At 38.4% G+C, this 60,948-nt stretch overlaps 3 protein-coding genes across 5 annotated transcripts; 1 reads left to right on the top strand and 2 right to left on the bottom strand.

Moving 5' to 3' along the window:
- The first annotated feature begins 3,086 nt into the window (after positions 1–3,086).
- On the top strand, positions 3,087–21,622 carry LOC131150738 (profilin-2). 2 transcript variants are annotated; one of them, XM_058101660.1, is made up of 4 exons: positions 3,176–3,484; positions 19,865–20,002; positions 21,188–21,330; positions 21,425–21,622. In XM_058101660.1, the coding sequence occupies exons 1-3, from the start codon at positions 3,362–3,364 to the stop codon at positions 21,320–21,322; spliced, it is 396 nt and encodes a 131-aa protein (XP_057957643.1). In that variant the 5' UTR covers positions 3,176–3,361; the 3' UTR covers positions 21,323–21,330; positions 21,425–21,622. The 2 variants fall into 2 exon arrangements, with proteins under 2 accessions (XP_057957642.1, XP_057957643.1); XM_058101659.1 differs by having other exon boundaries at positions 3,087–3,484; positions 21,188–21,622.
- On the bottom strand, positions 11,262–14,746 carry LOC131150736 (uncharacterized). Its single transcript, XM_058101656.1, has 5 exons — positions 13,779–14,746; positions 13,001–13,680; positions 12,762–12,898; positions 12,568–12,643; positions 11,262–12,450 (listed from the first exon to the last, which is right to left on the bottom strand). Exons 1-5 carry the CDS (start codon positions 14,702–14,704, stop codon positions 11,345–11,347), a joined length of 2,925 nt encoding a protein of 974 aa, XP_057957639.1. The 5' UTR covers positions 14,705–14,746; the 3' UTR covers positions 11,262–11,344.
- On the bottom strand, positions 21,186–26,609 carry LOC131150737 (putative pentatricopeptide repeat-containing protein At3g08820). Of its 2 annotated transcripts, none has more exons than XM_058101657.1 (2): positions 24,290–26,609; positions 21,186–23,956 (listed from the first exon to the last, which is right to left on the bottom strand). In XM_058101657.1, exon 1 carries the CDS (start codon positions 26,387–26,389, stop codon positions 24,503–24,505), a length of 1,887 nt encoding a protein of 628 aa, XP_057957640.1. In that variant the 5' UTR covers positions 26,390–26,609; the 3' UTR covers positions 21,186–23,956; positions 24,290–24,502. The 2 variants fall into 2 exon arrangements, with proteins under 2 accessions (XP_057957640.1, XP_057957641.1); XM_058101658.1 differs by having other exon boundaries at positions 24,312–26,609.
- Between the last annotated feature and the right edge of the window lie 34,339 nt (positions 26,610–60,948).

Genomic DNA, 60,948 nt, shown 5'->3' with positions numbered 1-60,948 from the left:
TTGAAATACTGAATTGTTTGAGAAATACTGAAATTGTTGTGAAAAATACTGAAAATGCTTGTGAAAATACTGAAACTATTTATAAAATGCAGGAGTTTGAACTAACAGCCAGTGGCTAGGTATTGTTTGATTGGCCAAGGGTTAGGATTATAATTTGATAGCCGAGGGCCGAGTTTTAATTGATGGCTATATACCGGATTGTATTCTTGGCGGGGGGCCGGGTTTTTGAAATAATAAGAAATATATGTGAAATGAAGTTTTAAATGATATTTTCTGTTATCTAAATTGCATGATATGTTTTAGGAACCCTGGGGACTAGTGTAGTGTGAGCACGGTATCGTTGTTAGAGATTTGTTATGTGGCCATGTGCGCCCACACCTGTGCTGAGAGGTGTAGGGTGGTCTTGTCCGATTTGCCTACGTGAGGAGAATGCACCCTTGGGTGAGAGCAATCGGACCAGCAGTTGGAACTGCGTGTACACGTAGAGTATGTTAGCGGAGAGTATAGATAACTACTGTCTGGGTGGATCCCCCAGGACATTAGTCCATCCTTTGGGCCGCACAACCCGTGCCATGGGGATGTAAATGGCGTGTTTGTCACAGGAAGTTTGTTATATGCATATCTATTAATTTATGTATGTACGTTAATTAATAAGATAACTTCGAGGGCTTACTGAGAAAAGTGAGTGTCCTGGTAGCAGTTATGGTACTAGAGCAGAGGGAAACTACTTGTATAGGCGGGTAATCTTACCTATTCTTGGCTAATTGTGTGAGTGTAAAATAAGAATGTTTTCATAAATGTGATTATCTACTTAGTGAACTTGTTATTTTCTGTACACTAAATGCATGCTGGCCACACATTGACATTAACTTAGTCTTTCCCTTACTGAACTGTGCCTCACCCCTACTTTACAAACTATCTTTTTAGGAAAATTTGAGAAACGTTCTTAACAGGCTATAGGGGCTGAGACGGTAGTTTAGTTTTTTTTTTATATGTGGTGAGTGTAGTTTGAATTGGTTTTTGTATAAGTATAGTACGTTGGTTTGTATTAAGGATTGTGAAACTTTTTGTATATAAAGGTAGTATAGAACTCTGGTAATGAATTTTTGGAGATTGTATTATCTTTTAATTCTGCTGCATTTTATATGATAAATTTTGTATTAGGTACACAGACGTCACTAAAGTAGCACCTTGGGCCCCACGTGGCGGGTTGGGGTTGTCACACAAGCTCCAACAATACTCAAGAATGTAAAGTGAGTTTCTTGATTACTGAAGCCTTGGCACTTGAAACAATGAAATCTTTTTTGGGACATAAACAATGATTTGCACGCTAATTCGTTACACATTCATATAATTATGAAATTAAATAAAAATTCTAATATTAAAAAAATTTCAATACAAACCATATGACTTCAAAATTTAAGCTAATTTTAATAATCACATAATAAAAATTTCACATTCATCATTTGTAGCTTCAAATAAACATAAGATTAAATACAATTCTAACCTCAACTATTTACACATTACAAATTAAACATTCAAATAATTGGGAAATTTAGTAAAAACACTCACATAAATACTTCTCATTCAGACCTTCTTACATCAAAATTAAAACTAAATTTAATATGCATACAAATGGATAATAAAATTTACATAAAATGAAAATTTTCATATGCATTCAAAAATTTAATATGCATTCATAATTTATATAAGCAAAATTTAATATGCATTCATAATTTATATAAGCAAAATTCAACATGCATTCATCATTTATACATGAAAAATCAAACATGCCTGAATTTTGGAGTTCCACGATGATACTTCAAATCACTAAATTGACTTCAATACAAGTCAATTCAAGTTACAAAATATTAATTTCTACTTTAAACTAATCAAAATTGTTCAGAATTTCAACTCAAATTTCATAGTACAAGAAGTTAGGATATTCAATAATGATGAATGTGAGAGAACATATCTCATTTTCTTGTTTCTTATATAATATTTCCCCAACATTCGCTTGTACTTTGTAGGTAGAACGTTCGGATTGTACAATCTGAACCACAATAGTCACTTGCAAAATCCCATCGCCGGCAAAGTTGACTTCGCGTCACCTCCCTCTCCACTCACGACTCTCCTCTTTGAACGCAGATAGAGAGGAAGGAAAATGATGAAATTTTACTTAGCAAAATATATTGGTTCATCAAGTGTTTTTCACCTAAAAATGCTACTTGGTATAACATCTTTTAATGGTCTCGTGTTGTCCGTGCTTTAATGTTCAGATTAAAAAATGTTGGATGGTCTAGCGTCACTTGTTTAAAAAACGCTAGACGGACCAGCATTTTTTTGAATACATCAATTTGGAAAATAAAGTTTCATCCGAATTATTTTTAATTAATTTTAGTTAAAATAATATTAAATTTGGAAAAAAAACTCAAAACAACTTTCATGTTTCATTTTAGCTTTTCAAAAAATTATAAAAAGTTAGTCAAAATTTTTTATTTTACAATATCTATATGAAATAAATAAACAACAATATATAGTTTTGATACTATTTGCTTGTTGAAATAATTTTATTTTTTATTTTTTTAAAGAATTACAAAAGTGTCACCTTATTTTTAATTTTCCAAATTTATATAGAAAAGTTAAAAAACATGTTTTCTTTATTTTTTCAGGTTTCTAACTCTAACTTGATGTATAGGAGCGTGAAATATGAATTTTAGACTTTATTTTGTATAAATCATATTTAGAGTTTCTCCTAAATCCAATATAAATCTAAATTCAAATTCCAAAATTAATAATTAAAAATAGTACTTTATATAAATATTTTAAAAATTAAAAAACAAACTGTATTTTTTATGATTATTTTAAAATATAAAAATAATAAATGAAAATTTATTTTGCACTATAAAATAAACTCTTTATTTTTTTATATTTTAAATACAAAATTTTAAAATATGTTAAAATTTTTATAACTCTTAAAAAAATAATAAAAAAAAGGAAAATATCTTTTCACAACTAAACGGGCCTAGTGTGTTTTGCCTTTTTAAAAAATATTGTCTTTAATTTCTAATGACATGTTAAAAGAAGAAGGATTGGGGTTTATCTTGTGGGGTCCACAGACGAACGCCCATCCTTCTCATCAACGGTGGAGAATGCAACTGTGATCTATGATCTCCGCTGGGTCACAGCCAACCGCGACCACACTGTTAGGCTTATTTTCTACGCGACCTCCCCACCTATATTGCCCTGTTGTCTGAAGGCTCAGAACTTCATCGATAAGCTACTCTGCTCCCTTCTTCGCTCTTCACAGAACCCGTTTCACAAAACAGAGGAGCACAGCTCTCAGCGAAATCAAGCAAACATGTCGTGGCAAGCATACGTAGATGAGCACCTCTTGTGCGACATGGAAGGCAATCATCTCTCTGCCGCCGCTATCATCGGCCATGACGGCACTGTTTGGGCCCAGAGCGCTACCTTCCCTCCGGTTCAATCCCCTTCTTCTCTAGTCGTAATTTGATATGTTTTATATTTTTCCTTATGGGTTTGTGAATTATGCTTGATCTGACTGTTATCTGTGCTTTTGTAAGTTATATTGTTGTTGTCGGCATCGTCGGCTTCGTCGGCGTCGTTTTCTTTTTTTTGGGGTGAAATTGATCATGAGTTTGTGTGATCGGACATGGGTTTTGGCCCTTTTGTCCATTTTGAACTTTCCTCAGGTTAACCTGCTCAATCTCGTCGTCTTTTCTAGCATTTTGGATATAATACATGGTCTCTTGTTGGTGGGTTTTGTGAATTATATCTGATCTAGTTGTACCCTTCAGCTGCCTTTTTTCTTGTTCTTTTTTATGAGTTGGTTATGGAGTTTCCATATAATCAGATCATAGAGTTTTAGTATTTTTAGCATTGGAACCTTTTCGAATGGTTGCTTCAGGAATTCTTTAATTCACTCATCTTATGTTTGGGAGCATGCAATTCGGGCTTTGGATTTGGATTTGTGTGGATTTGGACAAAACATAGTATAATGCCCCCAAATCTATACAAGTCCAAATCCCAGTTCCTACGTAATTTCGAATTTGAATTTGTGCGTTGGTTTGTGCGTTAACTTAATTATATCTCGTTTGAATTGAAGGGGAACACTTGTTTTTAGAAGTCCATGGCAATTTTACTCAAGTGTGTTTTTGGGAACTTGATATTATTTTGGAATTTGGTCATATTAGAGATTTTAGTTTGCTCTATGCGCATGAGTGTGCATGGTGTCTGATATCTGAAATTTATGCTGGGGCTGGTGACTTATGTAAGTTAAAAAAGTCCTATATTGCATGTTTAGTTTATGTAGTGGTGGACACATAAGTTTCATTCTCTGGGGGCAAGATCTATGTGTATACCTCTGAATCAACACAATTAAATGGTGGATAAACAAGCCAAACAAAAAATATCACAAAAGTAAATGCCAAGATTTATGTGGTTTGGTGTCACGGTCCACATTGAATGTATACTAGGGAAATCGTGAGCTTATAAGGAGGGTTTGGGCTCTAATTAAGTGAGACGCCTTTTATAAGACAAATCCGTGAGGCCAGTGGGCCAAAGCAGACAATACCTTGTTGGAGTTAAGACCCAATACTACTACATTTGGTTTTGAAAGTTTATGCCCAAGGGTGAGGGCACTGAGGGGGCAGGGAATTTTCCACTGTCAGCCAAATGAAGCTTCAGCAAAGAATTGAAGTCACACAACGCACGTGCATGTGAAAAAAAAAATGCATTAACTCTTTGAAGTAATGATAATACGTTTTTGCATGCCCTTTTCACATGTAAAACCACTAAAAATTGTTTTTAATATAATTTTATGAAAAAAAAAAAAAAACTTCCTAGTATTAGTGAGAGAAGTTGGAAAACAGGTGTATTTGGTTTACGTAATTGGTGATGGGATTGCAAGTGGCATCTTGGACTTGGAACCTTAATTTCAAATCTTGTGATCTCAATATAGCCGATAAATTGTACTTACTACTCAGTAAACACCATCATCTCAACTGCCTCCAGCTGCAAACATAGCTATCATGGTTTTAGAGAGTGCACCATTTTTGCCATCCTTAATTTCTAGTTGCCATCTGCACCACTCCACATCTATCACTAGAGAAGGACTAACATCCGGGGGGTCATGTACCCCTGTCCAATAAAATGGTGCCACCTAAGCAGTGTGACCACAGCTGATACATGGTGCCATTTTATTGGATAGGGCACATGCACCCGGGGCACTTAAGTTTTCCCCAAATCATCTAGATTGCACTATGACCTGTCGTAGGGTGTAGAATATCCTATCATGGATATAATCCTCCCATCATTGTCATTATTGTTAATGACACATCTCTCAGTTGCTGTCACCTCTGGCAAGTCAGCGGTGGCAACACTACCTCTAGTAAAAATGTTTTTTCCATCACTAAAACTGCCACACAAAGTTAACATAATTCATCAAACCAAGGGAGTCCTGCCCTCCCAATTTGTGCAGATTTTTAGCAAATTTTCAGAAAATTTAAAAATTATTATTCTAGAGCATGAATTATGTTTGCAGGGAACATGAACTATTGTCATAGAAAGTGTGAATTTGTATTTATATTGAGCGTGAATTGTATTGATTATCAAATTATTGCAAAACATCATCATTTTATGCACACAAAATGATGTCATTCATTATCTTTTCTAGAAAATAACATTATGCTGCATAAATGGGGGTGTGAAATCATTAGTAAGTCTACCAATTGATAAGAAATAATTTTCCATGCCTAAGAATTCTAAAAATAATTATTTCTGAATTCTAGCTGGAAAAATCAAAAGATTGATTAAAATGAGAGAAATACGTACAATTTAAAAATAAAAACTGGACAAAATTTTCTGAAAATTGAGAGGGTTCTAGAAAACAGTCGAGAGGGCATGTTGACTACCCTTTTGTGATTTAGAAAGGCAAAACCCATGCTAGCACTTGGAAAACATTAGAGCACTACGACTCATTAAAGCACGGAAAGGAAAGAATGAAAAAAGGATGCCAAACTAGCGACATTAATTAGTCAATTGAAACTTATAATTGCAAAATTGGAATTTTAAAGGGATAAGTAAAAATTGCAAAGAATGTTTAAACAATTAGGGCCGCATAATGAATTGCAATTGGAAATTTGGTTCCCCCCCCACCCCCCCTCTCCAAGTATTCAATTGTATAGAGAAAAATATATGTCAATATCATTTTTAATTTATTAAGTTTTGAAGAAAATTTAATATCAGGTAATGGAAGGTCCCACCTCCCCCTCTTTTCTTTAATATTGTTTTTCTATAATTAGGGTAAGGTAAATTATTTGTTGTGGAATTAGTTAATAATCTAATTAATTGTCAAGAAGAATATATTTTGTCATTTTCTTTTGACATAGCTTATATAAAGTGTCTTGATGGAAAAAAGAATTATGATTGCAATCTATTTTGATTATGCGAAGTTATATTTGAATGAACAAACAAGTCATTGAGAGCCATTGTTCTTTTTTAGGATAAAGGATGGCTCAATGATAAGGGCTCATCTTACCTTGCATTTTAGCAACACTCGAACCTCACTATACCCCACCCCTGTGATCTATGAAAAAAAAAAAACAAAGGGACTTCAATACTTATATTTTAAATTTTTGTGCTTGATTTAATATAGACTTTAGTTGATATGTTTCTTTATGTAATTCTGCATTAAAAATATTTATTGTATTAAATGAATTTAAATATTACTAAAAAGAAATTTTTTATTTGTGTTGCAACCCTTGGGCTCTTCGATTGAGTTTTCCCTTTTTTTTTTCTTATAAAAAAAGTAATATTATTAAATTAGATGAAGTAGGTGTTGTCAGTAATAAATTTTAGAACTAGACAATTCATGTTCTCGCTTCTGATGGAGAAGCGAGAAATTAGTTTCCTAGCCTACTATAAAAAAAAAAAACAAGTTGCCTAGCCAAATTGCTGCCTCTCAAAAACTCGTTAACACCATGGTACTAATCAAATCAACTAATCCTCAAGCTCTTGCTCCATGCCCAAAAAATCAGCTGCTATAGCGAGAACTTTATAGAACTTTTTTCCCCCTTAATTGAGTGTCATCAGAGCTACCACCATATCATTAACTGTGAATGCAATTGTGATCGTACACAAGATCAATTCATGCTTGTTGGTTTTTTTGTCCGACTTGAACACGCGCAGCAGAAGCACACAATCAATCGCGAATCACTCAACACTCACTAATGCAAACACTCAATGATGAAATATACTAAAGAAGCAATCAAACAATAATGAGAACAAGTAAAACACAACTAGAATGCATAAGATATACGTGGTTCGACAATAGGGTTCATGGGAGCAGCACTTCGGTTTCCACTTTGAACAATGTCAAAGCTTACATCTTTGGGTTACAATAGTGTTTAAGTATGAATCCAATGCCTATAGAAGAGTTCTAGTAAAGCTAAACTACATCTATAGTGATCCCTTAGAGGAAAATCCTCCAGGTAAGCCTAATCTACATAGCCTTTGAATTCAAAATATGTGATGTGCGCCGACTGAAACAGTCGATTGTTTAGGGCAAACAATCAACTGTTTGGTGCTAAGAAAATAACCTCCTGCGTACTGCTTGAAACCGTCGACAATTTGGCCCAATCAGTCGACGGGTTTCCCTCAGTATTGTAGACTCCTCTCATGCAATTGTCCCTCGCTTCATGTAGCTTTCTACGGTACATGTGATCCGCTCCGAATATGAACCACATCTCCAACAATCTCCACCTTGGCGAATATTTACCACATTGGAAATCTAAAAGCACAATTGCTGCTCCTCTCGGGCCTATAGATTGGGACTGTATCCCCACTAGCACTTGGAGATGTTGATCAACTCCAAGCGATGCTTGAACTTGTCCGTCGTGACCGGTTTTGTCAGCATATCCGCCGCATTATCAGATGTATGGACCTTGTGAAGGAGAAGTTCCCTTGAAGAAATCAGTTCCCTGACCCTGTGATACCACATATCAATGTGTTTCGTCCTCGCATGGTACACTTAATTCTTTGTCAAGTAAATGGTACTATGACTATCACACTGCAGCCGAACTCCACTTTGTTGGACACCCAGCTCTCTTGACCAACCTCGTAAGCCACAATGCTTCCTTGGCAGCCTCAGCCACTGCCATGTACTCTAACTCAGTAATAGACAACACCACAAGTGACTGTACCATAGACCTCCAACAAATGGGTCCTCACAAGGGTAAATACGTATTCCGTGGTAGATTTCTTGTCATCTAGGTCTCCTGCGTAGTCAGTATCCACGTACCCCACCACTGTTGAATCACTCTGTTGTGCTCTGAACTCTATGTCATATCCAATCGTATCCCTCAAACACCTGAGAATCTACTTCACAGCATCCCAGTGTGGTCAACCTGGATTTGAGAAGAACTTGCTCACAACGCTGACAACATGAGCCAGGTCCTACCTCGTACACACCATGACATACATCAAACACCCCACTACGCTAGCATAGGGGACCCTCGATATATCCCGAACTTCATCGTCTGTACTTTGTCATTGAGTGGTAGACAGCCTGAAATGACTTGCCAAAGGCGTGCTCACCGGTTTAGCATTGGTCATGCTAAACCTCGCCAACACTTTCTCCACATAGTCGGCCTGAAATAACCATAGTCTCCTTGCAGCTCTGTCCCTGCGAATCTCCATGCCAAGTATTCTTTTGGATGCACCCAAGTCTTTCATGTCGAACTCTTTTCCCAACATAATCTTCAACCGATTTACCTCGGTTATGTCTTTAGCAGCAATCAGCAGATCGTCTACGTATAGCAGCATAAAAATGAGAGACCCGTCCACAAATTCCCTCACATAGATGCAGCAATCGTACTAACACCTTTTGTAGCTAATCTGGTTCATATGGGCGTCAAACCTCTTGTACCACTGCCTTGGAGAAGTCTAGTGACTTGTTCAATTTGTAGACTAAATGCTCCTGTCCAGGTTGGCTAAACCTTTTTGGCTGTGTCATTTAAATTAGCTCCTCTAGGTCATCATGAAGCAATGCCGTCTTTACGTCCATCTGCTTCAGATGCAGATCATGCTGCACCACTAGCCCCAACACTACCCTGATGAAAGTGTGCCTGACCACAGGGGAGAAGATTTCATCATAATCTATTCCCTTCCTTTCCAAGTATCCCTTCGCTACCAAGCGAGCCTTGTACTTCTCTCTTTTCTTTTCTTAAACTGTTTCATTTTTCCTGTGTACCCACTTGCATCTAAGTGCCCACTTCCCAGATGGAAGCTTCACCAAGTTTCACGTATGTTTCTCATGCAATGACTCTATCTCCTCCTCCATAGCGCCTATCCAGTTACTTTTCTCCTGACTATGCATCGCCACCTAATAAGTAGTAGGATCCCCATTGCTGGTGATAAGCGCATAAGACACTAGATCATCAAAACCATATCTTGGGAGTGGTCTGACGATGCGTCTGGGTCTATCTACAACTATGCTCCGATGCGGCTGCTGGTAATTCGAGCTAAAACTCCCTGTGTCATCTCCACCTTGAGTTTCTAACTCCACCTGCACTGTTGGCTGATCTCCTAGGCTAGGACTCCTTGTACGTTTGCCCTGAGTCTCTAACTCCACCTGAATCAGACACTCATTGCTAATGCGATTTTCTGGTATCTATTTCTCTATTTCTTCCTGAGTATGCCGCAACATGGCTTTCTCATAAAAAATCACATCCCTACTGATCACCACCTTGTTTGCCACTAGATCCTACAGTTTGAACCCTTTCACACATTTCTGATATCTCAGAAAGATGCACTGTCTAGATTTCATATCAAGCTTAGATCTTTTTTCACCCAGAATGTGCGCATAGGTTGGACACCCAAATACTAAGTCTAGATTAGTCTACTTGTTCACCGGTCCACACCTCCTCAGCAACTTTCCCATTCTGTGATGCCCTAGGTGATCTGTATACTAAGAAACAGGCCATATTAACCACCTCAGTCAGAAATTCATGGCGAGTCCAGTCTGCAACCTAAGGCATCGAGCCCTTTTAGCTAGGGTCTGGTTCATCCTCTCCGCCACACCGTTTTGTTGCGGTGTCCGGCGCACGGTAAAATGCCTCCTTGTGCCTTGTTGTTCGCAGAACTCTCTAAATTCTGAATTTGTGTACTTAGTCCCATTGTCTGTCTTGAGGAATTGATCTTTCTCCCGGTCTGGTTCTCCACTTCAACTTTTCACACTTTGAATCTGGCAAATGTTTTCGACTTGTGACGCATGAAAATAACCCAGACCTTTCGTGAGTAATCGTCGATAAAACTCACGAAATACACATGTCCCCTTTGTCATGCCACTTGCACTGGTCCCCAAACATTAGAATAAATGTAGTCCAGCACTCCCTCCTTCTTGTGTGTGGCTGTCATGAATTGAACTTGGTTCTGCTTCCCAAGAACGCGGAACTTGCAGAACTCCAGCTTGCATGAGTTTACCCCCTTCAAAAGATTTATCTTGTGAAGTTCCTGCATCCCATGCTCTCCCATATGCCCTAGACGCATAAGCCACAGATGCTAGACTCAAACTCTACAGCTGCAGCTCCACCTACAACCGTGTTTCCCAGTAGTGTGTAAGTATTACCCGACACTCTCTTCCCCTTCGTCACAGTCAAAACTTCCTTGGTCACCTTCATTACCCCACCTTTGGACTTTTCATTACCCCACATTCGCACTACACCGTCTTACATCCTGATTCTGATATTCCCCATCCCGATCACTTTGCACGCAGCATCGTTCCCCATCAGAACGGAACCAGAATTTGACCAGTCTGTACCATGGTTCGAAATCGCGGTCGCGGGTAACGTCGCGAAACGGTCGCGGGTGTCGCGGGTCGCGGGAGACGCGGGTGTTACGTAACGGGAAGCGGGCGTAACGGTCGTGAATTTTTTTCACGCATGCACAACCATGCGAAAATTAAAAAATAAGCATGAAATCCATTAATACATGATTTTTAATGAATTTTGAAGGCTTTCATTCAACCTACAAATGCTTTTTAATAGGCATTATGATTTTTATATTAATTTTAGTGCGCTGTTTACAAAAAAAAGCATATTTTTTTATAGTTTACATTACTTTAATGAGTAAAAAGATGTAGAAATGTAAGAATCAATTAATTTAAGTCATAAAGTTACTAAAAATGAATCAATACTCAATAGACTTAATACTCAATATACACATTACACATACATGAATTTAAAAAGTGATTAATATCAAATATCAATAAATAATTGAAAATACATGAATACAATATTACAAATTTATAATATAACACATGTCACCACCAAAAAGAATGACGTGGAGGGTCTTCATAATTTGCATCTGTATCTTGAGATTGGGATGGGAAATTATCTCCCCATCCTTGTGGAAATACATAGTTGAATGAACCCAAGTTTGCATCATTTTGTTGTTGCTCTTGAAAATGTACTGGTGATGAAAATTCTCCTGAATAATGTCTATAAGTTGGGGCAGGGGCTGGCTCTGGGTAGTGTGTAGAAGAAGACTCACTAGATCCTGAGATTCCTAATCCACTGGGATAAAAATGTGAGTCACGAGATGCATAATGTGGATATGCTGGATGAGATCCAAATGATTGTGATGATGAACCATCTAAACCAAAGTCGCCAAAACTACGAACCACACCATATGAATTTTCAGTAGAATCGCTAGGGTCACCACGAGCACTCCTCCTTCTCCTGGGTTGTGAAGATTGGTTCCCTGGAGGAATACCCAAGTCATAATTTTCAGGTATGTCATGTAATCCATAAGGATCAGAAGGATATATATCCCTTCCAAATGATGTCCCCGTATCATATCCATAATTATATTCTACACCGCCGCCTCCACCACCACCACTGCCACCCCCCCCAACCCCAGCTCCAGCACCACTATTACCATCATCATCACTTGGTGGGCTCAAACCAAGATTGTCATCACTTTGTGTACGTTCAGGGCTTGAACCTGAATCATCATGCGCGTTTATTGGTGGTTGATCACCTCCTTCTGTAGTACCACCAACCTCTTCATTTAACCAATTTGAATTGTCCTGACCATCGAGTAGTGGTGTCTCTCTCTCCTCTAACCATTGACTTAAAGGATCATCTTCTTCGAAAATGTAGTCCAAATTGATAGGATTGAAACCCTCTTCAATTTCTCGTTGGCTTCTTCTCATTGTACGTCTTAACTTTAACCTCATGTTGTAATGTACGAAAACAAGTTTTTGTAGTCTCATATACTTTAATCTATTTCTTGTTTTCGTATGGATGAGGCTAAAGGTGCTCCAATTACGCTCACAGTTCGAAGCTGATGTGGTCTGGCTAAGAACTCTAATTGCTATTCTTTGGAGCTCAGGAGCACACAAGCCATAATGAATCCACCATTCAGCTGCATGAATAATTAAAAGAGTTTTATGTTAGTATAGCGTATTTCAAAAGTCAAATTTGAACACAAAGAGAGAAAATAGAGTAATTTTCCATTATTTAGCTATATAGCCATATTTACCAGGATTTGTTTGTTTCACTGCCCTTTGAGCCAACGGGGTTCCAAAAGTCTCCTGCCTATCTCGATATAGCAACAACTAAAAAATGATGATTGTGAAATATAATTAATTAATTAGATGTATTAATAATTATTCTTGAAAGTATTACAGAATACTAGAACAATTCATTATTCAATTTAATGGAACAAATACTTACTTGATTAATAGCCCGAATTTGAGTATCTATATCGGGTACCAACTTGGTTATCACTTTTTTAACTCCATCCATGACTTCTCTAGCAACTTCAGGAGAGGGTGGGGCACCATAAAGAAATTGTGGGTTCAAAAAATACCCTACAATTAAATTTAGAAACATATTAATCAATAGTTTTCTAATGCAACTATGCATAATTTAAAAGTTAAAATAATAAGAAATTGTATTTGATTTACACTTACCAGCAGCGTGCAAATCTTGGTGCAACTGAAAACTCCACCGGTTGTCAATAATTTTCCAATAGTCTTTGTAAAACCGGCAATCTTTTTGAATGGCCAACTTCGCCCTATCAATTGCCTCGTATATGAAGCCCATGGTTGGTTTTTCATCACCATCAACCAATTTAAGAACTTTCACCAAGGGTTCTTGCACTTTAATTATATCAGAGGCCTTTTGCCAAAACTCTTTGCCTAAGATAATTTTCTTTGAATCATATGCTGGGCCTGATTTTGCCATTCCAAACCTTGAGTTTTTCCAAGCATCAGATGTAAACATTTCCCTTAGTGCTTGTTTATGCCTGACAATAGTCTCCAAAGCAATGAAATTTGTGGCAAATCGAGTGATGGCAGGGCGAAGTAACTCTCTATTATTTGTGAATTTCTTCATGAAATTCACTGTCCATGTGTGGTTGTAAATAAATGAGGTTATTGTTCTTGCATCTTCTAAGACCTTCTTCACGTTACTTTTCTTACCAATATCTTCAAGAATAAGGTCTATGCAATGAGCTGCACATGCTGTCCAATAGAGATTGGGCCTCTTCTGCATTAATAATTTTCCTCCTGCCTTCATTGCAGCTTCATTATCAGTCACTACTTGGACAACATTCTCCTCTCCAATTTCTTCAACCACCTCATCCATTAATCTGAAATGAAATTATATATTCAATAATTACTACTATTTAATTAAAAACATGCAAGTCCATAATACTATTTGTATATACAATTAAAATTAGAAAATTACCTGAAATAATATTCAGCTGTTCTGCTTGGCACATCAGAGGCATCAACTGATTTATGAAACACGGTGCCTCTATCACAATAAACTAAAAAGTTTATAATGTGTTTTCTAGTTGGTCCTGACCAACCATCACACATAAGTGTTACACCTCTTTCCTTCCAAATTCCAGCAAAAGAAGCTATATAATTTTTCATTTCTTGATACTCTTGCTCCAAATAAATTTCAGATATCTCATAGGGTGATGGACCCTTCACCCCCTTTCCAACCTCTGCAGCAATATCAAGCATAGGCTGCATAAATGGAGAGTCAGCTACATTCGCTGGAATCCGATTATAAATTAGGAATTTTCCAACCGCTTTTCCTAATTTACTTCTTAAACCTTTCAGTAACTTTGTGTTGAGTTTTGGTTGTTTCGCACTCTTGCTTCTTTCTAAAATAGGATCCATTGCCTTTAGTCTAGCTTCAGGGGCATCAGGATTGATCCATTGTCGTCCACTACCTCCAACTTCTCGACCACTATAAGATCGAGCTCCTGCTCTATTGAAACCACTGGTAGCACCACTGCCAGAGCCACCTCCCTCTTCATAAATATTACCCCTTCCAGTTGTTCTTGCTCGAAATCTTTGTCTATCTTCCCATTGTTGTTGTGATCGCATGCTTTCTTGTCGAGCAAATCTCATACTTTCTTCTTCCAAGTCTTCTTCATCGCTCAAATTCTCAAAATCTCCTCTAATTTGGGCTTCTGCTTCTTCTTGCCTTTTTTGTTTATCTCTTTTCTTCTCAGCATACTGTTGTAGATGTTTCATCATTTGTTCTCTTACTTGTGTGGTCACATTTGAGCATCCAGCTACTTGACCCTTTTTATGTGCCAAGTGTTGTTTCAAGCGTGTAATGCCCCCTTTGATTATCTTCCCACATAATTTACACATAATAACATGTCTATTACCGTCTACCGCAGTACCAAAATGCCATCCAATATCTTCACTAGGTAAGTTTTCATTTCCTCTATCACGTGACTTATTTATAGACTTAATTTGAGATCTCTACACAAAATATAAAAAATACAAAGTTACAACTTACAACCTTCCCTACAATGACAGGAAGAATATAATTCGTAATTTCGTAAATTTTGCAAATACTAAGTACTTAATAGTTCCTAATTATTACAATACTTATTACGTACACAATCTATATATTTGATTAAATAATAAGTAATGTTTATTATTATTTTTTCTAAATAACAAAATTATAAAATATTAGATAATTTTTTTATCAATAAATATATTCCGTTATCTTACAAAGATATTTCATTATTCTTTTATAGCTTGATTTTTCTTTTCATTATAACCTTATAAGAAAATTAACAGGTGAAAACAGATTTTTACATCTCTAAATTTCATATACATCATAGGCATCCCAAATAAGATCCATACATTACCCAATTGACTATTTCATTTTTTTAAACATTTTCTCAGTATCACTGGATAAAATTAAAATTTTTCTACAATTCTATAGTAGTAATTAGTTATTTAACGATCAAATTTATTAATGTATTATCATTAGAATTAATTTTTTTTTTATTAAGTTGTTTATTGATGTCCTTTTATTGATAACTAAAAACATACATGGATTGTAAACCTTTATTTAACCTATTAATTTAAAGGTCCACAATAATGTTTTTAAAAACTTTAAAATCTTTAATAAACAGGGTCAACCTACTCAAGAAATGGCAGCTAGATACACATTGTAACATAAAATGGGTGACAGAGTTATTTTTAACATTATTTTTTTTCTTTTAATAATATGAAATATTATTTAATATTTTTTTTCAAGAGATAGGGAGTGAATAAGATATCTCTTTTATCAAAATGACCACTTTTCCACTTGACATAAATAGTTCATGAATTAGCCAATTGGGCCATGAATTATTTTATTTTCCTATAAGTTTGGCAACTTCCTAAGACTATTATTAATACATTGTGCATATTATTCCTTGGAATTCTTTAAGAATGTGAAAAAAGAGCTCAATTAAGCCTAGATAATATAAAATGCCATCACAAAAATGGGATGTCTTGTGTACATACATTATTTTATGCTTTGTTTAGATGGTGAATGCAGTATGGGAATTATTGATATTCAAATATATTATAAAAAACGACTGCTCATTTCTAATTGTATTATTGCAGTAAAATATATAATTATTGACGACCTTAATCAAATATTAATTATAATAATATTATATTGCTTGCTAGGTCATGAATTAATTTTCATAATTATCTTTTTCAAATATAATACACTTAAAATTATTTATAAATTAAGAAAATTTTATTTTACATAATTATTAATATTTCTAAATTTTTAACTCTATTTAATTACTTTTTTTTTTAATTTCAAATTTAACAAACCTATTCTTACAACAAATAATTTTACAAAAAATAAACAGAATGAAAGACTGAAAAGGGCCTTGTGGCCTGTGGTGCAATCAAAATATAATTTAAAAAACAAAAACATAATGAAAAAAGTGCTGTGGGTGTTAGAGTTTCTCATACGCTGAGGCTCTGTACACAAGATCAGAGTCAGACCGATGAGAGAGGAGGTATTTCGAGGGACTTCAGATGAGCCCGAACGATCGAGGAGGCGAAGCAAAAGCGCGAGCCGAGAATGACTACTCCATGCTCCGATCTTCCGAAATGACTGAACTCGAGAGGCTGGCTGGTGCAGAACTGCGACGTCTGGCGGAGGAAGGTGCCGACTGGATGACTGGCGTGGAGCTCTGCAAGACCTTTTTTTCACGTCGCCGGTGACTCGCCAATTTTGCTGGAACTGGGAAGTCTCTGGAACTGCATTAGTCTGCAATTCTGAGTAGTTGTCTGCTCGGTTAGCCTCGAGCCTTCTTATTGCCGAAGGCCCACAAATTTCTAAGGTCATTTTGACTTTCCTTTTTAGAGCCTTTAATGGCAAGGATGGGTGTGGGACTTTGTTTTGTATCTTTTGAAAGCACGTTTGCTGCCTTAGGCTTTTCCTTTAAGCACTGAATTATGCTACCGCTTACCTGTTTCGCGGTCGGCCCATAGTAACGGTCCGTTAAACGGACGTTACGACATGTACCGTTGCGTATTCCGGCTCGTTACGTGCCGTTCACGTTCGCCTTCCGTAACGGCCGTTACGGAGCCGTGGAAATTTTGTCCCGAACCGCGCTAACGCGGCCCGTATCGGTTTCGGGGCCCTCTGATTTTCCGTTACGTATCGGGTCCGTTACGCTAACGTAACGGCCGTTATTTAAAAAACCTTGGTCTTTACGTAGTAATCCATTCTTATTTTGGAGTCATATGATATGAACATTCAGAGGTACCAAAATTCCAAGAACCGCGAACTCATTCTATTTACCTGAGAAACGAGAGCATCTCATCCTCCCACGATCCTAATTTTCCCTTTGCACGAGCCCTTCATCATGTGATCCCCTTCGTTGCTTGGCCTTTCTTCCTTGGGTGTGGATCCTACAAGGCACTTGTGATATTCCTTCCAACTCCACCGTTTCCTTTTCCCCAAGTTAGAGCTCGTAATCGGGTTTTCGTATGTTCATAGACGTTGGTAGGTGAAATTTAGAGTAGCATTAATGTCCTTATCCCTCTTTCCGTAAGCATGGGTGACCCTCGTCGCCTGGCCTTCTTTTTTGGTGGAATTTCTAAACGCACTTGTGATAATATCCCCAACTCCAACGAACTACTACTTATCCATAAAGAAGTTTCCTTTCCCCAAGTTAGAGTCGCAATTAGGTTTTCGTTTGTCGGAGATGTCGGTAGGGAATTTAGTAGCATTAATGTCTTATCCTCTTCCTCGAACCTCACATTGACGCGCTTCAGATCGCTAATGATCTGATTGAAAGTGTTGATGTGCTGAGAAAGATCCAAACCCTCCGCCATCTTAAGCCCATAAAGCTTTTGCTTAAGATATAGCCTGTTCGTAAGCGACTTGGACATGTACTGACTTTCAAGCTTCAACCATATCACAGCTGGCGATTCTTCATCCATGATGTTGTACATAGCGTCATTAGCCAGACAATGTCAGATCGTGGAAGTCTCCTTTGCTTCATGCTCCTTCCAACTTGCCTAGTTCATGTCGTTCGACTTCTTTCTGTACAAAGCCTTCACCATCCCTTGTTGCACTAGAAGATCTTTCACTCTTTGTTGCGAAAGCCCGAAATTACCCGTTCTATCGAACTTGTTCACATCAAACTTCATCGAAGAGACCCCAGCTGTTGTAGAACCTGAAGCTCTGATACCACTTGTTGGTTTTTTTGTCCGACTTGAACACACGCAGCGGAAGCACACAATCAATCATGAATCACTCAACACTCACTAATGCAAACACTTAATGGTGAAATATACTAAAGAAGCAATCAAACAATAATAAGGACAAGAAAAACACAACTAGAACGCACAAGATATACGTGGTTCAGTAATAGCCGACATACACGGGAGCAGCACTTCGGTTTTCACTATGAACAATGTCAAAGCTTACATCTTTGGGTTACAATAGTGTTTAAGTATGAACCCAATGCCTATATAAGAGTTCTAGAACACCTAAACTATATCTATAGTGATCCCCGAAGGAAAATCCTCCAGATAAGCCCAATCTACAAGCCCTCGAATTCAAAATACGTGATGTGCGCCGACTGAAACAGTCAACTGTTTAGGGCAAACAGTCAACTGTTTGGTGCTGAAAAAATAACCTCCTGCGTACTGCCTGAAACCATAGACGATTTGGCCCAATCAGGCGACGGTTTGCCCTCAGTGCTGCAGACTCCTCTCATGCAATTGCCCCTCGCTTCATGTAGCTTTCTTTGGTACATGTGATCCGCTCCGAATATGAGTCACATTTCCAACAAAGCACAACCCTAAGAATAAATTTATCTTCTTGTAGCCCATTTCAAACTATTTGCTTGGTTCCAATAAAAAGAAAAGTGTGCTTAGTTTCCCAACCAAGCTCTACTCTGGGTTTTTTATTTTTTATTTGTAACTTTTCCCTGCTCAAGCTAGGTCAGGACAGGAGGTTAATACTGGCTTAATCTGTATCAATTTATTATAAATTAATGAACCACATATTATTAGTATGATATCTTTAGATGATCCCTTGGCATGGCTATATGTCATTGATACATATTGCGATAAAAATTACATAGCAAGAATCTTCTGTTATTTTCATTGAACAATTAATACATGTATAATGGAATAAATTTGTATGAGAAAGGAAACTTTATTGATGTTTTTCTTGAGTGTGGACACTTTTTAGGATATAATTGTAGTATTATAGGCCAAGTTGATCGGACATGGAGTTCTGATGTAGACACTGTACAGTGCATCAATTGCATTCATATAATGATATTTGTTATCTGTTTTGTCATTTATCTTTGCTCAAGATGAAGCACAAGTTGTAATGAAAATTCTGTATGATGCTGTTCATGATTGTAAAAATTATCATCTTGAATATTTTTTAAAAATTACTGAGGGTATGGTTTCATCATTCAAAATTAGTGGAGCTTTTTTGGTAGGATGGACTCTGGAGTGGTGCACAGATAGATTACTGCTTCTCTCTAATTTCTTGTCTAGATCATTTAGTGTTCAAATGTATGGTTCCAAACCTTGAAGGATGGTTTGAAAAGTTTCAACTTGCAACTTATCGTAACAGGATTCAAACATTGTTTTATTGTCATTCTAGCATGCTATCATTAACTTCTATTCTTGCAGTAATTATTTCCCAAAATGGGTGCTGCAATGTATTTATGGACATGCATCTGCTCAAGTATTTGTGTTTGTGCGAGTAAACATGAAATGAGTATCATCGCATATTGTGACTTTTATTTGGAACAACTCTAGAGAGGATTGTATGGCGAATTGTAATTCTTATTTTTTTTGGGTACTTTTTTTTTTTTTTTTTCTGGATCCTTATTTTAGGGCTTACCTATTTGGGATATAATCCGTCGACTTTTACGTAGTTGTAAAATGATTCTTTTAGTGCTGTCATATTTTTGTACTATCTTACTTTTCATTGAAAGTTTATTCATTGTTGCTATTTTTATGGTCCTGCAGTTAAAGACTGAAGAAATAACGGGGGTTATGACTGATTTTTCTGAACCGGGACATCTTGCACCAACTGGCTTATACCTTGGCAATACAAAGTACATGGTAATCCAAGGTGAACCAGGGGCGGTCATACGAGGAAAGAAGGTGATGACTTCGCAACCTGTTCTTTTTTACAACAATTTTTCATCCATATGTATGCTCATATAACTTCATACATCATATAGTGCTGCTTCGCTAATATTGAGTGGAACCAACCTAGTGTCTGGATACCTTGGATCGTTGAACCGTCACCACAGTTCATTCATTGGCAATGAAAAGAAGTAATTGTTGTTATTAATGATGTTTGTTCCATTTCCCCCTTGCTGTTGTGTAATTGATGGTTAGAAGAAGTGTTGATTTTGCAGATGACATGTAAGCTTAGTTTAATTCAACAAGGTCTTAAACATCTTATCTGGGGTTGGGTAAATTATTCCTTTTGTGCAATATTTACTGCTGTATCTAGTGTTATGCATAAAAGATATCCTCATTTCTGTGTTGTCCTCATCATTAATTCTGAGTTTCTGATTGCTCAAACATCTGCAATTATCTGTAGCCTCAATTCTTACCTTCTTTAGCTGTGTTTTGAATCATGAAAGTTTCGTTGCAATAAATTCTTAGCAAAGTATGTATTTTCAACTTCTTAACATAACTTTTGGGATGGTACTGTTTGCTGCAGTCTGGAATACTAAGCATAAATATCGTTGAAATTTATTTGTGAAATACTAAAGTTGTGTCAATATTGCCCATTGTCTTTCTTCCATTTCTAGTCAAAGAAATAAAATAGCTTACAAAGGGCTCTCTTTACTGTGAATTATCCACTCTAGTGCAGAATTGAATCAACAGATTAATGTGTTGTTGTAACGTATTAACATTACATTTGGTTTCCAAATGGAATTAGGTAGGAATAGACACTTACATGGTGAGATTTGGGGATACTTGATCCTTGGGTTTTTTCATATAATTTGTGATAATACAAACCTTTGCATCGTCTTGTCTTAAAACGCCACCTTTAAAACAGGTGAAAAAAAAAAAGAAGCTTTTTTATCTCTTGGCTATTCTATTCTCACTTCCATTTTGTGTATCAAACATAACCTAGTTGGGTACACAAGAATGAAATGGACGGAATTGGTTTTTGTATTTTTATTTATTTGAGATATAATATTTCATTTTATTCCACTCCCAATCCATTCTATTCTAACTTGCCAAATGAGTTTTCTAAGTATTATTGTGATGCCCTTCTGCTTCATGAGTTCCTCAATTCCTCATGATTTCATGTGACATCTTTTTCAGGGTTCTGGGGGTGTTACCATCAAGAAAACTAATCAGGCTTTGATCATTGGCATATATGAGGAGCCTCTCACTCCTGGTCAGTGCAACATGATTGTTGAAAGGCTTGGTGACTATCTCATTGACCAGGGTCTCTAGTTGGTTTGGTATGTCTGCCTTTTTCATTGTCTGGTTGGAAATTCTTCTTACTTTTATGGGAGCTTGCACCTACCTACCTACATGGAGTTGGAATTGTTGCAGTATAATTGTATTTGCATAGTTTGAAGTCATGGACAACTCCGCTTGAGAATGAAGTTGTTTGCTATGTGGAAACTGAAGACATATGGTTGCTTCCTTGTATGAAATATATGCCTTTGTATCTTGGCAGAAAGGGATTGTGTTGATCTTAGTAAAAGACATTTATCTATAATGGAGTGACATTGGTACTTTTTTGAATGATGACTACTTCTGTTAAATTTCCATGACATCGTTTATCTTTATTTTTTTTATCAAAAGGGTAAATGTATATTGATCAAAGGGATATGTACAGATAAAACTGACACATACACCGAGAAGGGATGCCAAAGCTCCCAAACACAACTAGGAAAGACCTAGAAAACAAATACAATCGAACTTGGGCATACCCAGGGAACAGCGCATACAATCAAAGTAGCAACAAAACTAGGGAAAACCTAGAAAGCAGGTACAAACAAAATTGGGCATACCCAGACCACAAAGAGAACGCAAGATCAAAAGAGCTCAAGGAGGCCTAGATCCCTTGTTCCATTTCTTTCTTGTCACATTTTGGAACTCCTTATCTTGTACCAAAGCACTCTCATAGGAAATGCCATTGACTGAAGGCCCAAGAGGGGCAGTTCCATTGTCGATGCATTTTCCAGTTTTAACCAAATCAGCATGGGAAGCGTTACCTATTCCCCTACATACTTCAGGTTCTCTCCCCCCTTGCATGGAAGAAGAAGCACCAATCTTAACTGCATCAATGGGCCCTGCAGTGTTACTCTGCTCAGCAATCTTGTCACTGGTCTTACAAGAATCCTGGCAACCAATGGCTCTTTAGTTGTATCAGGATCTTTCCTCTTTTTTCCTTTCCTCTGCTCAATTTCTTTCTTGTTTTTACAATTCACTTCTGCATGATCAAGCATATTACAGAATTTACATAATTTTGGCACATGTTCATAAGAAACCTCTTGGTTAAACAGAATTTACAGAATTCAGTCCTCCTCACTGAAGAACTTGAAGATGATATTTGCGGATGATAAGTATATAATTCAGTTAGCCGTATCAGAAAGGAAAACAAGTTTGGGTTGATCGGTTGCTCGGCTGCTTGCCTCACTGCTTTTGATTATCTTGGATCAATTTATGGGCAGATATGTAATTTTTTAAAGGAAACAAAAAACCGATTTCAAAATTCCAGTGGAGCATGTTTTCCTGGCTTTTTATATTTTATAATTATGGAGTTGGTACCAAACTGCCTATAGATACAAAATAAAGCTAGTTTGGCTGCTCATAATGCATGAACTCGGAAATTATGGAGCGAGGAAGCTAGCATTTCTTGAGCCACCACTAAAAGTCAAAAGCAAAGTCCCAAAGTACTGCAAAGATCTCTTTTTCGAAGTCTCAATCATATCCTTGTAGCTAAAACGCCTGGACAATATGATGGCCCTTGACTGAAAATATACATTTACGATTCTACCAGATGTTACCTTGATTGTGGTTTTCTTCTGAACCTTCACACCCTTCTATCTTTTCTTACCCATGATCAAATTCAATGGTCTTTATGGCTTGCATTTCCCGTTCCCTCAATCATTAAGCATTTTTGATGCTCAAGATGATTCAAGTTTTCACTACTTGCATTCCAATTCCATGAATAACTCTCACTTACCAAATTGAAGTACTGCATTATAAGTCATGCTCTTGCAATTGCTCCAATGCTGTCATTAATAAGCCAAATCAGATAGGCATATGATAAATCTGGTTAGTGAGAGCAGCACTTGTTTCTTTGGCAAGCCTCTTTCAAATTACTGTGGTGGGTACCGTGAACAGCCTATAACTTCTGAGACGAAAAATGGGTCTCAAAGAATGGGGAGCCCTGGAGTTGGTCTAATGCTGTCAGAAAGCTGCAGGCACAGGCACAGGCACAGGCACGGGCACGCAAGTGCCACAATGCGCAAACAAACACACAGTCTCTCTCACTCTCAGATCAATTCAATGCCTCAATACTAACAAACACCATTTGATGATCTTTGAGTAGCACGAGGAGACATGAGGACACACTGCTGGTCCCAATGGAATTGAGAAATAACCAGCTCCTCTACACAGCACCTCGGTTCTCAATCTATTTGCTATTTCACTTGCTACTTCTACTTTTTAAAAGGATATCTCTGCTTTTAAGATGATGAAAAGTGCTTATAGCCACTGTACAATTCCCTCCTCTCTAACAACAAAAAGCTTGCAATTTCTCACACGAGAACCTATGATCCCTCACTAATACTGTCAAGGGGCAAATGCAGCTGCCAACATGATGGAACTGTTAGTGGATAAAGGCCTACTGCTCTTTGATCTCTGTACTATCAGCCACAAGATCTGTTATTTGTAACTAGCTGGTATCATTTTCAATCCCAAAACTATAGTAAGTGGGGGCATCTTCTCAGACTGATTGTGCCACCTGCACCTCAAACACAACCTGTTGAAGTTGTGAACCATGTCCTCCACCTCTATCCAACTAAAGCAGTTCTCAATACTCTCCCGTAATTTTGAATTGCAACAGTCAACCTGTATATTGAATTATAGACATTAGCAAAGCAAAAACACCCTCAAGGTGTTTGGAGACAATTTAAATAATATATAGGAGAAGTTACTTAGATCATAAGAAAACCTTTTCCACAATAGAAGTCACTTAACCATTGATTTTAGTCTCTGTTTTTGGTAAGATCGTCAATACAATGCCCCCACCACTCAAAATTAAATTCTATTATTTTTTCAGGGAGGGGTGTGCGCCGAGGGATTTGTTCCCCCTGTGGCCCTGGGGGTCTAATCTTTTACACCAGGAAGTACAAATATGAAAAAAGAAAAATTTGAATAATTTGGAAGAACCATATAGCTGACCTGTGGTAGTCACTGCAAGTACCTTCAGAATTCGCTTACTACATGATGGAAAAGCTCCACATCAAAACAACTTATGCAGCATTATCTTATGCTCTAACAAAGGCAGGGAACAACAGAATCAAGAAACAATTGCCGACCCCATAGTATATATATACATCGGACTCCGGTCCGGTCCTCATTGCACCAATCATTTCACTATTTGCCCATCACTTTCTACCAGTAGTCATTGCAGGAACATTTACCACTTCTGAAATGATGAAAGCGGCTGCGATCCCGCACAATAATCTCTCGCTCAACTATTGTAGATATTATTTTTATTGCATCATGACAGTCATCACAAACACGCAGATTCTTAACAACACGAATTGTTGTTCCATCAGGAGTGGTTAGAATGCCAAATGCAATTGCTAACTTCTCACTGTGAGTTGATAAAGCATCCTCTTTCTCTTCCTCATCTATGCTATGCACTACAAGATCTGTATTTGGCTTGTATCCAGCTAGCTTCATTTTCAACCCTAGTTCTTTGATTTTAGAGTATATCTTATCAGACCAGGGGTGGGATCTGTCACCCATGAAGAACTCATAAACCGTGTTATCCACCTCTATCCAACTGCAGCCAGGAGTTCTCAATACCCCATCATCCTGCATTCTCAGCCTACACCTTGCTGCCTCATCCAATCTGCCCATTGAAGTATAGATTTTGGCAAGATAGACATAGCTTCCAGAGTGTTCAGAGTCGAGTTCAAGAATACGATGGACAACTCGTTCGCCTCTCCAAGTATCTTTGTAAATCTGGCAACCCCCAAGCAATGCACCCCATACTACAACATTAGGCTTCATAGGCATCGAGTTGATCAGGCTCTCTGCTTCATCAAGGCGGCCAGCACGGCTTAGAAGATCAACAACACAGCCATAGTGTTCAACTGCAGGTCTGATTCCATATTCCCTGTTCATTGTGTTAAAATAGTTGAGCCCTTTGTCAACCAAACCAGCATGAGTACAAGCTGTCAATAAGCCCATGAAAGTAACCTCATTTGGCTTCAATCCGCACTTAAGCATCTCAAAGAAGCAACCAAATGCTTCATTTGCATGCCCATGCATGGCCAACCCTGTAATAATAATACTCCATGAGATCACATCTCTCTCCTGCATCTTGTCAAAAATTCGCCTAGCCTCCAAAATGCATCCACACTTTGCATACATGTCTGCCAGTGCATTTCCCAAGAAAAGACTCAATTCCTTCCTATGCCGGCTAATAAATTTATCAATCCACTTCCCCAGATCAAGTGCCCCAAGATGTGCACAGGCGGAGAGTACACTAGTAAGAGTAACATCATTAGGCCCAGCAGCCCCCATTTGTTGCATTCGACGAAATAGTTCAATGGCTTCACTATACTTCTCATTCTGGGCATACCCTGCAATCATTGCATTCCAACAAACAACATTCCTCTCCGGCATCTCATCAAAAAGCTGCCGAGCATCCTCCAATCTGCCCAACTTCGCATACCCGCTGATCATAGTCGACCAGGAAACCAAAGTCTTGTCGACCAAACTATCAAACACCCGTCTAGCCTTATTAACGTGCCCACACAAACAAAGCCCGGAAACCAATGTGTTCCAAGAAACAACGTCTCTTTCCGGCATTTCATCAAATAGCTTCTGAGCAACCAAAAAAGAACCCACTTTAAAGTACATATCCACAAGCGAGTTCTGAACAAAAACATTCGATTCGAGGCCCAGTTTGGCGACAAGACCGTGGATTTTCTCGCCGTCGACTGCACTGGAAAGCCCAGAACAGGCTTTGAGGACAGAGGTGAAGGTGTACTCATCTGGGCCAGGCGCATCGGGCGATGACAACTGGGAGTTGAAATACTGGAGTGTATGGATCCAGTGATTGTTTTGGGCGAAGGCTCTGAGGATGGTGTTGTAGGTGAAGATGTTGGGGGTGGGGAGGGTGTCGAAGACGAGGGCGGCGTGGCGCAGGTTAGCGTGGGAGGCGCAGACGCCGATGAGCTTGACGGCGATGATGTTAGGGTGAATAACGGAGGTGGGGATGGGGAGGGTTATGAGTTGAGTTTGAATTTGGAGGAGGTGGGCCATGGCAAGCTGGTCGGAGCATTTGAGCAAGAGGTGTATCGCCTTCTTCTGGTGAAGAAGAGCCAGGTTGGGTTGTCAAATCCAAAACCAGAGGTGGGATGATGATGAGTTGAAGGAGAGATCCGAAGTCCCCGCCTGGCCGGCTCCATGGAATTGAACTCTTTGGTGAAGAAGATTAATACGACGCCGCTTTGATGTTATGATTACCATTATAAGAATAGGCAAAATACGAATATAGGCAAGTCCCCCTACTATTATATCATGACATAAATATAAGAATAAAATATAACATATTTGGCACAATATCAATATGATGTGCTAACTAAAAATATATATTATATTTAAATATACTACAAATGATAAATATTAAATTATAATACTAATACAATACATAAAAAGTATATTCTTTGTTCTTTTCAATTTTGAAAATTTCCCAATATATGACTTTTTTTCAATGATAATGCCAATAATTTATCTTTTTTTTTTTTTTTTCCCAATATGAACTCAAGGTTGTAATGCTTCTCTCTTGAAATTATCATATTTATTAAATAAAATCATATTACAATATATCATTATATGACTAAAAATATTAAAAACTAACTGGAGGAGTGTCACTCAAATGCGCTAGGAAGTAACAAAAGAATATTGGACACTAAAAGTATTATTTTAAAATTATGGAAACATTGATGAAATCAAATGCATGTTTAAAGATATTTAGTATCAATATTACTAACACAAAAGCACGTAGTTACGATACCCTCTTCACACAAAATATTGTCGACATTGACATCAAATAGGATATTGTGGACTATAAAATTCACATGAATAAGGGTTTTCTCAAATAGAAATGCATTTGTAGCTTTCCACACATGATGAATAACCTTTATATAAAAAGCCCAAGAAACCCGGTGCATCCCCAAAAAAAAAAAAAAAAAAAAAAAAAAAAAAAGAAAACACTCTTTAGTAGTAGGGAGCAAGTGTTGTTGAAGGATTGTATAAGCAGCATCATCTTTTGTTGGTTAATATAAATAAAGAGGTTGATAAGAATTAAGATGTTGATTAGAGAGTGATTACAATCAACTTAAGTTGAAGAAGGGTTATACTTAAAGAAGTCTGCAAAGAAAACTCTTCCTTGTGTCTTTGTATTCGGTTCTCTTTAATTTCATGCATGGCCTTCTCCAATTTATTTCCAACTCATGGCTCCCTTTGAAATCCATGGTATCATTCTTTTATGCATACTCTTTTGCATCTTTAATTTATTTTTGTCTCTCTTTTAATTTTTGGAAATTACTTGGCACTTTTAATTCTTGTCCTCTTAATTGCTTTCACAATTTTTTGAGCTTTACTTCTTCAAGTTCCTTCTTCGCATGCATTTTGATTTCAACTTTAATTTGTGGAAATCACCTGCAATAATAAAACACGATTACTCATCAATTTATAGATAAAAATAGAGTAAAAATTCAAACATTATAATTTGAACTCAATATTCAAATATTGGACATAATTGGACATTTAAGTGAAATTGTAATCTTTAATTCATGATTTTAAACACCTAATTACGCAACTTTGACACGTAATCACACCCCCCCAACTAACATTTTGTTAGTTTCTAGCAAACAACGTGAATGCATTCATACCAGGGGAGGAGCAACCATAATTCCAATACTTTTGAAAATCACATGCCATGAAATATGCTTAATGAGTTTAGGAATACATTAAACAGATTAATCCGAACTAAGTATCATTTGAGAGATTTATACACCATTTAGTAAATCAACCAAGGTAATGAAATGTAACAAAGCTTGCGTGCATAAAATAAGACTAGAATTCCAAGATTAACTACTAATAGACATTAACGGTTTTAATCACAACAATTAATCGGAGACAACTGCATGGTATTACTCTAATTCAAAACCATTGGAGTGGCGGCTTTCACACAATTACACTTTAAAAGACACCCACTTTTTTTTTAATTAGGACCTCGGTAGTAGGTAGTCATTTCTAGTACATGAATGTACAATGGTGGCTATCACACTATTATACTTTAAAAAGCACACACTTTCTTATTTAGTTAGGACCCTGGTAATAAGTAGCCCTTTCCAACACACAATTGTTTCCCTCTTTTTAATTCTTTTTTGTTCTTTTCTCTCTTTTTCTTCTTTTCTTTTTGCAATTGATCCCTGACTTGTTTCTCGTTTTCATTTGCTTCAAACTTTTTTTTTTCTTTTTTTTTTTCCTAATCCATTAGGATATCGTTCATTAAAGTCCCAAACAATTGAAGTATACATTAATTAAAAACGATTTAAGGTAGTCTTTCTAAGTATTCTGACCTGTGTTGTGTGTTTTTAGAAAAACTTTCAATATCCTTCCTTTGGTTGAAACTAAGTGAAATGGATAAAGTTTTCTTTTGATTTAAACTTTGATTTGCCATACATCCTACATGTTCCATGTCCTCAAAAAGAAAAAAAAAAAAAAATTAGCATGTAACATTCACAAATAGGGAATTTAGCATGTTTTGAGCTCAATACCAGTACTTCCAAAATGTAGACCAAACTAACATGCAAGCATCACATACAAATATCACATTAAAACTCATCAGATGACAGCACACAATTGCACATAAAAATTCTCTCTCTCCCCCCCAACTAAATAGAAACATTGTCCTCAATGTGAAAGCATAAGGGAAATAGAAAAGATGCCCTCAGGGGGAAGCAAACCAATAGAAAAATAACAGAAAATCATAACCAACAAATGCAATAGAAAAAGAAAAGAGAGATGCAAATAATAATAAATAAAAGAAAAAGAAAAAGAAAGACAATAAAAGAGAAATATCAGTGGACTTCCTTGGGGTCTTACAGAAGCTAAACCTCTTCACTTGGATTAAAGGGAGTTATAAATAGCTTAAGACATTGTCCATTGACTGTGAAACTATTGCCATTCTTTGGATCTATAATGTTTACCACGCCATGAGAATGTACCTCTTTAATGATGTACGTGCCACCCCATCGAGACTTCAGTTTCCCAGGAAAAATATGCAGTATGGAATTATAGAGAAGCACTTGCTGATAAAGGAAAAGTTGTTTGTCTTTAATTTTCTTGTCATGTAGCAACTTCATCCGCTCTTTTGCTAAGCGGGCATTGTCGTAGACTTTCCTCCTGGATTCTTCAAGCTCACACATCTGCAACTTTCTTAAACCTTTGGCATCATTTAGTGAAAAGTTAATCTGTTTTATAGCCTATAAAGTACGATGCTGAATTTCAACAGGTAAATGACAAGTCTTACCATAAACTAACCTGTAAGGAGACATCCCTAAATTAGTCTTGAATGCAGTTCTATAGGCCCAAAGTGCATCAACCAATTTTTCTAACCAATCCTTTCAATTAGGACGGACTGTCTTCTCATGTATGATCTTGATCTCTCTATTGGCCAACTCAGCTTGACCATTGGTTTGAGGGTGATGTGGAGTAGAGACCTTGTGGGTCACTCCATATTTTTGCATGAGTTTTTCAAAAGTTTTATTGCAAAAATGCAACCCTCCATTAGTAATGATCGCTTTGAGCATGCCAAACATGCAAATAAGTCTTTAAGAAATCGAATGACAACCTTATGATCATTTATCCTACAAGGTATGACTTTCCCCCATTTTGACACATAATTTATAGCAACTAAAATGTAGGAATTCCCAAAGGAGTTCGGGAAGGGTCCCATAAAATCAATTCCCGAACAATCAAAGATTTCAAGAGTTAAAATAGGGGAAAAATGCATTGCATTCTTTACATAGTAGGCCAGTAGAGTCCATTTTGAAAAATTTTTGAAAATTTTTTTTTTGTGGCAAAGTGGCCTCCACACGTTCCACTATGGCAAAAATGCATCATAGAGGTAAACTCATCATCAAGCACACATTGACGCACCAAATGATCACACAATATTTAAAAAAAATAAGGATTGTCAAAATAATAGTGTTGTACCTTTGCAAGAAACTTACGCTTGTACTGAGTGGCCCAGTGCTTTGGCATTCGATCGATGACAAGGTAATTTACAATATTCGCAAACCAAGGAGCGTGTGACACTACAATAAGATGCTCATCATAAAAATTATTATTAAAGGGAGGAAGAGACAAAGATACATCAGGCAGCTGCAAACTAGAAAAATGATCAGCTACAATATTTTCAACTCTCTTTTTGTCTCGAATGGTAATGTCAAACTCTTAAAGAAGGAGAATCCATTGGGTAAATCTGGGCTTAGCATCCTTCTTTGCCAGAAAATACTTCAAAGCAGAGTGGTTAGTAAAAATAATAATAGGTGACCCAATAACATAATAATGAAATTTATCTAAAGCAAACACTACAACTAACAACTCCTTTTCGGTGGTGGTATAATTTTTCTAAACATCATTTAAAGTATAACTTGCATAATAAATAACAGAAGGTTTGTTATCAACTCTTTGACCAAGAACAGCACCAAGAGCGAAATCACTAGCATCAGTCATGATTTCAAAAGGCAAGTCGAATCAAGGAGGTTGCATAATAGGTGCAACTGTCAAGTGTTTCTTTAGGGTCTCAAAGGCATGTTGGCACTCATCAGTCCATAAGAAATCATTATCATTTTGCAATAAAGCAAACAATGGTTTAGAAATACTACTAAAACCTTGAATGAAACGCCTATAAAAGCCAGCATGGACAAGAAAAGACTGGATATCCCTCATTGTCCTAACGATAGGCAACTGGAAAATTAGCTCTATCTTGACTTTGTTGACCTCTATACTGCGCTCAGAAACTAGATAACCAAGTACCAAACCACTACTGACCATAAAATGACATTTTTTTCGCAATTCAACAACAAATTCTTCTCTTCACATCTTTTAAAAATAGCAGTTAAAATTTTCAAACAAACATCAAAAGATTTACCAAACATAGAAAAATCATTCATAAAAACTTCACACATATCATCTAACATGTCAAAAAAATGCTCATCATACAACGCTGGAAAGTAGTAGGTGCATTGCATAAACCGAATGGAATTCTACGAAAAACATAAGTACCAAATGGACAAGTGAAGGTGGTCTTCTCATGATCCTCTGGTGTTATGGTAATTTGATAGTATCTAGAAAAACCATCATGAAAACAATTAAAAGCATTACCAGATACCTTCCCGAGTATCTAATCTAGGAAAAGTAACAGGAAATGATCTTTTCGGCTAACCAAATTCAGCTTACAATAATTGATACACATTCTCCAACCCGTTACCTTCCTAGATGGGATCAACTCCCACTAGCATTTTCAATAACAGTTAAACCAGATATTTTTTTAGAACTACCTGTGTTGGGCTTACCCACTTGCTATCGGAGATAGGATAAATGATGTCTGTAGCTAACAATTTCAGCACCTCTTTTTTCACCACCTTCTTCATGGTGGGATTTAATATCTGTTGTGCATCACAAACTAGTCTTGTGTGTAGTGACTCGAAGAATAATGGTATTTAAATAATAAAGAGGAAGGGAAATGGAAACAGTAACAGAATGAGGAAGCCGACAGCGTTCGTCGACGACATTGCACTTTGGGGTATAATAATCCATGGATTTTCTGACGGCCTCGTTGATGAACACAGGGCATTCATCGACGAGGATAACATAGGGCCTCATCGACGAAGACAAGTTTCGTCGACGAGAAGATACCGAGAGTGGATTTTTGGAAGTCTGAAATTTGTCAATGGGGGTGCAGGTTTGTCAGCAAACTTTTTACAGGATTCGTCGATGAGGTGACGTGGCTCGTCGATGAATCCCGCACTATAAATAGTGTTTAACTCGGTTTTCTCACAGAAAAATCCACTGAATTCACACACACACACACACACACACACACTCTCTCTCTCTCTCTCTCTCTCTCTCTCTCTCTCCCACGGCACCACCTCCATCTCTTTTCGATTTCGGCCTCGTTGTTCGCCTAATCAAAGATCTGAGGCCACCACAACGCTCTTGGGAAAGTTCTCTCCAAGTCTGTTGGAGCGAATCGTCGATGGGATGAAGTTGGATTTCATCCCAAATTCAGGGTAAGGTCTTTTAAACAAAATTTGGTTTAGTAGCAGCTGTAGGAAATGTAGTAGACATAGAAATAATGATGTTTTGTTCTGGGATTTATAATTTTCAGGGTGTTGAGTGGAGAACCTTGCGGGTATAGGACCCACTACAATAGGGGGATTTTAGCAAAAATCAGGTAAGAGAAATATGATATGCTAGGAAGTTTTAGAATGATTTTCAGTATGAAATGTATATTTTACCAGATTATTATTCACAGTAGAAATTTATACAGTTTATCAATTAGGTATAATATGTTTTAAAATTACTGTGTGGCTTGAGAATATAGATATAGTACAGAAGCATGTTCTACAGTATTTTTCAGTGTTATGTTTTTCAGAATATACAGATAATGAATATATTTTACAGCAGTTACTGAAATACCATGATTATACAGTTTTACAGTACCATAACATACAGATTTACAGTTAATTACAAAAACACGGTTGATATAGATACAATTTTTTATAGCGTCATGATTGATACAGTTATTACAGAATCATGGTAAAACATATAGTTGTTTATAGAGATATATTATATAGTATCAGACCCTGTTGGACTATATAATTTACAGAGCATGGTACCGTAGTTATATACAGTATAGAGTGCAACCACCTATTCAAATAATACGTGGTATAAAGGTCGATCGTATACAGCCCACGAGTGGATAGGCTCCCGATCAGATATGGGTTGAGGAGGGCTGATCATACTGATGGAGTATAGTGATTTATCCTAGTCGGCCAGCCAGGATAGATCCCGCCTACGGGCCGCACAACCCTGTCATGAGAAGTTAAATCATAACACACAGTTATCCACAGGGAAGTTTTCAATTATTATTATTATGTATATACAGATTTACAGAGATAGGAAATATACTTATATATATATTAGAAGTATTTTGAGTAGAAACCTAAAGTACAAATATGTTAAACACTAGGAAAAAGGTGATGGTTATACTACTGGTATTGTATTTACAGATTTAGTGATACATGATTATATAGTAATAGATTTTCATAGTATTGTAACTCATTTGCCACACACTAGCAATAGCATATTTTGTCTTACTGAGCATTGGCTCATCCCATCTCATTTGGCACACACTAGAAATAGCATATTTTGTCTTACTGAGCATTGGCTCATCCCATTACTTTAACATTTTTCAGGTGATCCAAGTAGGCGAGCAGATCAGGCTCGCAGATAGAGGGGCCTCAGTATTGCACTAACAGTAGAGTAAGTATTTTTGGGAGTATTTTTGTATAGCCCTAACCAGTTGAAGGTATTTTGGGAAACAGTCGTATATGTATATTTTGGGAAACATTTTAGCACTCTGATATTGTATATAATTATATATGGTTATGTTCATTTGAATTCCACTTCTCGCTACTTAGGTTGATGGTTGGGTTTAATCCAGTTTGGTATCAAAGTATTATAAATGTTATAGTGTATATATATATATATATAAAACTTAGTTAATTAGCAGGTCGTTACATCGTGTCTCCTTCTAGAAAAATGTTATGGGTATAGATTGAAGGGTCAATACCCTTGATGTCTATGATAGTTGCTGATTACTCATCAATGGTGTCTTGATACCTACAATAATTCAGTTTCCTGCTTCGAAGTAAGATGAGAAGAAATGACCACCAGGAATGTGCCCTTATTTGGGCCTATAAAAACATACTTCAAGTCCTTAGGTAGTGGCTTCAAATCGAGTGTAGGGACTTCTTCTTCCGATGACTTCATGACTTTCGGTAAGTCAAGAGCTTCAAAAGTTGGCTTACACCAACTACTCATGTAACCTACATCTAATAACTGAGGGGAGCCATCTATCTCTGTGAATTGCCCCTCTAATTTTTTCAACTCTCTAGACAAAGGAATTGTCTCATAAAAAACATTAGGCTGCTCAGAAGAGTCATTCTCAAATGCATTACTCAGTAAGCCCTCAAGTATTAGATTGATCTTGTACTCACACAGTTACCAGCAAAGGCCCCAAGGATAGGAAAATCTATCCGCCCATACAAATAGGCTCCCTTTGCCCTAGTACGTTATGTAGCTAATGCCATATCTAAAGTTACTAGCGCACTCGCCTTTCTCAGCAAGCCCTCAACCGAAGAATATGCCCTACCCAATCGTAACATGTTCTATTAGCATAGATACTTCTAGTACCATAATACATTGTTCTTTCTGTCATTATTCAACCATTCACATATGTTCATGTTCATAACTTTAACATTTCATTTCATTTCACTTTGAGTGACTCTTTCCCATTTTACATTGTTCACGTTTCACATTTCATTTTCGTTTAATTCATTTCCATTTTCATTTCATTTCATTACATACCCAGCATCTTTCAACTGTTTTATCCAGCATTTTTCAATTGTTTTACCCAACATCTTTCAACTGTTTACATGGTTGTATTAACATACACAAGCAGCATGATTCATATCATATTTCATTCTTAAAACTTTACTTACTTAACTTGCATCTCATACATTTAACATATATTTGCATACAACTTACATTTACTCATGCCACACAATTTAGTAATAAAATTCATACATTGCTTGTAAAATAAGTCAACCAACATTTAACGTTTATATACAGAAAATACCTTTCATTTCTTACATAATTATCTTGAAAATATTTTCCACTTTCATTAGTTTATTTTCGCATATACGTATCTAATAAACAACCCTAAGCTCGGAAAAACATAATTTAAATGGTTGGCATTTTAAACTCATACTGAAACATATACACGTTGTTGACCTGATTGGTCACACCCTGTTTTGATAATGACAAATACTCTTGGTACTAATGGTTGTATTGAGAACTGCATGCAGGTTCACCTTGTGCGCGCTTCAGGACTAAAAGACTTATCATGATGGCGTGCGGTGTTCGTGCCGATGAATGAAGAATCTTATGATGCATTTGTATTTATTATTTAGTTTCTTCATTCTAGGATGTAATTTTATTATGGACTGTACATTCATATGGCTTGTAATAATTTGCATCATGCATGATAGGTAGGTATGCTTAAATCGACCTTAGTTGGACATTAGGTACCTACACGGACCATAGAAAGACCTTAGGGTTTTCCCTTCGGTCGACCGACACCGGACTTTTTCGGTGTCTTAAAATTAGACCCCAAGTGCCCCTAGGAGACTCACACTTTCACATATATTTGTTAGGTACTAAAATAGGGTTTGATTGTGTCAAGATGGGACTGAAATGCACACACGATGCACTTTCAGTCGACCAGCCAAGCCAGTTCATTTTGGCTTGGTCGACCGAGACATCCTAGGTCAAAGTTTGACCACTGGGTCGACCAGCAAAGGTATTTCAAAAGGCCCTGGTCAACCGAAGCTCCTTTGGGTCAAAGGTTGATCACTCGGTCGACCGAAACTTGTAGTTCAAAAGGCCCTAGTCAACCGAAACCCTCATGGGTCAACAATTGACCATTTGGTCGACCGAGAGCTTTTGTACTACAACTACCTGGTCGACCGTGGGTCCTCGGGAGCTACCCCAATGGTCTGGTCTACCGAACCGCGCTAATTTGAAAAATCGCCTATTCCGGTCGACCGAGCCTTTCAGTTCAAAAGTTTCCTGGTCGACCGAGCCATTTGAGTCCTGGTCGACCGAACCATTTCTGGTCGACCGGACCTCTCGGGTTGCTCCTATTTTTACCGCTGTTAAACATATTTTAAACAGGATTAATTATTTTAAAATGATTTAAAACTTTCTTAATAATGCCTAATAGGTCCCCAACGGTCAAAAATACCTCCTTGCCTATATATACCCATTCATTTATCATTATTAGCAAGGATTAGCAAACTTGATTAGGACAAAACTCTCTCAACTCTCAAAACCCTACATTAGCCAAAAACTTCTTGCAAACACTCACATACTCTTCAATCTTTATTTCTCTAAGCATTGTGAGTATTTCTATAAGGCTATAGTGTGTAATCTCTCTAGCTAATACTCTCTTTTGGTATAAAGTTTGATTAATCTTATTTGAGAGTATGGCCTAAAGTTCTTCCACGGATTTCATATGATAAATCTTGTGTGGAAAGACTTTGAAGGTTGTGGTTCTTGCATTGTTGTTGCAAGATACCTAAACCTAGATTTTGTGTGCAAAAATCCTTTTGTGAAAAGCTAATCTTTCAAACAACTCCATTGTGCTTTAGACATTGAAATATCGTATTGAGTTTGTTTGATTTATCTTGCTTAGCATATTTGAAACCCTGATCTGATTTTGTGATATTCGAATATTGTGTTTCAAATCTTGCTTAGATACACACTCTAGATCTTGATTGATTATCATACTTGATTGAGTGTTTAGCACACATTAGAGCACTGAGCATATCTGCATATCATTAGTGCTTGCTTTATTGATTGAGTTGTATTGGATCACACATTTGCTTTTCTAGAAGCATATTTTCGTGTATAAATTTTATACACATATGTTGTATTTCCAGGCACGGGCCTGAAGAGGGAGACTAGCCCTGAAATAGTCCCGGATTGGCTTAGACCCGGTTAGGAAAGTTAGGTGCATCTTCCTGTTAAGGAGTGTAGGTTGAGGTCAGCCCCGCTAATTGACCTGGTTAAGGTTGAGGTTAGCCCTGTGTTAATTTGATCTGGTTGTAAACGGTGCCGCTCCACCCTTAAGTGAGCTATTGGTGGAATCATCTGGCTTGCGAGTTAGAGGCAGGGATGTAGGTACTGTTGGCCGAACTTCGATAACATATCGTGTGTGTTCACTTACATTTCTGCAATTTACTTACTGTACGTGTATGTTATATTGTAAATGATTAAGTTTACATTTGCATAAACAAACCCTAGGTTAAGTAATACTGTTTATCTGGTTTAACTTAGGTGATAAATTTTAAATATCCAATTCACCCCCCCTCTTGGGATTGCACTAAAGTTAACACACGTATATATAAATTTCAAATAAATGGTTATACCCTCAAATATAACCGATTTACCAAATTTCTCAAATCTCAATCTCGCTTTGGAGTGAGGCCTAGAATATCTCAATTGAAAATTTACTCACATCAAAATGACAACGATCACGACTAGGACCCCTTAGTGGTGTCTGATCATCGATTTAACAGAAAATTTAAGAAGAAATTGAAGATTTAGAGGAAATATACCTTTTCCCAAGAGTGATGCCTACGTCGCTCACACAACAAATCTGCTCCAGTAGAAATGTCAGTGGCGGAGTTAGGAATCCAGTAGAAATTTTTTCGGTTAACCCCACCCCATTACCGAACCGACCAAATTGAGCTTTTTAACCAAACTGTATCGGACCAAACCGAATTATCAAGTAATTTGGTTAACCGGATTTAACTGAATAAAATTAAAATTGAGTATAAAAAAAAATATATGAATGTAAAATTTGTATGCCGAAATGGGAATGACTGAATGGAACATTGAAAGTTTAGAACTTTAGCCTAAAATCATATAATTTAATAATTTAGATTTAATTATTAATTAATTAAAATTCGGATAATTCGGTTAACCGAATTACATTTTTCCCATTATCAAACTACAAATTAATCAAACTTAACTGACCGATCAATTAAATTGGTTAAAACCAAATTATGTTATTCAGAGCAAAGGACATCATTTTGTCATTTGAAGAGAAAAAGAAAATTATTTCAATCTCAGCCGTTCATTTTTTCGAAAAGACAATTCCGAGAGAAGTGAGGGCTGCGGAGGATGATGGTCCTCTACTGCCCGTGGAGGATAGGAGCCACAGCCAATAATAGTTTCTATTAAGGAATGCTACGTTTTCTTAATTAGTTCAGTTGCATTATTAAGTGACAAAAAGAGCCATGTGGTCGTGGCCAGGTCAGCACTTTGCAACGCGGCATTTCGGAATGCGATCGATGATGTCCTAATATTAATTGCTTCCATGCAGATTGTAGTTGCAAAGAGAGCAGAAGAGAAACAGAGACGCTGAGAGGTGCGCGTCATTTCAAATTTGAACGGAAGAGGAATTGGCGGAGCATATTAGGGTTTTGGCCAAAATCCAGAGAGGAGGAGAGATTTGACTGGGGGGGTTTGGCGAGTAGCAGAGAGAGAGAGAGATGTTGTTTCTAGCTTCCTCCAATTGCAATTCCAAACCCCCACGAAGCAGCAGTGCTCCCCGATCATCGAGTTAATGAAGCATAACCGAAGCGGCAGTGCTTGCGATTCCGTTGCGCTTCTGATGTTCACCATTCTTATGATTCCTCGTGTTTAATTCCTGCTGGTATTTCTTATGTGCTCTGCTGTTATTAATTTGAAATTGCCTGCTTGATCAATTTTTCGGGATGAAAGAAGATGTTGGAAGGTTCTTGGAAAGGAACATGGGGAGGAAGAGACCATTCTCAAATTCTATTCGTGCTGAGAAACCCAAGAAGTCCTGCAAGTTTTCGAATTCAAAAAACAGGGTTTCGCCTTCATCCCAACCAAATCTCTGTAAATTTTGTGGAAAAGGGTTTCGATCGATGAGAGCTTTGTGCGGACACATGAGGTGCCACTCCAACAAATACAGGGCCACCAATGGATCATCGATTGGTTTAGATCAACAGAAACTAGGCCTTTCTCTTGATGGCCAATCTAACGGCCAGACTCTGGTTCCGATTCGTAGAAAACGTTCGAGGAGGGCAGCGTGCAGAATCGCTGCAACTCCTTTCATTGATTTTAATTATTCTTCATCTGCTTATGAGATTGGCGAAGAAGAAGAAGAAGAGGGAGCTATGAGTTTGCTTATGCTTTCTTGCGGAATGGGAAATGAGAGCAGGTTTAAATCACTTACTCACTCTTTTGACAATACTAATGGCTATGGATTTGATGATGCTCCGTGTCTGATGATGTTTTCAATGGGAGTGGGCAATCGGGGCAGGTTTCTCAAGAAGGAGTATGATTCTACTGAACCCAAGATGCCTGAATTGGAAGATGGGACTAAAAAGGAATTGGGTAATGGGAGAATGGAAACCCTCCTAGCTGCGTTGGATAAGGATATGATGACTGGATGCGAAGTGCATCCGGCTGATTTGAAATCCGCAGAGACTACTTCGAGAAAGAAAGCCAAGCTCGATGATACTTATCATTCTGAATTAAGGGGAAATTGCTGCAGGAGGGCAAAATATGCAGCTTCTGATTCTGAAATGGTTGATAATCCACAGGAAGGAGGAAATTGCACATGGTGGACCTTCCACAAGGGCCTCCGTTCCCAGCGGCCGTTCATGAGTCGCCGGAAAAGCCACAGGGCAGTTAAAACTTGCCCTGCTTCCGACACCCGTAGCTGTAGGGTGTTCAAGCACTGTTGGGCTGGAAGTAATTTTGTGCAAAAGCCACTGATGGTTCTTATCTAGCTGAAAAATTAGCTTTCGATGGCTGTAAAAGTAAATTTGCCATCGCTGGCATGTCTTTTTACCAGCAACTATTCTCATATTTCTTTGGGTTTGATTTGGAAAAATTTCCACTACAAAATTTAATTCAGAATTTCATTTTGTAGTTGAAATTTTGTCCCCTTTCGTTGTATCATTTATCCAAACTATTAATGAGAATAAAAGGACGGTAGTCTCTTGCTTAATATTGATTGCATTTCTATTCTTTTACTTTTACTGTCAATCTCTAAGAACACCTGCAGCTATCATTTTCATGCGTCTGTTTGCCATTTTGGAAATGAAACTAAGTGCATGTGTGATTTGGTTTATGAGAATTTTTCCATTGCAAGAACTTACTATAATAAAGTAATGAAGAGTTATGCAAACATGTTGGATGTTTGACAGTAAATCACACATGCAAGATATGTTACATAAAGTAATGAAGGTTTATGAGAATTTTTCCATTGCAAGAACTTACTATATATATGTATATATATATATATATATATATATATATATATATATATATATATATATTTATGTAACATATCTTCTATTTAACAGTAGAAAACACCTTGATTTAAGAAAGCAATTTTTTTTCAACCAAATAAAAAAAAAAAACTAAAAAAGAAATTACATTTTTTATTTGAAGTAATTTTAATGCATCCCTTCTCTCCATGAATGAGTGAGTATTTACTGAAGCACCAAAAAAATAGTTTGCTGTGTGATCCATGTCAAGGGTGAGCATGTACAGGGATAACAAAAGCAATAATTATGCTATGTAATTTTTCAAAGATTTACATTGCAATCTCAAATGTGAGTAAAGGAGTATACTATTTTCTTTTTGCATTGAGTTATATTATATAATTAGATCCTTTTATGTATGTGTGCTATGTTGCTGGATTGCTACATATATGCTATATTTGCTTTGTCGTAGGTGATTCTAGAAATATGATTCCTTTTTTTGTCCAATTTATCCGTTAGGACAATTGTAAATCTTTTAAAAGAAAATTCCAGAAAATTCTTATTTCATATTTGGCAGTAGCTATACCATCACCAAAATGAACCAAACACAAGAATAGTTATTCCATTAGGAATAGATCAAGAGTCAAGAATAGAATTGGTATTCCTACGGCTAAGAGTCATAAGAAAGAATAGGTATTCCAATCATATTTTAGAAAATACCTATTCCAAAAAAATAGGTATTTTTTGACAGCACCGTGTGCCAGGACAAATTTATGTTTAAAATAAAAAATGAAAAATATACTCATGCAATTTGATTAAAAAAAAAAAGATGAGCCATTTATATGGTATCCATAAAACCAGTCAAGGACTCTAATTCCCGAAAATGCATACCCCTAAAGAAACTTACATCCCAAAACAAGACTCCATTATCAAACTTCATAAGCTCAGCCACACTAGCTTTTTTATCTTAGCAAAATCTATACAAATCAGGATAGCTGACTACAAGAGACGTCTCACCACACCAATGGTCTTGCCAAAATTTCACCTTAGACCCGTTTCCAATATCATATAGAATGTGGCAAGAAAAAGAAGGCCATCCCCGACTAATATTTTTTCACAAGCCAACACCATGTGGACCATTAACAGGCCTAGTACACCAACCACCTCATTCACAGCTGTATTTCACCTCTATCACTTGCCTCCAAAGAGCAGCCTTCTCCATTTGGGTCAATGGCAGGCATTTGGGTCATCCATCGCTTCAAAATCTGCAACAATTTTTTTTCCTACGGTCAAGTCTATTTCATGTTTTGGCTGTTATACGTGTCAATTAGGAAAGCATACTAAGACATATTTTCCATCTAGATTTGAGTCTAGTAGCAAATCATTATTTTCATTCATTCAGATATTCGGGGTCCATGTAGATGATTCTTCATGTATGACCTAAAATCTATCTATTTTAAAAGAAAATTTTGAATTTTTTAATGTCTTTACTCATTTCTATAAGGAAACAAAAACTCAGTTTGGCATTGGGATTCAAATTTTTCGATCTGATAACGCACTTGAATTTGTTCACATTTACTTGACATAGCAAAGTCTCTACTCTTTCATATGCATGTTCCTAAAACCCATTGGATTGATGCTCTTCTTATGGCCTATTTTCTACCTAATAGGATGCCCTTCAAAGTCATATTTGAAAGCAATAGTAAGGTATCTGTCTCCACATTCCCTGCATGCTTGACATTTGCTGGAGTAAGAGAATACACTCGTGCCGGAGTTGTGTTCACCTGATAAGTCCTCTGGGATATCGGATTACTTCCCCGATTTTGACTCGAAGAAGGCGTACCCCTCTTTGGTGCGTAACAATCCCGAGCCATGTGACCTAATTGGCCACAGTTGTAGCAGTTACCCCCAAATGACCGACACTCACCGCTATGCCGTTGGTGGCACCTAATACAACGATCAACCAACTGGCTCGCTTGAGAACTCTGAGATTCGGTATTCTAACGATAATTTGAGCCCCTATTCCTCCTCTTCCACGATCTCTACCGAGATCCCGACTAAGAAGTAGAAGTTACTGACCTCTTCTTCAGCTCTTGATCCACCTCGTCATCTCGGATACCAGTCTCAATCAAAGTGGCTTTATCCACCAAAACTAAGAACTCGCGTATCTGAAGCATCCCCACCAACCTGCGGATATCGTTCCTCAGGTCCTTCTCGAATCTCCGAGTCTTCTCATACTCGCTCGAGATCAAACACAACGCAAATCGAGATGGCTCTATATACTGACTAGGGTACCCCTGCACCGACATACTTCCCTGAGTCAGAGCAGAAAACTCATCCACCTTCGCATCACGTACAGAAGCCAGGAAGTATCTGTCAAAGAACACCTCATTGAAACGACTTCACGTCATATCCACTGGACCCGCTCTCTGCCTCTCTAGCAGTCTCATCGCAGTCCACCATCGACCAGCCTTCTAGATAGCAAGAAGGTAGCATAGAGCACTCGCTGCCTATCCGTGCAGTGCAAGACCTCCAAGATCCTCTCAGTCTTCTCCACCCAGTCCTCTACTATCGTTAGGTCATGTCCCCTAGAGAACGTTGGAGGATGCATGCGTGTGAACCTCTCAATGGTGCACCCTACAACAATAGGAAAGTGTTCGCGTCTCCTGACACTTCACCCGATTTCACGCAGAACCTACCTAGTCAGTCCTCGAGGCACAGTAAGAGACTCATCACTCGCAGTCTCCTCGGAGCCCCTTCCTAGGTCGTTATCCTTGGGCTTCATTCTGAAAGCACAATAGGATTCTTATCAATACTCTTACAACACACACAGTGAACACAATTATCTATAACTAATCATGTTAACTATTCCCTGCCAGGTCCAAGTCTGTCCTATCACACCAACACGAAAGTCATCAATGGGCTGCCCTACTTTTACTGAAATCGTCATTCGAGGAAAAACACAAAATACCGCCGACAAGTTCCGGTCTAGCAATGAAACAATCCTCAACCAACTCTACCCACATCCAACATCCTATATGTAACGACCCGAAGAATAATGGTATTTAAATAATAAAAGAAAGGGGAATGGAAACCGGAAACAGAAGGAGGCAGTCAACTTCATCGATGACATTGCATTTTGGAAGGAATAAATCGAGAGAAATTTTCAGAACCTCGTCGACGAACACAGGGGATTCGTCAACGAGGGTATAAGAGGACCTCGTCGACGTACACAGGGGATTCATCGATGAGGAAATACTGAGAGAGGTTTTGGGCAATCTGAATTTCATCGACGAGGAGTGGATTTCGTCGACGAAATTATTAAAGGACTCGTCGACAAGGTGACGTGAGTCTTGCAGTATAAATAAGGATTAAACGAAAATTTCAGTCATTTTTCCTACGCAGAATTTCCCACTTTCTCTCTCTAAGATTCTTCCTCCTTCTCTCTTCGATTTTGAGTCGGATTGACGCCGGATCGACAATCTGAAGCCACCACGACGCTCCTGGGGAAGTTCTCTCCAGATCTGCTGGAGCGGATCATTGGTGAAAGCAAGGTGGAAACCATCCCTAATCCAAGGTAAGGCTTTCTACTCAATATTTGGATTTTTAACAGTTGTAGAAAGTGTTATACGTGTAGAAATACTGAACATTAATTCTGGGAAATATTGTTTCCAGGGTATTGAGTTGGGAACCCTGTGGGTGCGGGGCAGATTTTCTTAGGGGATTTTCAAGAATCAGGTAAAAGGATAAACTAAGCTAGTATTTTTATGAAAAATATGTATATTGTTATAGCATTTGGTTTCAGGAAAAATAAATATATGTATATATGATTTATATTTGGGAAAATATTGTTGAAAGTGATGATATGTTAAACTTATGAAAAACTTGTTTAGTGTGGCATGAGTAGAACTTAATATGAAATACTGTTTCTGGGAATGTGTTAATGATACAGATTTTCATAATGGAAAACCGGCGTATGGGCCGAGATTTTTATATGATTTGTCGGCGTACCAGCCGAGCTATGTGTATGATTTGCCAACGTACAGGCTGTGTTATGGATATATTTTTCGGCGTATGGGCCGTGCTATGGATGTGATTTTCTAGTGTACGGGCTGTGTTATAATATGGTTTGCCGGCATATGGGTTGAGCTATGATAAAATGTGTAATACGGGCATACGAGCTAATGATTTTCATGATATATGTATATATGCAAAATGATATGATTGATCTGATAATTAATGATATGAGATATCCATGTATCACAATTTCAGTATATATTATATGATATTAGAACCTAGTTGGCTTGGTCTAGGCTAGCACTTGCATGGTACCGTTGCTATGTGTCCATGGTCTTCGTGATCATGATATTTGTGTTAACGTAGCTATACGGAGTGGTGTGAGATTGGATGGCCATGTGATTTTTTAAGAAGTGTGTGTGATCGCCCCTGGTGTACGGACCAAGTCAGGCAGGCCCATCAGACTTATATACTGTACTTTTGACTTAGCAGTGGTAGGTCAACCATTGTTAGGTCCCACCTTCGGGCCACACAACCCAGTCATGTGGGGTAATACATGATAACAGCTAGCTAGCCTACCATGAATGTTTTTGTGTTATTACTATTATATGAGATGATATATGTTTATGTAAATGCAATATGTTCTGCCATGTTTTGATGATATATATGTTTTCTCAGATTTGACAAATAGTTACTAAATATGTTTTGTATGGTGTGTGTATAACACGAAATACTCATGTTGCCACACACTGGTATTAGCTTATTTTCCTTATTGAGAGGTGTCTCGCCCTTAAATTTTATAAACGTTTCAGGAGCCCTAGATAGGAGAGCGGGAAAAGTCTCGCTGATCTAGGTGCTGTTTATCTGTCCTTTTTGAAGGGTAAGTTTTGTAGAGACAGTTAGATTTTGTGGGGAATGTCCCTAGATCTTATTTTTGGGATGTATATGTGAAAATATAGTGGATATAGTGAGTCTGGTATTTATAGTAATGTGATGGATGTTTTGTATTTATAATATTGTGATTATATGTTTCCTGTTGCTTAGGCTTCTGCTATATGTTCTGATGTAACCCTAGTACCCACGGGTCTAGGTGAACTATGATCTGCTGAGCTAAGATTTGTAATATTGGCTTTAGTATATAAATAATAATGACAATAATAAATGAGGAAATTAAGTAGGTCGCCACAGTTTTGCATTAGAGCCTAGGTTGCTAGGTTCTGTAGAGTTTAGAATGCAACGGAAACAATACCAGAGTTTAGGAAATGATTTGAGGTTTTATTCTACGGTCTAGAGGCAGGACTTCCGTGGTAGTTTCTGTGTTTTTCGTGGGGTGACGATTTCAGGAAAACCATAGCAAGCTATTGTCAGGTTGTGTTCCTAGAATGTAGGACTGGGGATTAGAAATGATTTGGAAATGTTAAGATAAGTGGTGAGGATGGGTAGGCAAAATATAAGGATAGGATTTCTGAGTTGCGTTTGTTATTTTTAGGATGGAACCGAGAGAAAATAATGCCCATGCAAGTGGCAATGATGGAGCAGGACTATCAGGTGCAGCTGGGACCGACTCTGACGCGGTATTACGTAGCGTGGTTCAGCAGGTTATAGCTAAGATCGCTAGGAGCTCGAGGGAGCAGAGTGGTCCATCTGTAGGCCATGGTGCACTATATAGAAGTTTACGAAGATAAATCCTCTGACATTCTCAGGTGGAGTTGATCCTGCAGCCGGCGAGAACTAGATGCAGGAGACTGAGAAGGTCTTGGCTGTGTTGTAGTATACTGAGGAGTAGAAGGTCCTCTTTGCCACCAATAGACTGACAGGAGAGGCCGAGAGGTGGTGGACTGCGGTGAGACTATTGGAGTAGCAGAGGGTGACTCCAATAGCCATGACATAGGACCGGTTTAAAAATGTGTTCTTTGATAGATATTTTCCAACTACGGTCAGGGAGGCTAAGGTAGAAGAATTCCTAATTCTGAAGCAGGGACAGCTATCTGTCTAGCAGTATGCGGCGCGTTTTATCGAGCTCTCTCGTTTCACCCGTATAGTGTTCCTGATGAAGTGAAGAAGGTGAGGCAGTTTGAGAGAGGCTTGAGACAGAGTATATTCAAGCAGGTGGTGGTGCTGTGGATCCAAGACTTTGCTGAATTGGTTGACAGGGTGGCCTTGGCAGAGATTGGTGAGCGTCTTGATCCAGAGGAGCAGGGACAGGGGAAAAGATCTGCATCTATGGGCTACTAGCAAGGTCATAGGTAAGGTTAGTGGAGGAGAGGAAATCATGGCAGAAGGTGGAGGCAGGAGACGGGAGGACGCGAGGTGTAGACAGGGCAAGGTCCTCCAGTCTATCAGACTTGTGGTAGGAGACTCTAGGGAGAGTGTCGAGATGGTGGTGTAGTGTGCTATCGCTGCGGTAGATCAGGGCACATGGTGCGAGACTGCCCTACCCCACCAGATGCAATTCCACTTCCTAGACCATACTGGGGAGGTTATCAGGCACCACATGGGGGCCAGAAGGGGAATGCGGCTCCAGCCAGGGTATTTACACTGACGCCGGGTGAGGCTAAGACGGTCGGTGACGTGGTGACAGGTATGGTTATTATGCTTTCTTTTAAAGTTATTGCATTGTTTGTTTTAGGAGCTACGCACTCGTTCGTGTCTTCGGGGTGTGTTAAATTATGTGGGGCTGAAACACAATCATTAGATGTTGAATTGTTGGTATTTACATCGACTAGGTTAGCAGTGAGGTGTAGTAGGGTGCTCTGAGGTTGTCCAGTTGATGTTCAAGGAAAGATTTTCTCTGCTGATATGATAGTGCTAGACATGCACGGGTTTGATGTTATATTTGGCATGAATTGGCTAGCGGCTAATTTTGCCAGCATAGATTTTCAAGCACGAGAAGTGATATTCAGATCTCCAGAGGAAGCAGAATTCAAGTTCGTAAGGTGGCGAGTGCAATCCTCACCTCAGCTAGTTTCAGCTATTCAAGCCAGAAGACTACTGCTGAGTGGTTGTTATGGGTTTGTGGCTGTTGTGAAGGAGATGTTGAAGAATGAATTGAAACTTGCTAGCATGCCTGTAGTAAAGGAGTTTACAGATGTTTTTCCAGATGAATTACCAGGCTTGCCACCCGATCATGAGGTAGATTTCCCTACTAATCTACCTTTCGGAACAGTGCTGATTTCTAAAGTACCTTATCGAATGGCGCCAGTAGAATTGGCAGAATTGAAGAATCAGTTGCAAGATCTGCTTAATAAGGGCTTCATATGACCTAGTGTATCTCTGTGGGGAACTCTAATTTTATTTATGGAGAAGAAAGACGAGACTATGAGGATGTGTATAGACTATAAGGAGATTAATAAAGTGACAATCAAGAACAAGTATCCTCTACCCTGTATCGACGACTTGTTTGACCAGCTCCAGGGTACACGAGTGTATTCGAAGATTGACCTTAGATCCGGCTACCATCAGGTAAAAGTGAAAGCAGAAGACGTCTCGAAGACGGCCTTCAGGACCAGGTATGGGCATTATGAGTTTCTTGTTATGCCTTTTGGTTTGACAAATGCTTCTGCGGTATTTATGGACTTGATGAACAGGGTCTTCCACCAATACTTAGACCAGTTTGTTGTTGTTTTTATTGATAATGTACTGGTCTATTCGAGGAGCTATGAGGAGCATGAGACGTACTTGAGGTAGGTTTTGCAGACACTTCGGGAAAAGAAGTTGCACGCCAAGTTCATTAAATTTGAATTCTGGCTTGAGAAGGTCGTGTTCTTAGGGCATGTTGTATCTGGATATGGTATTTTTGTGGATCCTAGCAAGATTAAGGCGGTAGTGAATTGGGCTAGACCGAGAAATGTCTAGGAGATCAGGAGTTTCTTGGGGCTAGTTGGGTATTATCGTCGTTTTGTTAAGGGATTCTCAGTTTTGTCAGGACCTTTGACACAACTGATGAGGAAGAATGTCAGATTTGAGTGGGACAATAGCTGTGAGTAAAGTTTTCAAGAACTGAAGTAAAGATTAGTCACAGCACCAGTATTGATTATCCCATCAGGGGGTGAGGGGTATGTCATTTACAGTGATGCGTCCTTGAAGAGACTTGGTTGTGTATTGATGCAGCATGGTAGGGTAGTGGCATATGTGTCTAGGCAGTTGAAAGAATATAAAAGAAACTACCCTACACATGATCTTGAATTGGCTGCAGTGGTACACGCATTGAAAATTTGGAGTCATTACCTATACGGCGAGCAGTGTGAGATTTTCTTCGACCATAAGAGCTTAAAGTATTTCTTCACATAGAAGGAACTAAATATGAGGTAGAGAAAGTGGTTAAAGCTGATTAAGGATTTTGATTGTATCATCAGTTCATCCAAAGAAAGCAAACATGGTAGCTGATGCGTTGAGCAAAAAATCTAGGGAACCAGTGTTGGCAGCTATGGAGATCCAGTATCCAATCATGATGCATCTAGAGAGACTCGACATAGAGTTGGTAGAGAGTGATGCTCTAGTGTGTATTTCCAGCCTAGTAGTACAACCTACTCTACAAGAAAGAATTAAACCCGCTCAGAAGAAAGATCTAGAATTTGCAAAGGTGGTAGTAGATAGAGTACAGAGTGGTCAAGGGGAGGAATTTGTTAGCTTTGGTGCAATCCCAAGAGGGGGGGTGAATTGGGTATTTAAAATTTATCGCCTAGGTTAAACCAGATAAACAGTATTACTTAACCTAGGGTTTGTTTATGCAAATGTAAACCTAATCATTCACAATATAACATACACGTGCAGTAAGTAAATTGCAGAAATGTAAGTGAACACGCACGATATGTTATCGAGGTTCGGCCAACAGTGCCTACGTCCCCGCCTCTAACTCGCAAGTCAGAGGATTCCACTAATAGGTCACTTAAGGGTGGAGCGGCACCATTTACAACCAGGTCAAATTAACACAGGGCTGACCTCAACCTTAACCAGGTCAATTAGCGGGGTTGACCTAAACCTACACGCCTTAACAGGACGACACACCTAGCTTTCCTAACCGGGTCTAGGCCAATCCGGGACTATTCCAGGGCTAGTCTCCCTCTTCAGGCCCGTGCCTGAAAATACAAAAAATGTGTATAAAATTTGTACACGGAAATATGCTTCTAGAAAAGCAGATGTGTGCACCAATACAGCTCAATCAATAAAGCAAGCACTAATGATATGTAGATATGCTCAGTGCTCTAATGTGTGCTAGACACTCAATCAAGTATGATAATCAATCAAGATCTAGAGTGTGTATCTAAACAAGATTTGAAACATAATAATCGAATATCACAAAATCATATCAGGGTTTCAAAAATGCTAAGCAAGATAGATCAAACAAACTCAATACGATATTTCAATGTCTAAAGCGCAATAGAGTTGTTTGAAAGATTAGCTTTTCATAAAAGGATTTTTGCACACAAAATCTAGGTTTAGGTATCTTGCAACAACAATGCAAGAACCACAACCCTTAAAGTCTTCTCACACAAGATTTATCATATGAAATCCGTGGAAGAACTTTAGGCTATACGCTTAAATAAAATAAATCAAACTTTATATCAAAAGAGAGTATTAGCTAGAGAGATTACACACTATAGCCTTATAGAAATACTCACAATGCTTAGAGAAATAAAGATTGAAGAGTATGTGAGTGTTTGCAAGAAGTTTTTGGCTAATGTAGGGTTTTGAGAGTTGAGAGAGTTTTGCCCTAATCAAGTTTACTAATCCTTGCAAATAATGATAAATGAATGGGTATATATAGGCAAGGAGGTATTTTTGACCGTTGGGGACCTATTGGGCATTATTAAGAAAGTTTTAAATCATTTTAAAATAATTAAGAAAATTGAAGATGATGCAATGCATTGAGTTAAAGCAGGTTGGGTAAAATGGAAAAGTGTTTCAAGTGTGCTATGTGATCGTAGAATACCCTTAAAATTGAAAGGGAGGTTTTATATGATAGCTATAAGACCAGCTATGCTATATGGATCGAAATGTTGGGCGACGAAAATACATAATATCCAAAAAGTAAAAGTTGTTGAGATGAGAATGCTTAGATGAATGAGTGATATAACATTGAAAGATAAATTAAGGAATGAACATTTTCGCGGTAAGTTAGGTGTACCTCCTATAAAAGACAAGCTAAGGGAGGGACGACTCAGATGGTATGGACACTTGCAATGTAGGTCACATAGTGCACCTGTAAGGAAAAGTGACTTAGTTACTGAGGGGTGTAAAAGGGGTAGGGGTAGACCTAAAATAACTTGGGAGAGGATAGTAAGAATTTAATATCCTTGAATCTATCAAAAGAAATGGTCATTATTAAGAAAGTTTTAAATCATTTTAAAATAATTAACCCTGTTTAAAATATGTTTAACCGCGGTAAAAATAGGAGCAACCCGAAAGGTCCGGTCGACCAGAAATGGGTCGGTCGACCAGGACTCAAATGGCTCGATCGACCAGGGGACTTTTGAACTGAAGGGCTCGGTCGACCGGAATAGGCGATTTTTCAAATTAGCGCGGTTCGATCGACCAGGAGATTTTGAACTAAATGGTTCGGTCGACCAGACCGTTGGGGCAGCTCCCGAGAACCCACGGTCGACCAGGTCATTGTAGTACAAAAGCTCTTGGTCGACCAGATGGTCAATTGTTGACCCATGAGGGTTTCGGTCGACCAGGGCCTTTTGAACTACAAGTTTTGGTTGACCGAGTGGTCAACCTTTGACCCAAAGGAGCTTCGGTCGACCAGGGCCTTTTGAACTACCTTTGCTGGTCGACCGGGTGGTCAAACTTTGACCCAGGATGTCTTGGTCGACCAAGCCAAAATGAACTGGCTTGGCTAGTCGACCGAAAGTGCATCGTGTGTGCATTTCGGTCTCGTCTTGACACAATCAAACCCTGTTTTAGTGCCTAATAAATATATGTGAAAGTGTGAGTGTCCTAGGGGCACTTGGGGTCTAATTTTAAGACACTGAAAAGGTCCGGTGTCGGTCGACCGAAAACCCTTAGGTCTTTCTATGGTCCGTGTAGGTACCTAATGTCCAACTAAGGTCGATTTGAGCATACCTACCTATCATGCATGGTTCAAATTATTACAAGCCATATGAGTGTACAGTCCATAATAAAATTACATCCCAGAATGAAGAAACTAAATAATAAATACAAATGCATCATAAGATTCTTCATTCATCGGCATGAACACCGCACGCCATCATGATAAGTCTTTTAGTCCTGAAGCGCGCACAAGGTGAACCTGCATGCAGTTCTCAGTACAACCATTAGTACCAAGAGTATTTGTCATTATCAAAACAGGGCGTGACCAATCAGGTCAACATAATTCAATATTGCAGATGATGGAGCTTTACGGTTCCGTACCAGATTTGTGTTCCTGCCGATATAGAGATCAAGAAGGCTATTTTAGAAGAGGCTCACAGATCTTTGTATATAGTTCATCCCTGAAGTACGAAGATGTATAGAGATCTACGAGAGTCGTACTGGTGGAGTGGTATGAAGAGAGAGATTGCTGAGTATGTAGCCCAGTGTTTGACGTGCCAGCAGGTAAAAGCTGAGCACCAGAGGCCGGCAGGGCAGTTGCAGCCATTATTTATCCCAGAGTAGAAGTGGGATCATATATCTATGGACTTTGTGTCAGGATTGCCGACAGCATTACATGGCCAGAATGCCATCTGAGTGATTATTGACCATTTGGCTAAAACTGCCCAATTTTTACCTATCAAGAACAGCTATTCCCTCAGTTGTTTAACGGAGATCTACATCCAGCAGATTGTTCGTTCTCATGGGGTGCCAGTATCGATTGTTTCAGATCGAGACCCGCGTTTTACATCACGTTTTTAGAAGAGCTTGCAAAAAGCTCTAGGGTCTCAGTTATTGTTTACCACGGCATTCCATCCGCAGTCGGATGGGCAGACCGAGAGGACGATACAGACATTGAGGATATGTTTCATGCATGTGTATTAGATTTTGGGGGTAGTTGGACTCAGTTCATGCCACTGGTAGAGTTCGCGTATAATAACAGTTACCAGTTTAGCATTGGCATGACACCGTTTAAGGCTTTATACGGTAGGAGTCGTTCTCCTCTATTTTGGGATGAAGTGGGTAAGCAGAGAGTAGTGGGGCCAGAGCTTGTGCAGCAAGCGTGTGATAAAGTTTGGCTTATCAAGGACAGGATCAGTACAGCTCAAAGCCGACAGAAAAGTTACGCTGATAATCGCCGCAGGAATCTGGAATTTGATGTGGGTAATCATGTGTTTTTGAAGATAGCTCCGATGAAAGGGGTTATGCGATTTGGGAAGAAGGGTAAACTTAGTCCTAGGTTTATCGGTCCATTTGAGATTCTAGATAAAGTGGGACCGGTAGCCTACAGGATAGCTTTGCCACCTGTGTTTTTCAGGATCCACGACGTATTCCAAGTTGCGATCTTGAGGAAATACGTCCCAGATCCTTCTCATATTATCAGTTATGATGAATTAGAACTTAGTGATTCACTGATTTATGAAGAGGTACCAGTATCTCTGGATAGAAAAGTACAAGAGCTACGTAACAAGAAGATTCCTCAGGTAAAATTTTTGTGGAGGAATCATGTGGCAGAAGAGGCTTCTTAGGAGTCCGAGGAGCAGATGAGGCAGAATTATCCGTATCTATTCCAAGAAGTTTGATTCGGTAAAATGTAAGTAGTATTTCTTTTGCAGGTACATGTAATGGTTTAATTAGTGTAGTATTTTAGTTTTGGGAGAATTTTTCTTTTGTATATGTAATCTCCCATGACTTGGAATGTAACCACGATATTCCTCCACCATAAGTAAGGGTAGGTAATAAAATAAGTAGACCCCTTTTCTTGTTAAGGGACGACGAGTTACATGAATAGTAAATTTCGAGGACGAAATTTTATAAGAAGGGGAGAATGTAACGACCCAAAGAATAATGTTATTTAAATAATAAAAGAAAGGGGAATGGAAACCAAAAACAGAAGGAGGCAGTCGACTTCATCGACGACATTGCATTTTGGAAGGAATAAACTAAGAAAAATTTTCAGAACCTCGTTGACGAACACAGGGGATTCGTCGACGAGGGTATAAGAAGACCTCGTCGACAAACATAGGGGATTCATCGACGAGGGTATAAAAGGACCTAGTTGATGAACACAGGGGATTCGTTGACGAGGGTATAAGAGGACCTCGTTGACGTACACAGGGGATTCGTCGACGAGGAAATACCAAGGAGGTTCGGGACAATATAAAATTTCATCGGACGAGGATGGAATTTGTAGAAGAAATTATTGAAGGACTATCGACGCATGGCGGGGTGGCGTGGCGTCGAAGAATACTTACAGTATAAATAAGGATTAACGAAAATTTCAGTCATTTTTCATGCGCAGAAGAATTCCTCTCTCTCTCTCTCTCTCTCTCTCTGACGGTTTATTGTCCTCTTTCTGCTTCTATTTTAAGTAGGATTAGGCCGGAGCGACCAATCGAAAGTCACCACAACGCTCCTAGGGAAGTTCTCTCCAAATCTGCTAGAGATTTACATCGCGTTTTTGGAAGAGCTTACAAGAAACTCTAGGGTCTTAGTTATCGTTTAGCACGACATTCCATCCTCAGTCTATGGGGCAGACTAAGCGGACAATACAAGAACATTTGAGAGGGGCAATGTTTCTTGCGTGGGTATTGATTTTTGGGGGTAGTTGGACTGAGTTCAGGTCGCTTGTAGATTCGCGTTAATAACAGTTAACAGTTAGCATGGATGACACCATTTGCGCTGTATACGGTAGGGATGTCGTTCTCCTCTATTTTGGATGAAGTGGGGGGGTGCAGCGGCGAGTAGTGGGGCAGAGAGCTTGTATAGCAAAGAGTGGATTGTAGTGATAAGTTGGCTTATCAGGGACAGGATCAGTGCAACTTAAGAGCTGATAGAAAAAGTTTACGCTGATAATCGTCGCAGGAATCTGGAATTTAATGTGGGAGTTACTCATGTGCTTTGAAGATTAGACTCCAATGAAAGGGTTATGCGATTTGGGAGAAGGGTAAACTTAGTCTAGGTTTATCGTCCCATTTGAGTCTAGATAAAGGGACCGTAGCCTACAGGTTAGCTTGCCACTGTGTTGTCCCAAGCTCCACGACGTATTCCATATTGTGATGTGCGGAAATACGTCCCAGACCTTCTCATTATCAGCGGTATGGTGAATTAAGAACTTAGTGATTCACTTGATTTATGAAGAGGTACCAGTACAATTCTGGATAGAAAAGTACAGGAGCTATTGTAAAAAGAAGATCCTCAGGTAAAAGTTTCGTGGAGGAATCATGCGTAGAAGAGGCGTTTGGGAGTCTTGAGGAAGGAGCAGATGAGGCCAGGAATTATCCGACTATTCCAAGAAGTTTGATTCGGTTTAAAATGTAAGTAGTATTTCTTTTGCAGGTACATGTATGATTTCCTTAGTGTAGTATTTAGTTTTTGGAGAATTTTTCTTTTGTATATGTATCTCTATCATGACTCTGAAGGAACCACGGTATTCCTCACCATAAGTAAGGGTAGGTAATAAAATAAGTTGACCCTTTTATTGTTAAGGATGAATGAGTTGGTGAATAGTAAATTTCGAGGACGAAAATTTATATAGGAGGGAGAATGTAACGACCCTGAAGAATATGGTCTTAAATAATAAAAGAAAGGGGAATGGAAACAAGGAAACAGAAGGAGCAGTCGACGTCGTCGCTGACATGCATTCGGAAGGAATAAACGAAGAAATTTAGAACCTTGTCGACGAACACAGGGGATTCGTTGACGAGGGTATAAGAGGACCTCAGTGACGAACAAAGGGGATTCATCGATGAGGGTATAAGGACCTCGTCGATGAACACAAGGGGCGATTGTTCCCCAAGAGGACCGCGCGATGTAAAAGGGGATTCTCGACGAGGGACTCCCTCCTCCAGGGAAAAAAAATACCGAGAGAGGTTTGGGGCAATCTGAATTTGTCGATGGGAGGTGTGATTTTCGTCAACGAAATTATGAAGGCTCGTCGCGAGGGGGTGGTTGAGGGCTCATCGACGAATCCTGTAGTATGAATAAGGATGTAAAACTGAAAATTTCAGTCATTTTCCATGCGCAGAATTTCCCACTCTCTTTCTCTCCAGTTTCTCCTTTTTCTCTCTTCGATTGCGAGTCAGATTTACGCCGTGATCGACAATACGCAAGCCACCACGACGTCTTGGGGAAGTTCTCTTCAAATCTCCTGGAGCGGATCATCGTGAATGAATTGTTGAAGCAAGGGGATGAAAGCCAATCACAAATCCAGGAGGATAAGCTTTCTGTCAATATTGGATTTTTGACAGTTGTAGAAAGTGTTATACACGTAGAATATGAACTTTAATTCTAGGAAAGAGTTGTTTATAGGGTGTTGTTGAGTGGGAACCCTGCGGGTGCGGGGCGATTTTCTTATGGCTTTTCAGGAATCATGTTAGGGGATAAACTAAGCTAGTATTTTTATGAAAATATGTATATTGTTAAGCAGTGGTTTTTCGGAAAAAAAAATATATGTAATATGATTTAAGTTGGGAAAATACTGTTGAACGTGAGTTTGACAAGTTGATGATAGTTTTTAAACTTGAAAACTTGTTAGTGTGGCATGGAGTACAGAACTAATATGAAATACTGTTTTTGGGAAATATGTTCATGATACGGATTTCATATGGAAAAATTAGGTATGGGGTACCGAGGGATTTTTTAGAGGATTTTATGGCGTACGGTTGCAGTTGAGCTAGTGTATGATTGGCCAACTACAGGTTGTTGCTATGGATATATTGTGCCACGTAAGGGCTGGTGAGTTATGATAAAATGTGTTATTCACTAGGTGGCTACGGGCCGAATTGCATTTTTTTGATCTAGTATATACGCAAAAAATAAGTATGATTGATCGATAAGTACATGATCTGAGATTGAGGAATCCCTAGATTCCATAATTTAGGTATATATTATGATATCAGAACCCTGTTGGTTGGTCTAGGCTAGCACTTGATAGTATTGTTGCAGTGTCCATGGTCTCGTGATATGTATTTGTTGTTAACGCGATATATGGAGTGTGTGAGATTGGATGGTCGATGTGGTTCTTAAGAAAGTGTGTGATCGCCCTGGTGTACGGATAGGTCAGGTAGATTACCCATCAGGAATTACAGGAATGTTACTTTTGACTGACAGTGGGTAGGCCAACCCTAGGCCAACCATTGTCGGGTCCCGCCTTCGGGCCACAAAAATCCAAGTCACATGGGGGAGGGTAATACATGCCAACAGCCAGCTAACCTACCATTGACTGTTTATGTGTATTACTATTATATGAGATGATATATGTTTATGTAAAGCAGTATATGTTCTTGCCTATTTTGATGATATAATTTTCCTTAATTTGACAAACAGTACTCTAAATATGTTTCGTATGGTGTATGTTATAACACGAAATACTCATTGTTCCCACACACTGGTATTAGGTTATTTCCCTTAATGAGAGGTGTATCCCCCTAAATTTTATTAACGTTTCTGCAGCCCCCAACGCTCTGGAGAGCGAGGAAAAGCCCGCTGATTAGGTGCTGTTTATCTGCCTTTTGAAAAGGGCAAGTATGTAGGGAACAGTTAGATTTTGTTGGGGATTGTCCCTAGATCTTTTTTTTGGCTGTATATATGGAAGATTACAGTGGATATAGTGACTCTGGATTTCTAATATGTGATGGACTTTTGTATTTATAATATTGTGAGTATTGTTTCTTACTACTTAGGCTTTACTATATCTTCTGTGTTATCCTCTGGGTAACCTGGGGTTCCAGGTGGACTATGCTCTGCTGGAGCTGTGCGATTCTCAATGTTGGCTTAGTATCTAAAAAGAAACATAAGGAAATAGCAGGGTCACGACAATTATACTCTAGTATGTACTCACAGCTATGCCTAACCAAGTCTACAAGACCTAACAACCTGGTTAGCTCCGATACCAAGATGTCACGCCCCGAACCCGAAAATGGGACCTAGGGGTGAAAATGTAACCCAACATGTCCCTGTATCCAAAAAATCATCTAAAGATATAGTACAATGAATGAGGGTCCGACCCCTTGGGGTTCCCAGGCACCCTATACACATCCATATAAAACAGAATATACGCAGTGGGAAAAGGTCATTCTATACATAATCTATACCATACCAAAGTCTATACAAAGGTGTTTAAGCACTATAACACAGAACATCAACCCAGTTATCAACCATACCCCAAAATGACAACCTGAGAACAAAATTCCTAGCACTTACCCAAGCACTATCCGCAGTACACCAACCACTATGCTCCTACACCAAGAAGCTAACTCTGGTTACCCGAAGGACTTGAAAATATGTACGTACAGCAGGGGCGAGACACCTCTCAGTAAGGAAGAATGCAGGTTATATCAGTGTGTGGCATTTGAGTGTCATCATAATACACAACACATACACAATTAAATGCAGTTCTAGTACTGGTTTCGCAACAGTGCACACAAGCACACACACACATGATCAAGCAACCCAGTGTTGTCACACCCTTCAGCCCGAAGCCGACCCATTATACCCGACGTCAGCCCATAGCCAACTCACGATACACGGTATCACCGGCACATGGCTAGTCCCAAACTCACATGGCATCGTACCTGCACAAACTGGTGGATCCACACCCTTCGATGATCAGCCAGTAAGGCTCACGCCCTCGAATATAGAGTCGGTCACTCTTGCTAAACATGGCCTAGTGATTTTAGACACCTACAAATATAGAGCCAGACACTCTCAATACCTGGAACAACTCAGAACCCAGTTCCAATTGCATTCTACAAAACACAACTATGCATGCTCATATAACCAAACATACCACACCCATTTGGTAATCTAAAATCATGGTTTTCCAAACATATACAGTTTAAATAAAGTCAAGGCACGGTCATCCTTATTACAAAGTATAAATCATCATATACATACGGTTTTCCAACAGAACCAGGGATGCAACCCAATACCCCCTTTTTCCCAAAATTGTAATCATAAAAAACCCATAGTTTTACCCGTTATATCCCCCCAAATGAATAACCAAAGCGCACACAGAACCGTGGACCACAATTCCACCGAATCTGATTTCAAAAATAACCGACATAAGCTGAATCCCCTTTCCTTTTCCCCAAATGGCAAATCCTGAACTCCAAGACCCCTAAACAACAAACTGAGTTCCCAAACCTACAACGTACAGTACATAATATACTCATGACTCTATTCTCTACAAAACTATTGGAATAGAAATGAAAACCGAGCCTTACCTTGATTTAATGCCAAAACCCAAAAATAGCCAAACCAAAAATCTGATCCGTAGAACTTGTAGAGAATCCTTCCATAATCCTCATGGTAACTTCGGATTAACAATTCTCACAACGAACGGCAAAGAAATCTAAAGAGATGGAGAGTAGGTTGAGTTTCTAGAGATAGAGAGAGAAAATTAGATTTCTTAGCTAAGAAGTAATGAAAATGTCTATTTATAGCCCTTTGACCCGATCACTTCTCGTCGACGAATGGCGTCCTCGTCGACGAGACCATATGGACAACTCGTCGACGAGACGATGGCCTCGTCGATGAGACTAGGATTTTCGATTTTTCCGAAACTCCTCGGCTTTTCCTCGTCGACAAGCCTCTGAATTTGTCGCACTCCCAAAAACCTCTCGGCTTCTCCTCATCAACGAACCCCTGCACCTCATCGACGAGAAATGTAAGGCCTTCGTCGACGAACTCTTGCTTCATCGACGAAGCCTGTTTAATTACCATCTCGCTCCTCTCTTAATTAATTAAACCCACCTATCACGGTTCGGGTTCTTACACTAAGGAAGCAATAGTTTAACATGATTAGGTAATTTGTTTAAGTACCCATTCTTCCTTGAGTCCTAAGGGGGGTTAGTTTTCTTAACTACCAATACAAACTTCCTTGCTTTGCCTCTAGCACCTCTAAAAGGGCAAGAAAAACAAATGACTTTTTCTTTCACAATACAAGCAAGTTTTGTTTGCATGTGAAGGTTTTGCCCTATTAATTCTATTTTTACTTGATAAGGTGTAGCCATGTGATTTATAAGAGGAACCATAACTTAAATTCTTTTTGTAAAGATGATTTCTTTTTACTCCTAAGAATTTATTGGGGTTTTCCTTTCCTCTTGTGAATTTGTCAATAGTTTTACTATGATCTTCATCTTTTTTTTTCAAGAGAATATTTTCTTTTAAAATTTTCAATCTAATTTTTCAAATTTCGCACTTCTTGAAAAATTTCATGGTCTTTTTGAGCATTTGAGGTAAATAAAGACAAGGTTCCTTTAGTCTGCATTTTGACAATTTTTCTCTAGATTTTTGTTCTTTCTTTTGATCACAACTAATTCATCATATATTTTAGTGCATATGATCCTAAATTCATTAAAAGAGGGAGCATAATCATCCTCATCAAAACTTATTTCCTCTTATTCGTCAACCATGAAGCAAGAATGTGGTTCATTTTCATCATCGGTGGATAATCCATCAATTTCATCCCAAGTAGCAACATTTATGGCATTATGATCCCCATTTTAAAAATTCCCTTCGTTTTTATTTAGAGATCTATTTACCATGTCATGCCCGGTGTAATATCAATCACAGCATTCAATGTTGTTATTGCTTGACTCTTCTCTTCTTATTTGTTGCCTTCTCTTACTTAAGAGTTTCTTAAGTTTTCTTATGAAGAATGCAATATCATCCTTACTATCTTCATTTATGTGACAACCCGAATAAAATGGAATTTAAATAAGAAGGGGAAAAGAAGATTTCCAAAGGACTCGTCGATGAATTCAAGAATTTCGTCGACGAGAGTAGAAGAAAATTCGTCAACGAAGACTGAATTTCCTCAATCAAGAAATACCGAGAGAGGTTCTGGAGCCGACTGAATTTCATCGACGAGGACTGAATTTTGTCGACGAAATTAATGAAGGATTCGTCAACGAATGACGTGGCTCGTCGACGAATCCAGTTCTATAAATAGAAAAATTCAGATTTTAACTTCATTATTAAGCAAGCTTCCTTCTCTCTCTCCCCCCCCCTTTGGCCCTTTCTCTCTCTCTTCAATTTTGGGCCATATATATGCCGGATCGACAATCTGAAGTCACCATGACGCTCCTGGGGAAGTTCTCTCCAAATCTGCCGGAGCGGATCGTTGGTGAAAGCCAGTTTAAAATCATCCCTGAGTTAAGGTAAGGCTTTTAAGCCAAATTTGGTCTTGTGATAGTTATAGGAAATGATATACATACGAAAATACTGAGGTTTAATAGTGGGAATTTTCAGTTTCAGGGTATTGATTAGGAAATCCTACGGGGGTTAGACTACGATATTTTAAGGGCTTTCTCAGTAGTCAGGTAAGGGAATGAATTAAAGCAGTTATTTTCCATGCAAATTATTATTGATTATGAGTAAATCTATTTTAGAAAATCATATGTTATATTTGTTTATTACGGATGAAAGGTACGTTTGGGAAAATACTACTATGATGATTGAAATGTATATGTATGTATGAGATGCCAGAAAACTACGATTTTAGAATATGAAGTATGAATTTTAACAGCA

This window comes from Malania oleifera, chromosome 3, assembly GCF_029873635.1.
Source record: "Malania oleifera isolate guangnan ecotype guangnan chromosome 3, ASM2987363v1, whole genome shotgun sequence".
Lineage (NCBI taxonomy): Eukaryota > Viridiplantae > Streptophyta > Magnoliopsida > Santalales > Ximeniaceae > Malania > Malania oleifera.
This window is presented reverse-complemented; position numbering and strand designations above follow the sequence as displayed.

Excerpts from the sequence above, each read along its gene's own strand:
- LOC131150736 (XM_058101656.1), bottom strand. The coding sequence starts at position 14,704 with ATGTGTAAATTATGTGGGAAGATAATCAAAGGGGGCATTACACGCTTG. Across the intron at positions 12,644-12,761 it reads AAATTCGGGCTATTAATCAA|TTGTTGCTATATCGAGATAG; the intron begins GTAAGTATTTGT and ends ATCATTTTTTAG. Across the intron at positions 12,451-12,567 it reads AGTGAAACAAACAAATCCTG|CTGAATGGTGGATTCATTAT; the intron begins GTAAATATGGCT and ends TTATTCATGCAG.
- LOC131150737 (XM_058101657.1), bottom strand. The coding sequence starts at position 26,389 with ATGGCCCACCTCCTCCAAATTCAAACTCAACTCATAACCCTCCCCATC.
- LOC131150738 (XM_058101659.1), top strand. The coding sequence starts at position 3,362 with ATGTCGTGGCAAGCATACGTAGATGAGCACCTCTTGTGCGACATGGAA. Across the intron at positions 3,485-19,864 it reads AGAGCGCTACCTTCCCTCCG|TTAAAGACTGAAGAAATAAC; the intron begins GTTCAATCCCCT and ends ATGGTCCTGCAG. Across the intron at positions 20,003-21,187 it reads CGGTCATACGAGGAAAGAAG|GGTTCTGGGGGTGTTACCAT; the intron begins GTGATGACTTCG and ends CATCTTTTTCAG.